General features: G+C 55.6%; 3 protein-coding genes across 4 annotated transcripts in view; 2 read left to right on the forward strand and 1 right to left on the reverse strand.

Annotated features, from left to right (window-relative positions):
- Window positions 1-747: 747 nt before the first annotated feature.
- DLG4 (discs large MAGUK scaffold protein 4) lies at window positions 748-43,219 on the forward strand (the record flags this gene model as incomplete). The annotated part of the gene is given in 21 exon segments (XM_084224477.1): window positions 748-798; window positions 2,496-2,546; window positions 3,616-3,740; window positions 4,015-4,086; window positions 4,891-4,944; window positions 7,864-7,948; window positions 7,950-8,034; window positions 11,539-11,675; window positions 14,157-14,301; window positions 17,930-18,068; window positions 19,986-20,142; window positions 21,659-21,761; window positions 25,221-25,335; window positions 30,315-30,491; window positions 34,123-34,181; window positions 35,976-36,023; window positions 36,180-36,281; window positions 38,426-38,598; window positions 39,948-40,057; window positions 41,586-41,677; window positions 43,113-43,219. Coding segments are annotated over 20 exon segments (2,115 nt in total). The 5' UTR covers window positions 748-798; window positions 2,496-2,516.
- A 1,075-nt stretch (window positions 43,220-44,294) lies between these two features.
- On the reverse strand, window positions 44,295-51,952 carry MPDU1 (mannose-P-dolichol utilization defect 1). Its single transcript, XM_084224464.1, is given in 8 exon segments — window positions 44,295-44,992; window positions 45,999-46,109; window positions 47,937-48,055; window positions 48,154-48,239; window positions 49,744-49,756; window positions 49,759-49,875; window positions 51,439-51,504; window positions 51,848-51,952. Coding segments are annotated over 8 exon segments (720 nt in total). The 5' UTR covers window positions 51,936-51,952; the 3' UTR covers window positions 44,295-44,872.
- Window positions 51,953-52,933: 981 nt separating this feature from the next.
- TRAPPC14 (trafficking protein particle complex subunit 14) overlaps window positions 52,934-70,402 on the forward strand; it is a 20,126-nt gene continuing 2,657 nt past the window's right edge. The window contains exons 1-11 of one of the 2 annotated variants that reach the window (XM_084224451.1): window positions 52,934-55,582; window positions 55,963-56,058; window positions 57,050-57,245; window positions 58,462-58,548; window positions 59,619-59,739; window positions 60,621-60,768; window positions 61,448-61,530; window positions 63,262-63,376; window positions 63,531-63,576; window positions 65,347-65,474; window positions 68,977-69,158. In XM_084224451.1, coding sequence (XP_084080577.1) covers window positions 54,878-55,582; window positions 55,963-56,058; window positions 57,050-57,245; window positions 58,462-58,548; window positions 59,619-59,739; window positions 60,621-60,768; window positions 61,448-61,530; window positions 63,262-63,376; window positions 63,531-63,576; window positions 65,347-65,474; window positions 68,977-69,158 — 1,907 coding nt within the window. In that variant the 5' untranslated portion in view covers window positions 52,934-54,877. Of the gene's footprint in view, window positions 55,583-55,962; window positions 56,059-57,049; window positions 57,246-58,461; window positions 58,549-59,618; window positions 59,740-60,620; window positions 60,769-61,447; window positions 61,531-63,261; window positions 63,423-63,530; window positions 63,577-65,346; window positions 65,475-67,189; window positions 67,519-68,367; window positions 68,587-68,976; window positions 69,159-70,402 lie in introns of those variants that run through there. The other variant, XM_084224450.1, reaches the window with a different exon arrangement.

The raw sequence follows: 70,402 nt of genomic DNA on the forward strand, positions 1-70,402 counted from the left end.
TCAGGGGTAAATTTGGGGAATTTTGGGGAATTTTGGGGGAAAAATTGGGGGAATTTTGGAAAAATTTGGGGAATTTCAGGGGGAAATTTGGGGGGAAAAATTTGGGGAATTTTGGGAAAATTTGGGAATTCCAGGGGGAAATTTGGGGAATTTGGGGGAAATTTAGGAGGAAATTTGGGATTTTTGGGGAAAATTTGGGGAATTTCAGGGGGAAATTTGGGGGAATTTGGGGAAAATTTGGGGAATTTCAGGGGAAAATTTGGGGAATTTTGGGGGAAAAATTTGGGGAATTTTGGGGAAATTTGGGGAATTTCAGGGGGAAATTTGGGGAATTTTGGGGGAAAAATTTGGGGAATTTTGGGAAAATTTGGGGAATTCCAGGGGGAAATTTGGGGAATTTGGGGGAAATTTAGGAGGAAATTTGGGATTTTTGGGGAAATTTGGGGAAATTTGGGGATTTTCAGCGATTTCTGTTTAATTTGGGGATTTTGGAGGGGAATATTTGGGAATTTCGAGGGGAATTTGGGGATTTTTTTGGGGGGAGGGAATTTGGGGGAATTTTATGGGAATTTCTTTTGGAAATTGGGGATTTTTTTAAATTTTTTTAGGGGGGAATTTTTTAGGGGGGAATTTTTTAGGGAGGGGGGAATTTGGGGGATTTTTTGGGAATGTTTTGGGGAATTTGGGGATCTTTTGGGGGGGGTTTGGGGGTCTCTGACCTCTCCTCCCCTCCCCTCCCCCCAGGCCAACTCTCCCCCCGTCATCGTCAACACCGACACCCTGGAGGCCCCGGCCTATGTGAGCCCCAAAAAAACCCCAAAATCTCCCCAAAATCCACCCCAGAACCTTCTAGAATCACCCCCAGAATTCCCTCCAAATTCACCCCAAAAATTCCATCCAAATCCCCTCAAATTCCCCCCAAAATTCCCCCAAAAATTCCATCAATTCCAGCCCAAAATTCCCCCCCAAAATGCATCCCCAAATTTATCCCCGACTTCCCTCCAAATCCCACCCAAAATTCCCCAAAAAATTCGCCCAGAATTCCCAAAAAATTCCTCCCCAAATCTTCCCCAAAAATCTTCCCCAAATTTTCCCAAATTCCCTCCATATTTGGCTCAAATTCACCCCAGATCCTCCCCAAAAGTCCTCGAATCTTCCCTGAATTCCCCAAATTCCCCAAATTCCAAAAACCCCAAATCCCCAAATCCCAAATTCCCCAAATTCCCAAATTTCCAAAAATCCCAAAATCCAAATCCCCAAAATCCCAAATTCCCCAAATTTCCAAAAATCCCAAATCCACAAATCCCAAATTCCCAAAATCCCAAATTCCCAAATTTCCCAAAATCCCAAAATCCCAAATCCCAAATTCCCCAAATTTCAAAAAATCCCAAAATCCCAAATTCCAAAAACCCCAAATCCCAAATTCCCCAAAATCCCAAAATCCCAAATCCCCCAAATTTCCAAAAATCCCAAAATCCCCAAATCCAGAATTCCCAAATTCCAAAAATTCCCCAAATCCCAAATTCCCCAAAATCCCTGATTCCAAATCCCCAAAATCCCAAATCCCAAATTCCCAAATTCCCCAAAATCCCAAATTCCAAATCCCCAAAATCCCAAAATGCCAAATCCCAAATTCCCCAAATTTCCAAAAATCCCAAAATCCCAAATTCCAAATCCCCAAAATCCCAAATTCCCAAAATCCCCAAAATCCCAAAAATCCCAAAATCCCCAAATCCAGAAACCCCAAATCCAGAATTCCCAAATTCCAAAAATTCCCCAAATCTCAAATTCCCCCAAATCCCAAATTCCAAATCCCCAAAATCCAAAAATCCCAAATCCCAAATTCCCCAAATTTCCAAAAATCCCAAATCCCAAATTCTAAATCCCCAAAATCCCAAAATCCCCAAATTTCCAAAAATCCCAAAATCCCCAAATCCAGAAACCCCAAATCCAGAATTCCCAAATTCCAAAAATCCCCAAAATCCCAAATCCCCAAAATCCCCGATTCCAAATCCCCAAAATCCCAAATACCAAATTCCCAAATTCCCCAAAATCCCAAATTCCAAATCCCCAAAATCCAAAAATCCCAAATCCGAAATTCCCCAAATTTCCAAAAATCCCCAAAATCCCCAAATCCCAAAATCCCCAAATTTCCAAAAATCCCAAAATCCCCAAATCCAGAAACCCCAAATCCAGAATTCCCAAATTCCAAAAATTCCCCAAATCCCAAATTCCCCAAAATCCCCGATTCCAAATCCCCAAAATTCCCAAATCCACAAATCCCAAATTCCAAAAATTCAAAATTCCCAAAAAATTCCCCAAAAAATCTCCAAATTCAAAATTCCCAAATTCCCCAAATTCCAAAAATTCAAAATCCCTGAATCCCAAATCCTTCAAATCCCAAAATTCCTCAAAATCCCAAATTCCCCAAAACCCCAAATCCCCAAAATTCCCAAAATCCCCAAAATTCCCTAAAATTCCTTTTTTTTTGGCAGGTGAACGGCACCGAGGGGGAGATGGAGTATGAGGAGATCACTCTGGAGAGGGTGAGAACCCCAAAAATCCCCAAAATCCCCCAAAATCAGCCCAAAAATCCACCTGGGAACCCCAAAATTTAAATGGGAGCCCCCAAATCCCCCAAAATCTACCTGGGAACCCCCAAAATCCCCAAAATTCAGCCCAAAAATCCACCTGGGAACCCTAAAATCCACCTGGGAATCCCAAAAATCCCCAAAATTCAGCCCAAAAATCCACCTGGGAACCCCAAAATTTAAATGGGAACCCCAAAATTTACCTGGGAACTTCCAAAATCCCCAAAAATTCACCTGGGAACCCCCAAAATCCCCAAAATTCAGCCCAAAAATCCACCTGGGAACCCCAAAATTTACCTGGGAACCTCAAAATCCACCTGGGAACCCCCAAAATCCCCAAGAATTCATCTGGGGACCCCCAAAATCCCCAAAATTCAGCCCAAAAATCCACCTGGGAACCCCAAAATCCACCTGGGAGCCCCAAAAAATCCCAAATCAGCCCCAAAATCCACCTGGGAGCCCCCAGAATTTAAATGGGAACCCTAAAATCCACCTGGGAACCCCCAAAATCCCCAAGATTCACCTGGGAACCCCAAAATTTAAATGGGAACCCCAAAAATCCCCAAAATCTGCCCCAAAATCCACCTGGGAACCACCAAAATCCACCTGGGAACCCCAAAATCCACCTGGGATCCCCAAAATCCCCCAAATTTACCCCAAAATCCACCTGGGAACCCCAAAAAATCCCCAAAATCAGCCCCAAGATCCACCTGGGAATCCCCAAAATTTAAATGGGAACCCCAAAAAATCCCCAAAATCAGTCCCAAAATCCACCAGGGAAGCTCAAAATCCCCCAAAATCACCCCAAAATCTCCCTGGGAACCCCAAAAACCTCCAAATTCACCCCAAAATCCACCTGGGACCCCCAAAAACCCCAAAATTCCATTTTGTTGTTGTTTTTTTCAGGGATTTTTTTGGTTTTTAGGGGTTTTTTTAGGGTCAGGCCTCTCTGGGGGTTTTGGGGGTGGATTTTGGGGTTTTTTTTGGGGTGTTTTGGGTCAAACTGGACCCCAAATTCCTGCAGGGGAACTCGGGCTTGGGGTTCAGCATCGCGGGGGGCACCGACAACCCCCACGTCGGGGACGACCCCGGGATCTTCATCACCAAAATCATCCCCGGGGGCGCCGCCGCCCAGGACGGGCGCCTCAGGTGAGGAACCGCCCCAAAATCACCCCAAATCACCCCAAAATCGGCTTTGGGACCCCCAAAAACCCTAAAATCGGCTTTGGGACCCCCCAAAACCCCAAAATCCACCCCAAAATCATCCCCGGGGGCGCCGCCGCCCAGGACGGGCGCCTCAGGTGAGGAACCGCCCCAAAATCACCCCAAAATCACCCAAAATCGCCTTTGGGATCCTCAAAAACCCCAAAATCCACCCCAAAATCGGCTTTGGGATCCTCAAAAAGCCCAAAATCGGCTTTAGGAACCCCCAAAACCCCCAAATCCACCCCAAAATCATCCCCGGGGGCGCCACCGCCCAGGACGGGCGCCTCAGGTGAGAAATGACCCCAAAATCACCCCAAAATTGGATTTGGGACCCCTCAAAACCCCAAAATCCACCCCAAAATCGGCTTTGGGACCTCCAAAAAACCCAAAATCCATCCCAAAATCACCCCAAATCACCCCAAAATCAGCTTTGGGACCCCCCAAAATCCCCAAATCCACCCCAAAATCATCCCCGGGGAGCCGCTGGTCAGGACAGGTGCCTCAGGTGAGAAATGACCCCAAAATCACCCAAAATCACCCAAAAATTGGATTTGGGACCCCCAAAAACCCCAAAATCCACCCCAATATACCTGAAATCTCCCCAAAATCACCCAAAATCACTGAAAACCACCCCAAATCACCCCAAAATCACACAAAATCACCCCAAAGTCACCCAAAACCACCCCAAAAACCCCAAATCCACCCCAAAATCATCCCCAGAGGTGCCGCTGTTCAGGACGGGCGCCTCAGGTGAGAAATGACCCCAAAATCACCCCAAATCACCCCAAAATCGGCTTTGGGACCCCCCAAAACCCCAAAATCGGTTTTGGGACCCCCCAAAAACCCCAAATCCACCCCAAAATCATCCCCGGGGGCGCCGCCGCCCAGGACGGGCGCCTCAGGTGAGGAATGACCCCAAAATCACCCAAAATCACCCCAAAATCGGCTTTGGGACCCCCCCAAAAACCCCAAATCCACCCCAAAATCATCTCCAGAGGTGCCGCTGTTCAGGACGGGCCCCTCAGGTGAGAAATGACCCCAAAATCATCCCAAATCACCCCAAAATCGGCTTTGGGACCCCAAAAAACCCCCAAATCCACCCCAAAATCACCCCCGGGGGTGCTGCCGCCCAGAACGGGCGCCTCAGGTGAGGAATGACCCCAAAATCACCCAAAATCACCCCAAATCACCCCAAAATCGGCTTTGGGACCTCCAAAACCCCAAAATTGGCTTTGGGACCCCCCAAAAACCCCAAATCCACCCCAAAATCATCCCCGGGGGTGCCGCCGCCCAGGACGGGCGCCTCAGGTGAGAAACTGCCCCAAATTCACCCAAAATGGCCCAAAACCTCCTAAAATCCCCCCAAATCCCGGATTTTTTCCCAAAATCCCTGGATTTTGCCCCAATCCAGGGTGAACGACAGCATCCTGTTTGTGAACGAGGCCGACGTGCGGGAGGTGCCCCCAAAACCCTCCTGGAACCGCCCCAAAACTGCCCCAAATCACCCCAAACTGCCCCAAAACCCCCCAAAATCCCCCAAAAATCACAGATTTTTTCCCAAAATCCCAGAATTTTTCCCAAAATCCCCTGATTTTGCCCCAATCCAGGGTGAACGACAGCATCCTGTTTGTGAACGAGGCCGACGTGCGGGAGGTGCCCCCAAAACCCTCCAGGAACTGCCCCAAATCTCCTCCGAACCACCTAAAATTCCCCAAAAATTTCCAAAAAATCCCCAAAAATCCCAGATTTTTTCCCAAAATCCCTGGATTTTTTCCCAAAATCTCCTGATTTTGCCCCAATCCAGGGTCAATGACAGCATCCTGTTTGTGAACGAGGCCGACGTGCGGGAGGTGCCCCCAAAACCACCCCAAATCCCCTCCGAACCCCCTAAAACCCCCTAAAATCCCCCAAAACTGCCCAAAAAATCCCCAAAAAATCCCCAAAAATCCTAGAATTTTCCCCAAAATTCTCTGATTTTGCCCCAATCCAGGGTGAACGACAGCATCCTGTTTGTGAACGAGGCTGACGTGCGGGAGGTGCCCCCAAAACCACCCCAAATCACCCCAAACTGCCCCAAAACCCCCTAAAATCCCCTAAAATCCCCCAAAATCCCCTGAAAATCCCAGAATTTTTCCCAAAATCCCCTGATTTTGCCCCAATCCAGGGTGAACGACAGCATCCTGTTTGTGAACGAGGCCGACGTGCGGGAGGTGCCCCCAAAACCCTCCAGGAACCGCCCCAAATCTTCTCCGAACCACCTAAAATTCCCCAAAAATCACCAAAAAATCCCCCAAAAATCCCAGAATTTTTCCCAAAATCTCCTGATTTTGCCCCAATCCAGGGTCAATGACAGCATCCTGTTTGTGAACGAGGCCGACGTGCGGGAGGTGCCCCCAAAACCCTCCTGGAACCGCCCCAAAACCGCCCCAAATCCCCTCCGAACCCCCTAAAATCCCCCAAAAATCCCCAAAAAATCCCCCAAAATCCCAGAATTTTTCCCAAAATCCCCTGATTTTGCCCCAATCCAGGGTCAATGACAGCATCCTGTTTGTGAACGAGGCCGACGTGCGGGAGGTGCCCTCAAAACCCTCCTGGAACCGCCCCAAATCCACCCAAACTGCCCCAAAACCCCCTAAAATCCAAAAAAAACCCCAAAAATCCCCAGAAATTCGGGATTTTTTCCCCAAATCCCCTGATTTTGCCCCAATTCGGGGTCAATGACAGCATCCTGTTTGTGAACGAGGCCGACGTGCAGGAGGTGCCCTCAAAATCCTCCTGGAACCGCCCCAAAACTGCCCCAAATCTCCTCCAAACCTCCTAAAATTCCCCAAAAATTTCCAAAAAATCACCAAAATCCCAGAATTTTTCCCAAAATCCTCTGATTTTGCCCCAATCCAGGGTGAACGACAGCATCCTGTTTGTGAACGAGGCCGACGTGCGGGAGGTGCCCCCAAAACCCTCCTGGAACGGCCCCAAATCCCCTCCGAACCCCCTAAAATTCCCCAAAATCCCCCCAAAATCACCCAAAAATCACCCAAAAATCCCCAGAAATTTGGGATTTTTTCCCAAAATCCCTGGATTTTGCCCCAATCCAGGGTCAATGACAGCATCCTGTTTGTGAACGAGGCCGACGTGCGGGAGGTGCCCCCAAAACCCTCCTGGAACCGCCCCAAAACTGCCCCAAATCTCCTCCAAACCTCCTAAAATCCCCCAAAAATCACCAAAAAATCACCAAAATCCCAGAATTTTTCCCAAAATCCTCTGATTTTGCCCCAATCCAGGGTGAACGACAGCATCCTGTTTGTGAACGAGGCCGACGTGCGGGAGGTGCCCCCAAAACCCTCCTGGAACCGCCCCAAAACCGCCCCAAATCTCCTCCAAACCTCCTAAAATTCCCCAAAAATTTCCAAAAAATCCCCAAAAATCACAGATTTTTTCCCAAAATTCCAGATTTTTTTCCCAAAATCCCCTGATTTTGCCCCAATCCAGGGTGAACGACAGCATCCTGTTTGTGAACGAGGCCGACGTGCGGGAGGTGCCCCCAGAACCGCCCCAAATCCCCCCCAAACTGCCCCAAAACCCCCTAAAATCCCCAAAAATCCCCCAAAAATCCCCCAAAAATCCCCAGAAATTCGGGATTTTTTCCCAAAATCCCCTGATTTTGCCCCAATCCAGGGTGAACGACAGCATCCTGTTTGTGAACGAGGCCGACGTGCGGGAGGTGCCCTCAAAACCCTCCTGGAACCGCCCCAAATCCACCCAAACTGCCCCAAAACCCCCTAAAATCCAAAAAAAACCCCAAAAATCCCCAGAAATTCGGGATTTTTTCCCAAAATCCCCTGATTTTGCCCCAATTCGGGGTCAATGACAGCATCCTGTTTGTGAACGAGGCCGACGTGCGGGAGGTGCCCCCAGAACCCTCCTGGAACCGCCCCAAATCCCCCCCAAACTGCCCAAAACCCCCTAAAATCCCCAAAAATCCCCCAAAAATCCCCAAAAAATCACCCAAAAATCCCCAGAAATTCGGGATTTTTTCCCAAAATCCCCTGATTTTGCCCCAATCCAGGGTCAATGACAGCATCCTGTTTGTGAACGAGGCCGACGTGCGGGAGGTGCCGCACTCGGCGGCCGTGGAGGCGCTCAAGGAGGCCGGGGGCCGTGGTGCGGCTCTACGTGATGAGGAGGAAGGTGCCGGCCGAGAGGGTGGTGGAGGTGAAGCTCATCAAAGGGCCCAAAGGTACCCCAAAAACCCAAAATCACCCCAAAAACCCTGAAATCCCCGAAATCCCCCAAATCCAGCCCAAAATCCAGCTCAAAATCCCCAAAATCTGGCCCAAAATCCAGCCAGAATCTCCAAAATCCACCCCAAAATCCAGCTCGGAATGCAAGAAATCCCAACCAAAAATCGTCCTGGGAAGCTCAAAATCCACCCCAAAATCTCCAGAATCCACCCCAAAATCTCCAGAATCCACCCCAAAATCTCCAGAATCCATCCCAAAATCTCCAGAATCCACCCCAAAATCCCCGAAATCCATCCCAAAATCTCCAGAATCCACCCCAAAATCTCCAGAATCCAGCCCAAAATCTCCAAAATCCAGCCCAAAATCTCCAGAATCCACCCCAAAATCCCCGAAATCCATCCCAAAATCTCCAGAATCCACCCCAAAATCCATCAAATCCACCCCAAAATCCATCAAATCCACCCCAAAATCCATCAAATCCAGCCCCAATTTGCTGAAATCCCCCAAATCCTGCCCAAAATGCTCCTGGGGGGAGGAGGAGGAGGAGGAGGAGGAGGAGGAGGAGGAAGGTGCCGGCCGAGAGGGTGGTGGAGGTCAAGCTGATCAAAGGCCCAAAGGTACCCCAAAAACCCAAAATCACCCCAAAAAAACCCAAAATCACCCCAAAAAAACCCCAAATCCCTGAAATCCACCCTGAAATCAACTGGAAATCCCCCAAATCCAGCCCAAAACCTCCAAAATCCAGCCCAAAATCCAGCTCGAAATCCCTGAAATCCAGCCCAAAATTCATCCTGGGAAGCTCAAAATCCAGCCCAAAATCTCCAGAATCCACCCCAAAATCCCCGAAATCCACCCCAAAATCTCCAGAATCCACCCCAAAATCCCCGAAATCCACCCCAAAATCTCCAGAATCCACCCCAAAATCGCCAAAATCCACCTCAAAATCCATCAAATCCACCCCAAAATCTCCAGAATCCACCCCAAAATCTCCAGAATCCACCCCAAAATCTCCAGAATCCACCCCAAAATCCCCGAAATCCATCCCAAAATCTCCAGAATCCACCCCAAAATCTCCAGAATCCAGCCCAAAATCTCCAAAATCCAGCCCAAAATCTCCAGAATCCACCCCAAAATCTCCAGAATCCAGCCCAAAATCTCCAAAATCCAGCCCAAAATCTCCAGAATCCACCCCAAAATCCCCGAAATCCATCCCAAAATCTCCAGAATCCACCCCAAAATCTCCAGAATCCACCCCAAAATCCATCAAATCCAGCCCCAATTTGCTGAAATCCCCCAAATCCTGCCCAAAATGCTCCTGGGGGGAGGAGGAGGAGGAGGAGGAGGAAGGTGCCGGTGGTGGAGGTCAAACTCATCAAAGGGCCCAAAGGTACCCCAAAAAAACCCAAAATCACCCCAAAAAACCCCAAAATCCCTGAAATCCACCCTGAAATCCAACTGGAAATCCCCCAAATCCAGCCCAAAATCTCCAAAATCCAGCCCAAAATCCAGCTCGAAATGCAAGAAATCCCACCCAAAAATCGTCCTGGGAAGCTCAAAATCCACCCCAAAATTGCCAAAATCCACCCCAAAATCCACCCCAGGAACCCCAAAATTCCACCTGGGAACCCCAAAATCCCCCAAATTCACCCCAAAATTCCATCTAGGAACCCCAAAACTCCACCTGGGAACACCAAAATCCCCCAAATTCACCCCAAAATTCCACCTAGGAACCCCAAAACTCCACCTGGGAACACCAAAATCCCCCAAATTCGCCCCAAATCCACCCCAAAATCCACCCCAGGAACCCCAAAATTCCACCTGGGAACCCCAAAATCCCCCAAATTCACCCCAAAATTCCATCTAGGAACCCCAAAACTCCACCTGGGAACCCCAAAATCCCCCAAATCCACCCCAAAATCCACCCCAGGATCCCCAAAATCCCCCAAATTCACCCCAAAATTCCACCTGGGAACACCAAAATCCCCCCAATTCGCCCCAAAATCCCCCCAGGAGCCCCAAATTTGGGGACATTTGGGGGCATTTGGGGACCTCCCACGGGGACAATGAGTGAGGGAGGTGACAAAGAGGGGGACACAGGGGACAATGGGAGGGGACAAAGGGGAGGTGACAAGGAGGGAACAACCAAAGGGGGGTGACAGAGGTGACAGAGGTGACAAAGGTGACAAAGGTGACAGAGGTGACAAAGGTGACACGGCGGGGGGGTGACAGTGGGGGGGAGGTGACAACCAGGGAGTGGGTGACAGTGGGAGGTGACACAGGTGACAATGGGGGGGTTAAAGTGGTGGGGGAGGTGACAACGAGGGAACAATGACAAAATGGGGGTGACAAAGGTGACAGAGGTGACAAAGGTGACAAAGGTGGCACCACAGAGAGGGTGACAGTCAGGGGGAGGTGGCAATCGGGGGGTGGGTGACAGTGGGAGGTGACACAGGTGACAATGGGAAGTGACAATGGGAGGTGACAAAGGGGAGGTGACAACAACAACGAAACGGGGGTGACAGAGGTGACAAATGTGACAGAGGTGACAAAGGTGACACCATGGGGGGTAGCAGTGGGGGGGAGGTGACAATGGTGACAATGTGGAGATGACAATGGGGGGTTGAAGTGGGGGAGGTGACAATGGGAGGTGACAAGGAGGGAACAACAACAAAATGGGGGCGACAGCGGTGACAGGTGACAAAGGTGACAATGGTGACAAAGGTGACACCATGGGGGCGGGGGGGTGACAGTGGGGGGGAGGTGACAATGGGAAGTGACAATGGGAGGTGACAATGGGGGGTTGAAGTGGGGGAGGTGACAATGGGAGGTGACAAGGAGGGAACAACAACAAAACGGGGGGCTACGACGGTGACAACGGTGACAGAGGTGACAAAGGTGACCGAGAGGTGACAGCATGGGGGTGGGGGGGTGATAGTGGCAGGAAGGTGACAACCAGGGGGTGGATGACAATGGGAGGTGACACAGGTGACAATGGGGGGGTTAAAGTGGTGGGGGAGGTGACAAAGGGGAGGTGACAAGGAGGGAACAACAACAAAAGGAGGGTGACAGAGGTGACAGAGGTGACTGAGAGGTGACAGCACGGGGGCGGGGGGGGTGACAGTGGGGGGGAGGTGACAATGGTGACAATGTGGAGGTGACAATGGGGGGTTGAAGTGGGGGAGGTGACAAGGAGGGAACAACAACGAAACGGGGGTGACAACGGTGACAAAGGTGACAGAGGTGACAAAGGTGACCGAGAGGTGACAGCAGGGGGGCGGGGGGGTGACAGTGGGGGGGAGGTGACAATGGGAAGTGACAATGGGAGGTGACAATGGGCGGGTTTAAGTGGGAGAGGTGACAAAAGGGAGGTGACAAGGAGGGAACAAAAACGAAACGGGGGCGACGACGGTGACAAAGGTGACAGAGGTGACCGAGAGGTGACAGCAGGGGGGCGGGGGGGTGACAGTGGGGGGGAGGTGACACCGGTGTCCCCCGGGCAGGTCTGGGGTTCAGCATCGCGGGGGGCGTGGGCAACCAGCACATCCCGGGGGACAACAGCATCTACGTCACCAAGGTCATCGAGGGGGGGGCGGCGCACAAGGACGGGCGGCTGCAGGTCGGGGACAAGATCCTGGCCGTGAGTTGGGGACAAGGGGACATTGGGGACATTGGGGGGGGTTGGGGACATTGGGGACATCGGGGGGGTTGGGGACATTGGGGGGCTTGGGGACATTGGGGACATCCATGGGGTTGGGGACATTGGGAACATCCAGGGGGTTGGGGACATTGGGGACATCGGGGGGGTTGGGGACATCGGGGACATTGGGGACATCGGGGGGGTTGGGGACATCGGGGACATCCAGGGGGTTGGGGACATCGGGGGGCTTGGGGACATTGGGAGTTGGGGACACCGGGGATACCGGGGACATCGGGGGGGGGTTGGGGATATCAGGGACATCCAGGGGGTTGGGGACATCAGGGGGGTTGGGGACATTGGGGACATCCAGAGGGTTGGGGACATTGGGGGGTTTGGGGACATTGGGAGTTGGGGATGTTGGGGGGTTTGAGGACATTGGGGACATCCAGGGGGTTGGGGACACTGGGGGGGTTGGGGACATCGGGGACATCCAGGGGGTTGGGGACATCGGGGACATTGGGAACATCCAGGGGGTTGGGGACATTGGGGACATCAGGGACATCCAGGGGGTTGGGGACATCAGGGGGTTTGGGGACATTGGGGACATTGGGGACGACAGGAGTTAATGGGGGACTGGGGACACCAGGGACATTGGGGACATCGGGGGGGGGTTGGGGACATCGGGGGCTTGGGGACATTGGGGGGCTTGGGGACATTGGGAACATCCAGAGGGTTGGGGACATTGGGGGGGGTTGGGGACATTGGGAGCATCCAGGGGGTTGGGGACATCGGGTGGCTTGGGAACGTTGGGGACATCGGGGGGTTTGGGGACATTGGGGACATTGGGGACATCGGGGGGATTGGGGACATCGGGGACATCCAGAGGGTTGGGGACATCAGGGGGTTTGGGGACATTGGGGACATCCAGGGGGTTGGGGACATTGGGGGGCTTGGGGACATTGGGAACATCCAGGGGTTGGGGACATCGGGGGGTTTGGGGACATTGGGAACATTGGGGACAACAGGAGTTAATGGGGGACTGGGGACACCGGGGACATTGGGGGGGCTTGGGGACATTGGGGACATCCAGGGGGTTGGGGACATCGGGGGGTTTGGGGACATTGGGGACATCGGGGGGTTTGGGGACATTGGGGGGGTTGGGGACATTGGGGACATCGGGGGGTTTGGGGACATTGGGGGGGTTGGGGACATCAGGGGTTAATGGGGGACTGGGGACACTGTGGACATTGGGGACATCGGGGGCGTTTGGGGACACCGGGGACATCGGGGGGCTTGAGGACATTGTGGGGGTTGGGGACATCAGGGGTTAATGGGGGAACTGGGGACACCGGGGACATTGGGGACATCGGGGGGGGTTGGGGACATCGGAGGGGTGGGGACACTGGGGACAGATGGGACACTGAGGCAGGTTGGGGACATTGGGGACATGGAGGGGGTTTTGGGGATTGGGGACACTGGAGGGAATTGGGGATGTTGGGGACATTTGGGGACTTTGGGGACACTGGGGGGATTTGGGGGTGTTGGGGACATTGGGGGTGGCTGGGGTGGGGCGATGGCACTGCTGTCCCCATGTCCCCTCCCTTTGTCCTTGTGTCCCCCAATCCCCTGGCCCTGATGTCCCCAATGTCCCAAACCCCCCAAATGTCCCCGAAGTCCCCAATGTCCCCAGTGTCACAAACCCCCCCAATGTCCCCAATGTCCCCAACGGTGTCCCCAGATGAACAATGTCAGCCTGGAGGACGTCATGCACGATGTCCCCAATGTCCCCCAATGTCCCCAGTATCCCAAACCCCCCCAATATCCCAAACTCCCCCAATGTCCCCAGTGTCCCCAATGTCCCCAATGTCCCAATCCCCTCCAGTGTCCCCAAGTGTGTCTGATGTCCCCAGTGTCCCCACCGGTGTCCCCAGGTGAACAATGTCAGCCTGGAGGACGTCATGCACGATGTCCCCAATGTCTCCCAATGTCCCCGATGTCCCACAATGTCCCAAACCCCCCCAAGTGTCCCCAGTGTCCCACAATGTCCCAAAACCCCCGATGTCCCCAATGTCCCAATCCCCCCCAGTGTCCCCAATGTCCCCAGTGTCCCCAATGTCCCAATCCCCTCCAGTGTCCCCAAGTGTCCCTGATGTCCCCAACGCTGTCCCCAGGTGAACAGTGTCATCCTGGAGGATGTCATGCATGATGTCCCTGATGTCCCCAATGTCCCCCCGGTGTCCCCAGTGTCCCCAGTGTCCCCAATGTCCCCAATGTCCCAAAACCCCCCGATGTCCCCAATGTCCCCCCCAGTGTCCCCAGGTGAACAACGTCAGCCTGGAGGACGTCATGCACGATGTCCCCAATGTCCCCAATGTCCCAAACCCCCTCTGTGTCCCCAGTGTCCCAATCCCCCTCAGTGTCCCCACATGTCCCCGATGTCCCCAATGTCCCCAATGTCCCCAATGTCCCCAATGTCCCCAGGTGAACAACGTCAGCCTGGAGGACGTCATGCACGAGGACGCGGTGGCGGCGCTCAAGAACACCTACGACGTGGTGTACCTGAGGGTGGCCAAGGCCACCGTGCCCGGCCTCGGGGACACCTACGGGCCACCCGACGTCACCGGCTGTGAGTGACACACTGGGGACACTGGGGACACTGGGGGCACTGGGGACATTGGGGACACTGGGGGCACTGGGGACACTGGGGACACTGGGGGCACTGGGGACATTGGGGACACTGGGGACATTGGGGACACTGGGGACACCTACGACGTGGTGTACCTGAGGGTGGCCAAGGCCACCGTGCCCGGCCTCGGGGACACCTACGGGCCACCCGACGTCACCGGCTGTGAGTGACACACTGGGGACACTGGGGACACTGGGGGCCCTGGGGACATTGGGGACACTGGGGACATTGGGGACATTGGGGGGATTGGGGACACTGGGGACATTGGGGACATTGGGGACACTGGGGGCACTGGGGACATTGGGGACACTGGGGGCACTGGGGACACTGGGGACACTGGGGGCACTGGGGACATTGGGGACACTGGGGACACCTACGACGTTGTGTACCTGAGGGTGGCCAAGGCCACCGTGCCCGGCCTCGGGGACACCTACGGGCCACCCGACGTCACCGGCTGTGAGTGACACACTGGGGACACTGGGGACACTGGGGGGATTGGGGACACTGGGGGCACTGGGGACATTGGGGACACTAGGGGGATTGGGGACACTGGGGACACTGGGGGGATTGGGGACATTGGGGACACCTACGGGCCGCCCGACGTCACCGGCTGTGAGTGACACACTGGGGACACTGGGGACATTGGGGACATTGGGGACACTGGGGGCACTGGGGACACTGGGGACACTGGGGACACTGGGGACATTGGGGACATTGGGGACACGGGGGACACTGGGGACACCTACGACGTGGTGTACCTGAGGGTGGCCAAGGCCACCGTGCCCGGCCTCGGGGACACCTACGGGCCACCCGACGTCACCGGCTGTGAGTGACACACTGGGGACACTGGGGACATTGGGGGGATTGGGGACATTGGGGACATTGGGGACATTGGGGACACCTACGGGCCCCCCGACGTCACTGGTTGTGAGTGCCACACCGGGGGGTTGGGGACACTGGGGACACTGGGGACATTGGGGGGATTGGGGAGATTGGGGACACCAGGGACACTGGGGACACTGGGGACACTGGGGGCACTGGGGACATTGGGGACACTGGGGACATTGGGGGGATTGGGGACACTGGGGGCACTGGGGGGATTGGGGACATTGGGGACATTGGGGACACTGGGGACATTGGGGGATTGGGGACATTGGGGACACTGGGGACATTGGGGGGATTGGGGACACTGGGGGGATTGGGGACATTGGGGACATTGGGGACACTGGGGACATTGGGGGGATTGGGGACATTGGGGACATTGGGGGCACTGGGGGGATTGGGGAGATTGGGGACACTGGGGACCCTGGGGACACTGGGGACATTGGGGACACTGGGGACATTGGGGGGATTGGGGACATTGGGGACATTGGGGGCACTGGGGGGATTGGGGAGATTGGGGACACTGGGGACCCTGGGGACACTGGGGACATTGGGGACACTGGGGACATTGGGGGCACTGGGGACATTGGGGACATTGGGGACATTGGGGCACTGGGGACATTGGGGACATTGGGGGCACTGGGGGGATTGGGGACATTGGGGACATTGGGGACATTGGGGCACTGGGGACATTGGGGACATTGGGGCACTGGGGACATTGGGGACATTGGGGGCACTGGGGGGATTGGGGACATTGGGGGGATTGGGGACATTGGGGACATTGGAGGGATTTTGGGAGGGACATTGGTGGTGGGATCCCCCTGTCCTTGTGTCCCCAGTGTCCCCAAATGTCCCTTTGTGTCCCTTTACCCCCGAATGTCCTAAATCTCCTCGGTGTCCCTGATGTCCCCCGATGTCCCCAACTGTCCCCAACTGTCCCCAGACCTGCCCCCCCCCATCCCCTGTCCCCTGTCCTTGCTGTCCCCAATGTCCCCACTGTCACAAACATCATGAATTCCTGTGTTACCCCCCCGTGTCCCCGATGTCCCCCGATGTCTCCTGATGTCCCCAACTGTCCCCAACCTGCTCCTCCCCCCTGGACTCAGCCCTGCCCCCCTCGTCCCCTGTCCTCGCTGTCCCCAATGTCCCCAAATGTCCCCATTGTCACAAACATCCCGGATTCCTGTGTTACCCCCCCGTGTCCCCGATGTCCCCCGATGTCCCCTGATGTCCCCAGCTGTCCCCAACTGTCCCCAGCCTACTCGGCCCACCTGGACTCGGAGCCCCCACCCCATCCCCTGTCCTTGCTGTCCCCAATGTCCCCAATGTCCCCAAATGTCACCACTGTCACAAACATCCCGGATTCCTGTGTTACCCCCCCATGTCCCCAATGTCCCCCAATGTCCCCTGGTGTCCCCACCTGTCCCCAACCTGCTCCACCCCCCTGGACTCAGACCTGCCCCCCTCATCCCCTGTCCTTGCTGTCCCCAATGTCCCCAATGTCCCCAAATGTCCCCACTGTCACAAATATCCTGGATTCCTGTGTTACCCCCCCGTGTCCCCGATGTCCCCCGATGTCCCCAAATGTCCCCTGATGTCCCCAACTGTCCCCAGCCTGCTCCACCCCCCTGGACTCAGCCCTGCCCCCCCATCCCCTGTCCTTGCTGTCCCCAATGTCCCCAATGTCCCCAAATGTCCCCACTGTCACAAACATCATGAATTCCTGTGTTACCCCCCGGTTCCCCATTGTCCCCCGATGTCCCCTGATGTCCCCAACTGTCCCCAACCTGCTCCACCTCCCTGGACTCAGAGCTGCCCCTGCTGAACTCCCTGTCCTTGCTGTCCCCAATGTCCCCAATGTCCCCAAATGTCCCCACTGTCACAAACATCATGAATTCCTGTGTTACCCCCCCGTGTCCCCGATGTCCCCCGATGTCCCCTGATGTCCCCAACTGTCCCCAACTGTCCCCAACCTGCTCCTCCCCCCTGGACTCAGACCTGCCCTCCCATCCCCTGTCCTTGCTGTCCCCAATGTCCCCAATGTCCCCATTGTCACAAACGTCCTGGATTCCTGTGTTACCCCCCCGTGTCCCCGATGTCCCCCGATGTCCCCTGATGTCCCCAACTGTCCCCAACCTGCTCCATCCCCCTGGACTCAGCCCTGCCCCCCTCGTCCCCTGTCCTTCCTGTCCCCAATGTCCCCAATGTCCCCAATGTCCCCGTTGTCACAAACATCCTGGATTCCTGTGTTACCCCTCCGTGTCCCCGATGTCCCCCGATGTCCCCTGATGTCCCCAACTGTCCCCAATTGTCCCCTGATGTCCCCAGCCTACTCAGCCCACCTGGACTCAGAGCTGCCCCCCTCGTCCCCTGTCTTCGCTGTCCCCAATGTCCCCAATGTCCCCAATGTCCCCAAATGTCCCCACTGTCACAAACATCCTGGATTCCTGTGTTACCCCTCGGTGTCCCCGATGTCCCCCGATGTCCCCTGATGTCCCCAACTGTCCCCAACTGTCCCCAACCTACTCGGCCCACCTGGACTTGGAGCTGCCCCCCCATCCTCTGTCCCCAAATGTCCCCAATGTCCCCGTTGTCACAAACGTCCTGGATTCCTGTGTTACCCCGCCGTGTCCCCGATGTCCCCCGATGTCCCCCGATGTCCCCTGATGTCCCCAACTGTCCCCAGCCTACTCGGCCCACCTGGACTCGGAGCTGCCCCCCCAGAGCTTCCTGGGCCCCGAGTTCCCCCCGGCGCTGACCCCGACGTCCCCGCGGCGCTTCTCGCCCGGCCCCAAGGAGCTGCTGCCCGACGACGACGTCCCCAGGTCTGTCCCCAAATGTCCCCAAATGTCCCCAAGGGCTTTGGAGTGTCCCCAGCATCCCCAGGGTGTCCCCAAGGGTCACCAAGGGTCACTCAGGGATGTCCCCTTCTCGCCCGGCCCCAAGGAGCTGCTGCCCAACGACGACGTCCCCAGGTCTGTCCCCAATGTCCCCAAATGTCCCCAAATGTCCCCAAATGTCACCAAGGGTCACTCAGGGTCCCCAAGGGTCCCCAAGGGTCACTCAGGGTCCCCCAGGGGTGTCCCCTTCTCGCCCGGCCCCAAGGAGCTGCTGCCCGGCGATGATGTCCCCAGGTCTGTCCCCAAATGTCCCCAAGGGCTCTGGAGTGTCCCCAGCATCCCCAGGGTGTCCCCAAGGGTCCCCAAGGGTCACTCAGGGGTGTCCCCTTCTCGCCCGGCCCCAAGGAGCTGCTGCCCGACGATGACGTCCCCAGGTCTGTCCCCAGTGTCCCCAAATGTCCCCAATGTCCCCAAATGTCCCCAAGGGTCACCAAGGGTCACTCAGGGTCCCCAAGGGTCACTCAGGGGTGTCCCCTTCTCGCCCGGCCCCAAGGAGCTGCTGCCCGACGACGACGTCCCCAGGTCTGTCCCCAGATGTCCCCAAATGTCCCCAGATGTCCCCAAGGGTCACTCAGGGTCCCCAAGGGTCACTCAGGGGTGTCCCCTTCTCGCCCGGCCCCAAGGAGCTGCTGCCCAACGACGACGTCCCCAGGTCTGTCCCCAATGTCCCCAAATGTCACCAAGGGTCACTTAGGGTCCCCAAGGGTCCCCAAGGGTCACTCAGGGTCCCCCAGGGGTGTCCCCTTCTCGCCCGGCCCCAAGGAGCTGCTGCCCGGCGATGATGTCCCCAGGTCTGTCCCCAAATGTCCCCAAATGTCCCCAATGTCCCCAAGGGTCACTCAGAGTCCCCAAGGGTCACTCAGGGTCACCAAGGGTCACTCAGGGTGCCCAGGGGTCCCCAAGGGTCACTCAGGGGTGTCCCCTTCTCGCCCAGCCCCAAGGAGCTGCTGCCCCACAGTGATGTCCCCACTGTCCCCAACGTCCCCAATCCCCCCAATGTCCCCAATGTCCCCAATGTCCCCAAATGTCCCCGCTGTCCCCAGGGACCCACGGTGCATCGTGATCTCGCGCGGCTCCACCGGGGGTGTCACCACAATGTCCCCAATGTCCCCAATGCTCCTGACACCCCCAATATCCCCAATGTCCCCAATCCCCCCAATGTCCCCAATGTCCCCAATCCCCCCGATGTCCCCAATGTCCCCAATGTCCCCATTGCCCCCAATGTCCCCAATCCCCCCAATGTCCCCAATGCCCCTGACACTCTCGATGTCCCCAATGTCCCCAACATCCCCAATGTCCCCATTGCCCCTGACACCCCCGATGTCCCCGATGTCCCCAATGTCCCCAATCCCCCCACTGTCCCCAATGTCCCCAATGTCCCAATCCCCCCAATGTCCCCAACATCCCCAATGTCCCCAATGCCCCTGACACCCCCGATGTCCCCAATGTCCCCAATCCCCCCAATGTCCCCAACATCCCCAATGTCCCCAATGCCCCTGACACCCCCGATGTCCCCAATGTCCCCAATCCCCCCAATGTCCCCAACATCCCCAATGTCCCCAATGCCCCTGACACCCCCGATGTCCCCAATGTCCCCAATCCCCCCAATGTCCCCAACATCCCCAATGTCCCCATTGCCCCTGACACCCCCAATGTCCCCAATCCCCCCAATGTCCCCGATGTCCCCAATGCCCCCAGTGCCCCTGACACCCCCGATGTCCCCAATGTCCCCAATCCCCCAAATGTCCCCAATGTCCCCATTGCCCCTGACACCCCTAATGTCCCCAATGTCCCCGATGTCCCCAATGTCCCCAACGTTCCCGCTGTCCCCGCTGTCCCCAGGGACCCGCGGCGCATCGTGATCCCGCGCGGCTCCACCGGGCTGGGCTTCAACATCGTGGGGGGCGAGGACGGCGAGGGGATCTTCATCTCCTTCATCCTGGCCGGGGGCCCGGCCGACCTCAGCGGGGAGCTGCGCAAGGGCGACCAGATCCTCTCGGTGGGTGGCCCTGGGGACACCGGGGACACCCTTGGGGACACCCGGTGGCACCTGGGGTGGCGGCGGAACGGGGCGGTTTGGGCGGTTTTGGGGGTTTTTGTGGAGTTTTTTGGGGTTTTTTGGTCGTCACCATCGTCATCCTCACCATTCAAAGGGGTCTCAGGCCACCCTCCGAGTGTCCCTGGGGTGTCACATCCCCTTGGTGGCACTTGGGGACACCTGGTGGCACCTGGGGTGGCGGCGGAACGGGGCGGTTTGGGCGTTTTTGGGGTTTTTGTGGAGTTTTTTGGGGTTTTTTGGTCATCACCATCATCATCCTCACCGTGGGAAGGGCTCTCAGATCATCCCTGATGTCCCCAGAGTGTCCCCTACCATTGGTGACACCCTTGGGGACACCCGGTGGCACTTGGGGACACCTGCAGGGGCAGTAGAATGGGGCGGTTTGGGCGTTTTTTGGGGTTTTTGGGGGTTTTGTGGAGTTTTTTGGGTTTTCTGGTTGCCACCATCATCATCCTCACCATGAGAAGGGGTCCCCAGGTGTCCTCAAGGTGTCCAGATTGTCCCCAGAATGTCACAACCCTCTGGTGACACCCTTGGTGTCCCCAAGTGTCCCTAAACCTCCCCAAATGTGCTTTTTTCCCCATTTTTCTTCATTTTATTCCCATTTTCCCCCAATTTTTTCCCAAATTTTCCCCAAATTTTCCCATTTTCCCCATTTTTCTCCCATTCCCCCACACCAACCCTGTCCCCGAGTGCCACCTGGCCGTGTCCCCACCTGTCCCAGGTGTCCCCAAGTGTCCCCAAGTGTCCCTAAACCTCCCCAAATGTCCTTTAATCCCCATGTTTCTTCATTTTTCCCCCATTTTCCCCAATTTTTTCCCATTTTCCCCCCATTGTTCCCAATTTTTCCCCCTTTCCCCCCATTTCCCCTCTACCAAACTTGTCCCCAAGTGCCACCACCTGTCCCAGGTGTCCCCGAGTGTCCCCAAGTGTCCCTAAACCTCCCCAAATGTCCTTTTATCCCCATTTTTCTTCATTTTTTCCCCCAAATTTTCCCATTTTCCCCATTTTTCCCCCATTCCCCCCACTGTCCCTGTCCCCAAGTGCCACCTCTGCGTGTCCCCAGCTGTCCCTGCGTGTCCCCAGGTGTCCCCAAGTGTCCCTAAACCTCCCCAAATGTCCCTTTCCCCCCATTTTTCTTCATTTTTTCCCCAATTTCCCCAAATTTTTTCCCCTTTCCCCGTTTTCCCCCATGTCCCCAGTATCGTCCCTGTCCCCAAGTGCCACCTGGCCGTGTCCCCAGCTGTCCCCAGGTGTCCCCAAGTGTCCCTAAACCTCCCCAAATGTCATTTTTCCCCCATTTTTCTTCATTTTTATTCCCATTTTCCCCCTATTTTTTCCCATTTTTCCCCAAATTTTCCCATTTCCCCCCATTTTCCCCCCATGTCCCCAGTACTGTCCCTGTCCCCAAGTGCCACCCGGCCGTGTCCCCAGCTGTCCCCACGTGTCCCCGCAGGTGAACGGGGTCGATCTGCGCGGGGCCACCCACGAGCAGGCGGCGCTGGCCCTGAAGAACGCCGGCCAGTCGGTGACAATCGTGGCCCAGTACCGGCCCGAAGGTGACACCAGTGTCCCCAAATGTCCCCAAATGTCCCCAAGGGTCCCCAAGTGTCCCCAAGGTACCTGGGGGTGTCCCCAAAGGTGTCCCCAGGGGTGTCCCCAGTGACCATCGTGGCCCTGTACTGGCCCGAAGGTGACAGCCCTGTCCCCAATGTCCCCAAATGTCCCCAAGGGTCCCACAGTGTCCCCAAACCCCTGGGGGTGTCCCCAGGGGTGTCCCCAAGGGTCCCACAGTGTCCCCAAGGGTGTCCCCAGTGACCATCGTGGCCCAGTACCGGCCCGAAGGTGACAGCCCTGTCCCCAATGTCCCCAATGTCCCCAAGTGTCCCAAAGGGTCCCCAAGGGTCCCCAAATGTCCCCAAGGGTGTCCCCAGTGACCATCGTGGCCCTGTACCAGCCCGAAGGTGACACCAGTGTCCCCAATGTCCCCAATGTCCCCAAGTGTCCCCAAGGTACCTGGGGGTGTCCCCAAGGGTGTCCCCAGAGTGTTCCCAGTGACCATCGTGGCCCAGTACCGGCCCGAAGGTGACACCAGTGTCCCCAATGTCCCCAATGTCCCCAAGAGTCCCCAATGTCCCCAAGTGTCCCCAAGTGTCCCACAGTGTCCCCAAGGTACCTGGGGCTGTCCCCAGGGGTGTCCCCAGTGACCATCATGGCCCAGTACCGGCCCGAAGGTGACACCAGTGTCCCCAATGTCCCCAATGTCCCCAAGTGTCCCCAAGGGTCACCAAGGGTCCCTAAGTGTCCCCAAGGGTCCCACAGTGTCCCCAGGGGTGTCCCCAGTGACCATCGTGGCCCAGTACCGGCCCGAAGGTGACACCAGTGTCCCCAAGTGTCCCCAAATGTCCCCGAGGGTCACCAAGGGTCACCAAGGGTCACCAAGGGTCACCAAGGGTGTCCCCAAGAGTCACCGAGTGTCCCCAGGGGTGTCCCCAAGGGTCCCACAGTGTCCCCAAGGGTCCCCAAGGGTCCCACAGTGTCCCCAAACCCCTGGGAGGGTCCCCAAACCCCTGGGGGTGTCCCCAAGTGTCCCCAATGTCCCCAAGTGTCCCCAAGGTACCTGGGGGTGTCCCCAAGGGTGTCCCCAGAGTGTCCCCAGTGACCATCGTGGCCCAGTACCAGCCCGAAGGTGACACCAGTGTCCCCAAATGTCCCCAAATGTCCCCAAATGTCCCCAAGTGTCTCCAAGGGTCACCAAGGGTCACCAAGTGTCCCACAGTGTCCCCAAGGGTGTCCCCAAATGTCCCCAAGGGTCCCCAAGGGTGTCCCCAAGGGTGTCCCCAAGTGTCCCCAAATGTCCCCCAAACCCCCTCAATGTCCTGAATCCCCCAATGATCCCAAAATTTGGGATTTTCCCAAAATCCCGGGAATTCACCCCAAATCCCTTTGCAGAGTACGGCTGCTTTGAGGCCAAGATCCTCCAAAAATCCCCCAAAAAATCCCCAAAAATCCCAAAATTCTCAAACTCCCCCAAATCCTCTCAATGTCCTGGATGCCCCAATGATCCCAAAATTCCCAAAATTTGGGATTTTCCCAAAATCCCGGGAATTCACCCCAAAATCCTCCCCTGGTTTCAGAGTACGGGCGCTTCGAGGCCAAGATCCCCCAAAATTCCCCAAAAAAATCCCCAAAAAATCCCATATATCCCCAAATCCCCCAAAGATCCGAAGCCCCTCCTTGATCCCAAATGTCCAAAATTTGGGATTTTCCCAAAATCCACGGAATTCACCCCAAAATCCCCCCCATTTCAGAGTACGGCCGCTTCGAGGCCAAGATCCTCCAAATATCCCCAAAAAATCCCAAAAAATCCCCCAAAATCCCCAAAAATCCCAAAATTCTCAAACTCCCCCAAATCCTCTCAATGTCCTGAATCCCCCAATGATCCCAAAATTCCCAAAATTTGGGATTTTCCCAAAATCCCGGGAATTCACCCCAAATCTCCCCCGTTCCAGAGTACGGCCGTTTCGAGGCCAAGATCCTCCAAAAATCCCCCCAAAAATCCCCAAAAAATCCCCAAAATCCCCAAAAATCCCAAATATCCCCAACTCCCCCAAATCCTCTCAATGTCCTGAATCCCTCCTCGATCCCAAAATTTGGGATTTTCCCAAAATCCCGGGAATTCACCCCAAATCCCATTCCAGAGTACGGGCGCTTCGAGGCCAAGATCCTCCAAATATCCCAAAAAAATCCCCAAAAATCCCCAAAAATCCCCAAAATCCCAAAAATCCCAAAATTCTCAAACTCCCCCAAATCCTCTCAATGTCCTGGATGCCCCAATGATCCCAAAATTCCCAAAATTCGGGATTTTCCCAAAATCCCGGGAATTCACCCCAAAATCCCCCCGTTTCAGAGTACGGGCGCTTCGAGGCCAAGATCCCCCAAAATTCCCCAAAAAAATCCCCAAAAAATCCCATATATCCCCAAATCCCCCAAAGATCCGAAGCCCCTCCTTGATCCCAAATGTCCAAAATTTGGGATTTTCCCAAAATCCCGGGAATTCACCCCAAAATCCCCCCCATTTCAGAGTACGGCCGCTTCGAGGCCAAGATCCTCCAAAAATCCCCTAAAAATCCCCAAAAATCCCCAAAAATCCCAAAAATCCCCAAAATCCCAAAATTCCTAAACTTTCCCAAACCCCCTGAATCCCTCCTCGATCCCAAAATTCGGGATTTTCCCAAAATCCCAGGAATTCACCCCAAATCTCCCCCTGGTTTCAGAGTACGGGCGCTTTGAGGCGAAGATCCCCCAAAAATCCAAAGGAAAATCCCAAAAAATCCCAAAAAAATCCCCCCAAATCCCCCAAAATCCCAAAATTCCCAAACTCCCCCAAATCCTCTCAATGTCCTGGATCCCCCAATGATCCCAAAATTTGGGATTTTCCCAAAATCCCAGGAATTCACCCCAAATCCTGTTTCAGAGTACGGCCGCTTCAAGGCCAAGATCCTCCAAATATCCCAAAAAAATCCCCAAAAATCCCAAAATTCCCAAACTCCCCCAAATCCTCTCAATGTCCTGGATGCCCCAATGATCCCAATGATCCCAAAATTTGGGATTTTCCCAAAATCCCTGGAATTCACCCCAAATCCCGTTCCAGAGTACGGCCGCTTTGAGGCCAAGATCCCCCAAAAATCCGCAGAAAAATCCCAAAAAATCCCCAAAATCCCCAAAAATCCCAAAATTCCCAAACTCCCCCAAATCCTCTCAATGTCCTGAATCCCTCCTCGATCCCAAAATTCGGGATTTTCCCAAAATCCCGGGAATTCACCCCAAATTCTCCCTGTTTCAGAGTACGGCCGCTTCGAGGCCAAGATCCTCCAAAAATCCCCTAAAAATCCCCAAAAATCCCCAAATACCCCAAACCCCCTGAATGTCCTGAATCCCTCCTCGATCCCAAATATCCCAAAATTTGGGATTTTCCCAAAATCCCGGGAATTCACCCCAAATCCCCCCTGTTCCAGAGTACGGGCGCTTCGAGGCCAAGATCCACGACCTGCGGGAGCAGCTCCTGAGCAGCAGCCTCGGCTCCGGCAGCGCCTCCCTGCGCAGCGACCCCAAACGCGGCTTCTACGTCCGGTGGGGACACCTGGGGACACCTGGGGACATTTGGGGACACCTGGGGACACTTGGGGACATTTGGGGGATTTGGGGTTTTTGGGATTTTTGGGGTTTTTTACCATTTTTTGGGATTTTTTGAGACTTTTTTGGTGAATTTTCAGGATTTTTTTGTGATTTTTTAGGCGTTTTTCAGATTTGGGATCTTGGGGACACTTGGGGACATTTGGGGACAGCGGGAGGATCGAGAGGATTTGGGGCATTTTGAGGTTTTTGGGATTTTTTGGGGTTTTTTAGGATTTTTTGGGGGTTTTTTGTGAATTTTTGGGATTTTTTGACGATTTTTTAGGATTTTTTTGTGATTTTTCTCACAATTTTTTGAGGGGTTTTTTCCAGATTTGAACAATTTGGGATCTTGGGGACATCGAGGGGATTTGGGGGATTTGGGGCATTTTGGGGTTTTGGGACATTTTGGGTTTTTTGGGGATTTTTGGGGTTTTTTGGGATATTTGGGATCCCTCGGCTCCGGCAGCGCCTCCCTGCGCAGCGACCCCAAACGGGGCTTCTACGTCCGGTGGGGACACCTGGGGACACCTGGGGACACCTGGGGACATTTGGGGACACCTGGGGACACTTGGGGACATTTGGGGGATTTGGGGTTTTTGGGATTTTTGGAGTTTTTTACGATTTTTTGGGATTTTTTGAGACTTTTTTGGTGAATTTTCAGGATTTTTTTGTGATTTTTTAGGCGTTTTTCAGATTTGGGATCTTGGGGACACTTGGGGACATTTGGGGACAGCGGGAGGATCGAGAGGATTTGGGGCATTTTGAGGTTTTTGGGATTTTTTGGGGTTTTTTAGGATTTTTTGGGGGTTTTTTGTGAATTTTTGGGATTTTTTGACGATTTTTTAGGATTTTTTTGTGATTTTTCTCACAATTTTTTGAGGGGTTTTTTCCAGATTTGAACAATTTGGGATCTTGGGGACATGGAGGGGATTTGGGGCATTTGGGGCATTTTGGGGGTTTTGGGGTTTTTTGGGATTTTTGGGGTTTTTTGGGATATTTGGGATCCCTCGGCTCCGGCAGCGCCTCCCTGCGCAGCGACCCCAAACGGGGCTTCTACGTCCGGTGGGGACACCTGGGGACACCTGGGGACACCTGGGGACATTTGGGGACATTTGGGGGATTTGGGGTTCTTGGAATTTTTGGGGGTTTTTTGGCATTTTTTGGTGATTTTTTGGATTTTTTGGGGATTTTTTTGGCGATTTTTTAGGATTTTTTGGTGATTTTCGGAGGCGTTTTTCAGATTTGGGATCTTGGGGACATCGGGGATGTTTGGGGACATTTGGGGACATTTGGGGACATTTGGGGGATTCGGGATTTTTGGGGTTTTTGGATTTTTTTTGGGGTTTTTTTGGTCTTTTTGGGATTTTTTGGTGAATTTTTTGGATTTTTTTTTTTTTTTTTTGGCGATTTTTTAGGATTTTTTTGGCGATTTTTGGAGGCGTTTTTCAGATTTGGGATCTTGGGGACACCTGGGGACATTTGGGGACATTTGGGGGATTTGGGGCATTTTGGGGTTTTTGGGGGTTTTGGGATTTTTTGGGGATTTTTTGGGGTTTTTTTGGGGATTTTTTTTGGCGATTTTTTAGGATTTTTTGGTGATTTTCGGAGGCATTTTTCAGATTTGGGATCTTGGGGACATGGGGACATTTGGGGACATTTGGGGGATTTGGGGTTTTTGGGGTTTTGGGGGATTTTTGGGATTTTGGGGGATTTTTTTGGTGAATTTTTGGGATTTTTTGGTGAATTTTCGGGATTTTTTTGTGATTTTTTTAGGCGTTTTTCAGATTTGGGATCTTGGGGACATTTGGGGACATTTGGGGACATTTGGGGGAGTTTGGGAATTTGGGAAGAATTCTGGGATTTTTGAGACATTGAGAGACACTGGGCTGAACTGGCTCGTACTGGTTTATACTGGGTTGAACTGGGGGACACTGAGGGTGACCCAGGGGAGGTGACAAAGGTGACCAAGGTGACCAAGGTGACCAAGGTGACCAAGGTGACAAAGGTGACAGTGCCACCCCAGGGCCAAGGATCTGGGGGGGAAATGGGAACATTGCGAGCACTGGGATGGACTGGGATGAACTGGGCTGTACTGGTTCATACTGGGATGAACTGGGATGGACTGGGGGGCACTGAGGGTGACCCAGGGGAGGTGACAAAGGTGACAAAGGTGACAAAGGTGACAAAGGTGACAATGCCACCCCAGGGCTCTGTTTTGACTACGGACGTGGGGAGGGAATGGGGACATTGAGAGCACTGGGCTGAACTGGGCTGAACTGGGATGAACTGGGATGAACTGGGATGAACTGGTTCATACTGGGATGAACTGGAGGACACTGAGGGTGACCGAGGGGAGGTGACAAAGGTGACAAAGGTGACAATGCCACCCCAGGGCCCTGTTTGACTACGACAAGGCCAAGGACGTGGGGGGGAAATGGGGACATTGAGAGCACTGGGCTGAACTGGGATGAACTGGGATGAACTGGGATGAACTGGTTCATACTGGAATGGACTGGGGGACACTGGGGGTGACCCAGGGGAGGTGACAAAGGTGACAAAGGTGACAATGCCACCTCAGGGCCCTGTTTGACTACGACAAGGCCAAGGACGTGGGGAGGGAATGGGGACAATAAAGGACACCAGGAGCACTGGGATGAACTGGGATGAACTGGGCTGTACTGGTTCATACTGGGATGAACTGGGATGACCTCAGGGGAGGTGACAAAGGTGACCAAGGTGACAATGCCACCCCAGGGCCCTGTTTGACTACGACAAGGCCAAGGACGTGGGGAGGGAAATGGGGACATTGAGAGCACTGGGATGAACTGGTTCATACTGGGATGAACTGGGCTGTACTGGTTCATACTGGGATGGACTGGGGGACACTGGGGGTGACCCAGGGGAGGTGACAAAGGTGACCAAGGTGACAATGGCACCGCAGGGCCCTGTTTGACTGCGACAAGGCCAAGGACGTGGGAGGGAATGGGGACAATAAAGGACACCAGGAGCACTGGGATGAACTGGGATGAACTGGGCTGTACTGGTTCATACTGGGATGAACTGGGATGACCTCAGGGGAGGTGACAAAGGTGACCAAGGTGACAATGCCACCCCAGGGCCCTGTTTGACTACGACAAGGCCAAGGACGTGGGGAGGGAAATGGGGACATTGAGAGCACTGGGATGAACTGGTTCATACTGGGATGAACTGGGCTGTACTGGTTCATACTGGGATGGACTGGGGGACACTGGGGGTGACCCAGGGGAGGTGACAAAGGTGACCAAGGTGACAATGGCACCGCAGGGCCCTGTTTGACTGCGACAAGGCCAAGGACGTGGGAGGGAATGGGGACAATAAAGGACACCAGGAGCACTGGGATGAACTGGGATGAACTGGGCTGTACTGGTTCATACTGGGATGAACTGGGATGACCTCAGGGGAGGTGACAAAGGTGACCAAGGTGACAATGCCACCCCAGGGCCCTGTTTGACTACGACAAGGCCAAGGACGTGGGGAGGGAAATGGGGACATTGAGAGCACTGGGATGAACTGGTTCATACTGGGATGAACTGGGCTGTACTGGTTCATACTGGGATGGACTGGGGGACACTGGGGGTGACCCAGGGGAGGTGACAAAGGTGACCAAGGTGACAATGGCACCGCAGGGCCCTGATTGGCTGTGACAAGGCCAAGGACGTGGGAGGGGAATGGAGACAATAAAGGACACCAGGAGCACTGGGATGAACTGGGATGAACTGGGATGAACTGGGATGAACTGGTTCATACTGGGATGAACTGGGATGGACTGGGGGACACTGGGGGTGACCCAGGGGAGGTGACAAAGGTGACCAAGGTGACCAAGGTGACAATGGCACCTCAGGGCCCTGTTTGACTACGACAAGGCCAAGGATGTGGGGGGGAAATGGGGACATTGAGAGCACTGGGCTGAACTGGGATGAACTGGGATGAACTGGTTTATACTGGGATGAACTGGGGGACACTGAGGGTGACCCAGGGGAGGTGACAAAAGTGACAAAGGTGACAATGCCACCCCAGGGCCCTGATTGGCTGTGACAAGGCCAAGGACGTGGGAGGAGAATGGAGACAATAAAGGACACCAGGAGCCCTGGGCTGTACTGGTTTATACTGGTTTATACTGGGATGAACTGGGATGAACTGGAGTGACCCCAGGGGAGGTGACAAAGGTGACCAAGGTGACAATGCCACCCCAGGGCCCTGTTTGACTACGACAAGGCCAAGGACGTGGGGGGGAAATGGGGACATTGAGAGCACTGGGCTGAACTGGGATGAACTGGGATGAACTGGGATGAACTGGTTCATACTGGAATGAACTAGGGGACACTGAGGGTGACCCAGGGGAGGTGACAAAGGTGACCAAGGTGACAATGCCACCCCAGGGCCCTGATTGGCTGTGACAAGGCCAAGGACGTGGGGGGGAAATGGGGACATTGAGAGCACTGGGATGAACTGGGATGAACTGGGATGAACTGGTTCATACTGGGATGAACTGGGGGGCACTGGGGGTGACCCAGGGGAGGTGACAAAGGTGACCAAGGTGACCAAGGTGACAATGGCACCTCAGGGCCCTCTTTGACTACGACAAGGCCAAGGACGTGGGAGGAGAATGGGGACATTGAGAGCACTGGGCTGAACTGGGCTGTACTGGGCTGTACTGGTTCATACTGGGATGAACTGGGATGACCCCAGGGGAGGTGACAAAGGTGACAAAGATGACAATGCCACCCCAGGGCCCTGTTTGACTACGACAAGGCCAAGGACGTGGGGGAGAATGGAGACAATAAAGGACACCAGGAGCACTGGGATGAACTGGGCTGTACTGGTTCATACTGGGATGAACTGGGATGACCCCAGGGGAGGTGACAAAGGTGACCAAGGTGACAATGCCACCTCAGGGCCCTGTTTGACTACGACAAGGCCAAGGACGTGGGGTTCCTGAGCCAGGCCCTGAGCTTCCGCTTCGGGGACGTTCTGCACGTGCTCGACGCCTCCGACGAGGAGTGGTGGCAGGCCCGGCTGGTGCTGCCCCCCCAGCAGCCCCCCGACATCGGCTTCGTGCCCAGCAAGCGCCGGTGAGGCACTGGCGGCCACTGGTTTGTACTGGTTTATACTGGGAGTCACTGGGAGTGGATTTGGAGCGGTTACAATGGGGTTAAGTGGGGTGTAATGGCACTGGGAGTCACTGGGAAGGTACTGGGAGGGACTGGGAGGGCACTGGGAGGTGACTGGGACTCACTGGAATAGCCCTGGAGTCACTGGGTTATACTGGTTTATACTGGGAGTTACTGGGAGTCACTGGTTTGTACTGGTTTATACTGGGAGCCAGTCTGGGGGCACTGGGAGCCGGCGCCAGGGAGTTATAATGGGGTGTAATGGCACTGGGAGGGACTGGGAGGCACTGGGAGGGAGTTTAGGAGCACTGGGACACACTGGAATAGCCCTGGAGTCACTGGGAGTCACTGGTTCGTACTGGTTTATACTGGGAGCCAGTCTGGGGGCACTGGGAGCCGGCGCCAGGGAGTTATAATGGGGTTTAATGGCACTGGGAGGGACTGGGAGGGACTGGGAGGGCACTAGGAGTCACTGGGAAGGTACTGGGAAGGTACTGGAAGGGAGTTTAGGAGCACTGGGAGTCACTGGTTTGTACTGGGAGTCACTGGTTTGTACTGGTTTATACTGGGAGCCAGTCTGGGGGCACTGGGAGCCGGCGCCAGGCAGTTATAATGGGGTTTAATGGCACTGGGAGGGACTGGGAGGAGGTTTAGGAGCACTGGGAGGTGACTGGGACTCACTGGAATAGCCCTGGAGTCACTGGGTTATACTGGTTTATACTGGGAAGCACTGGGAGTCACTGGTTTGTACTGGTTTATACTGGGAGCGAGCTTAGGGGCACTGGGAGCCGGCGCCAGGGAGTTATAGTGGGGTTTAATGGCACTGGGAGGGACTGGGAGGGTACTGGGAAAGACTGGAAGGAAGTTTAGGAGCACTGGAAGTCACTGGTTTGTACTGGGAGTCACTGGTTTGTACTGGGAGTCACTGGTTTGTACTGGTTTATACTGGGAGCGAGTCTGGGGGCACTGGGAGCCGGCGCCAGGGAGTTATAATGGGGTTTAATGGCACTGGGAGGGACTGGGAGGGACTGGGAGGGTACTGGGAGGGTACTGGGAAGGATTGGAAGGGAGTTTAGGAGCACTGGGAGTCACTGGTTTGTACTGGGAGTCACTGGTTTGTACTGGGAGTCACTGGTTTGTACTGGGAGTCACTGGTTTGTACTGGTTCATACTGGGAGCCAGTCTGGGGGCACTGGGAGCCAGCACCAGGGAGTTATAATGGGGTGTAGTGGCACTGGGAGGGACTGGGAGGCACTGGGAGGGACTGAAAGGGAGTTTAGGAGCACTGGAAGTCACTGGTTTGTACTGGGAGTCACTGGTTTGTACTGGGAGTCACTGGTTTGTACTGGTTTATACTGGGAGCCAGTCTGGGGGCACTGGGAGCCGGCGCCAGGGAGTTATAATGGGGTTTAATGGCACTGGGAGGGACTGGGAGGAGGTTTAGGAGCACTGGGAGGTGACTGGGACTCACTGGAATAGCCCTGGAGTCACTGGGTTATACTGGTTTATACTGGGAAGCACTGGGAGTCACTGGTTTGTACTGGTTTATACTGGGAGCGAGTCTGGGGCACTGGGAGCCGGCGCCAGGGAGTTATAGTGGGGTTTAATGGCACTGGGAGGGACTGGGAGGGTACTGGGAAAGACTGGAAGGAAGTTTAGGAGCACTGGGAGTCACTGGTTTGTACTGGGAGTCACTGGTTTGTACTGGTTTATACTGGGAACGAGTCTGGGGGCACTGGGAGCCGGCGCCAGGGACTTATAATGGGGTTTAATGGCACTGGGAGGGACTGGGAGGTGACTGGGACTCACTGGAATAGACCTGGAGTCACTGGGTTCTACTGGTTTTTACTGGGAAGCACTGGGAGTCACTGGTTTGTACTGGTTTATACTGGGAGCCAGTCTGGGGGCACTGGGAGCCGGCGCCAGGGAGTTATAATGGGGTTTAATGGCACTGGGAGGGACTGGGAGGGACTGGGAGGGCACTGGGAGTCACTGGGAAGGTACTGGGAAGGACTGGAAGGGAATTTAGGAGCACTGGGAATCACTGGTTTATACTGGGAGTTACTGGGAGTCACTGGTTTGTACTGGTTTATACTGGGAGCCAGTCTGGGGGCACTGGGAGCCAACGTCAGGGAGTTATAGTGGGGTTTAATGGCACTGGGAGGCACTGGGAGGGACTGGAAGGGAGTTTAGGAGCACTGGGAGTCACTGGTTTATACTGGGAAGCACTGGGAGTCACTGGTTTGTACTGGTTTATACTGGGAGCCAGTCTAGGGGCACTGGGAGCCGGCGCCAGGGAGTTATAGTGGGGTTTAATGGCACTGGGAGGGACTGGGAGGGACTGGGAGGGACTGGGAGTCACTGGGAAGGTACTGGGAAGGACTGGAAGGGAATTTAGGAGCACTGGGAATCACTGGTTTATACTGGGAGTTACTGGGAGTCACTGGTTTGTACTGGTTTATACTGGGAGCGAGCTTTGGGGCACTGGGAGCCAACATCAGGGAGTTATAATGGGGTTTAATGGCACTGGGAGGCACTGGGAGGGACTGGGAAGGTACTGGGAAGGGAATTTAGGAGCACTGGGAGTCACTGGTTTATACTGGGAAGCACTGGGAGTCACTGGTTTGTACTGGTTTATACTGGGAGCGAGTCTGGGGGCACTGGGAGCCGGCGCCAGGGAGTTATAATGGGGTTTAATGGCACTGGGAGGGACTGGGAGGGACTGGGAGGGTACTGGGAGGGTACTGGGAAGGACTGGAAGGGAGTTTAGGAGCACTGGGAGTCACTGGTTTGTACTGGGAGTCACTGGTTTGTACTGGTTTATACTGGGAGCGAGTCTGGGGGCACTGGGAGCCAGCACCAGGGAGTTATAATGGGGTGTAATGGCACTGGGAGGGACTGGGAGGGACTGGGAGGGACTGGAAGGGAGTTTAGGAGCACTGGGAGGGCACTGGGACTCACTGGAATAGCCCTGGAGTTACTGGGAGTCACTGGTTTGTACTGGTTTATACTGGGAGTCACTGGGAGTGGATTTGGAGCCATTCCAATGGGGTTTAATGGCACTGGGAGGGACTGGGAGGGACTGGGAGGGCACTGGGAGGGCACTGGGATGGAATTTTAGGAGCACTGGGAATCACTGGTTTGCACTGGGAGTCACTGGGTTATACTGGTTTGTACTGGTTTATACTGGGAGTGGATTTGGAGCCATTCCAATGGGGTTTAATGGCACTGGGAGTCACTGGTTTGGACTGGTTTGGACTGGTTTGAACTGGGAGTCACTGCAGCCTTACTGGTCTAACTGGGATTAACTGGGAGCCACTGGGAAGGAACTGGAGCCTTACTGGTGGCTACTGGGAGGGGACTGGTCTGAACTGGTCCAGACAGTGTGAACCGGTCCAAACTGGTCCATGCCGGTCCAAACTGGTCCAAACTGGTCCTTACTGGTCCAAACTGGTTCCTTACTGGTCCAAACTGGTCCATACTGGTCCAAACTGGTCCAAACTGGTCCAAACTGGTTTCTTACTGGTCCAAACTGGTCCATACTGGTCCAAACTGGTCCATACTGGTCCAAACTGGTCCATACTGGTTGCAGGGTGGAGCGCCGGGAGTGGACGCGGCTCAAGGCCAAAGATCGGGGGCCAGGGGCTCAAGGTGGGGCCTGAAAATCCCAAAAAAATCCCAAAATTCCACCCAAAAAATTCCCAAAATTCCACCCCAAAAATCCCAAAATTCGCCCAAAAATCTCAAAATTCCACCCAAAAAATTCCCAAAATTCACCCAAAAATCGTCCCAGAAAATCCTCCCAAAAAATCCCAAAAATTAGAAAAAAAAATATTTAAAAATCCCAAATAATCTCCCAAAATCTGCCCCAAAAAAATCCCCCTAAAATTCCCCCAAAATTTTCCCAAGAAAATCCCCCCGAATCCCCCCAAAATCCCCCCAAAATCCCCCCAAAATAAATAAAATCCCCCCCAAATTCCCCCTTAATCCAAAAAAACCCCTAAAAAATCCCAAAAAATCCCGAAAATCCCCCCAAAATCCCCAAAAATCCCAAAAAATTCCCCCCAAAAATTCCCAAAAATCCCCCCAAAATACATAAAATCCCCCCAAAAATTGCCAAAAATTCCCTAAAAATCTCCCCAAAATCCCAAAAAATCCCCCAAAATTGCCAAAAAATCTCCATAAAATCCCCCCAAAATCCAAAAAAATCCCCCCAAAAATCCCCCCAAAATCCCAAAAAATCCCCCCAAAACTCCCCAAAAATCCCCCAAAATCCCCAAAAATTCCCCCCAAATTAAATAAAATCCCCCAAAAAATCCCCAAAAAATCCCCCAAAAATCCCCTAAAAAATCCCCCAAAATTGCCAAAAAATCCCCATAAAATCCCCCCAAAACCCCCAAAAATCCCCCCAAAATCCCCAAAAATCCCCCCAAAATCCCCCAAAATCCCCCCAAAATCCAAAAAAATCCCCCCAAAACTCCCCAAAATCCCCAAAAATCCCCAAAAATTCCCCCAAAAATCCCCCCAAATTAAATAAATTCCCCAAAAAAATCCCAAAAAATCCCCAAAAAATCCCCCCAAAAATCCCAAAAAAATCCCCCCAAAACTCGCCAAAAATCCCCAGAAATCCCCCCAAAATCCAAAATAATCCCCCCCAAATCCCCAAAAATCCCCCCAAAAAATCCCAAAAAATCCCCCCAAAATAAATAAAATCCCCCCAAAAATCCCCAAAAATCTCCATAAAATCCCCCCAAAATCCCCAAAAATCCCCCCAAAATCCAAAAAAATCCACCAAAAACTCCCCAAAATCCCCAAAAATCCCAAAAAATTCCCCCAAAAAATTCCTCAAAATCCCCCCAAAATAAATAAAATCCCCCAAAAAATCCCCAAAAATCGCCAAAAAATCCCCAAAAATCCCCCCAAAATCTCAAAAAATCCCCCCAAAATCCCAAAAAAATCCCCATAAAATCCCCCCAAAATCCAAAAAAATCCCCCCAAAACTCCCCAAAAATCGCCAAAAAATCCCAAAAATCCCCAAAAAATCCCCCAAATTTCCCAAAAATCCCCAAAAATTCCCCCCAAAAATTCCCCCCAAAAATCCCCCCAAATTAAATAAAATTCCCCAAAAAATCCCCAAAAAATCCCCCAAAATCCCCTAAAAAATCCCCCAAAATTGCCAAAAAATCCCCATAAAATCCCCCCAAAATCCAAAAAAATCCTGCCAAAATCCCAAAAAATCCCCCCAAAATCTAAAAAAATCCCCCAAAAACTCCCCAAAAATCCCCAAAAATCCCCCCAAAATCCCCAAAAAATCCCCCCAAAATCCCAAAAAATCCCCCCAAAATCCCCAAAAATCCATAAAAAATCCAAAAAAATCCCCCAAAATCCCCCAAATCCCCCAAAAATCCCCCAAATCCCCCCAAAAAGTTCCCGGTTTTCCCGCAGGCCGCGAGGACGCCGTGCTGAGCTACGAGACGGTGACGCAGATGGAAGGTGAATTTTGGGCTGAAATCCCCCAATTTTGGGCTGAAATCCCCCAATTTCGGGGTTTCCCCTCTCGGGGGGAGGTTCAGCACCCCTGAAATTTTGGGGAATTTTGGGAATTTTGGGGCGATTTGGGGTTTTTTTGGTGTTTTTTGCCCTCCCCAGTTCACTACGCGCGGCCGATCATCATCCTGGGCCCCACCAAGGATCGCGTCAACGACGACCTCCTGTCCGAGTTCCCCGAGAAATTCGGCTCCTGCGTGCCCCGTGAGTCACCTGGCACACCTGGGCACACCTGGGGGCACCTGGGCACACCTGGGCACACACCTGGGGGCATCAGGAACACACCTGGGGGCATCATGAACACACCTGGGGGGCACACACGGGCACCTCCTGTCCGAGTTCCCCGAGAAATTCGGCTCCTGCGTGCCCCGTGAGTCACCTGGGCACACCTGGGCACACCTGAGATACACCTGGGGGCATCAGGAACACACCTGGGCACACCTGAGATACACCTGGGCACACCTGGGCACACCTGGGATACACCTGAGATACACCTGGGGGCATCAGGAACACACCTGGGCACACCTGGGATACACCTGGGCACACCTGGGCACACCTGAGATACACCTGGGCACACCTGAGATACACCTGGGCACACCTGGGGGCACCTGGGCACACCTGGGGGGCATCAGGGCACACCTGGGGGCACACACGGGCACCTCCTGTCCGAGTTCCCCGAGAAATTCGGCTCCTGCGTGCCCCGTGAGTCACCTGGGCACACCTGGGGGCACCTGGGCACACCTGGGCACACCTGAGATACACCTGGGCACAGCTGGGATATGCCTGGGGGCGCCTGAGATACACCTGGGCACACCTGGGTACATCTGGGGGCACCCGGGGCACACCTGGGCCCTGTTTATCCCCCATTTCTGGGGTGCTACCTGTCCCAGGTGTGTCTCACCTGTCCCAGGTGTGTCTCACCTGTCCCGGGTGTGTCTCACCTGTCCCAGGTGTGTCTCACCTGTCCTGGATGTGTCTCACCTATCCCAGGTGTGTCTCACCTGTCTTGGGTGTGTCTCACCTGTCTTGGGTGTGTCTCACCTGTCTCGGGTGTGTCTCACCTGTCCCCGGGTGTGTCTCACCTATCCCGGGTGTGTCTCACCTGTCCTGGATGTGTCTCACCTATCCCGGGTGTGTCTCACCTGTCCCGGGTGTGTCTCACCTATCCCGGGTGTGTCTCACCTGTCCTGGGTGTGTCTCACCTGTCCCCGGGTGTGTCTCACCTGTCCCAGGTGTGTCTCACCTGTCCTGGATGTGTCTCACCTATCCCGGGTGTGTCTCACCTGTCCCGGGTGTGTCTCACCTATCCCGGGTGTGTCTCACCTGTCCCGGGTGTGTCTCACCTATCCCGGGTGTGTCTCACCTGTCTTGGGTGTGTCCCACCTGTCCCGGGTGTGTCTCACCTGTCCCGGGTGTGTCTCACCTGTCCCGGGTGTGTCTCACCTTTCCTGGGTGTGTCTCACCTGTCCCGGGTGTGTCTCACCTGTCTCAGGTGTGTCTCACCTGTCTCGGGTGTGTCTCACCTGTCCCCGGGTGTGTCTCACCTATCCCGGGTGTGTCTCACCTGTCCTGGATGTGTCTCACCTATCCCGGGTGTGTCTCACCTGTCCCGGGTGTGTCTCACCTATCCTGGGTGTGTCTCACCTGTCCCGGGTGTGTCTCACCTGTCCCGGGTGTGTCTCACCTGTCTTGGGTGTGTCCCACCTGTCCCGGGTGTGTCTCACCTGTCCCGGGTGTGTCTCACCTGTCTTGGGTGTGTCTCACCTGTCCCGGGTGTGTCTCACCTGTCCCGGGTGTGTCTCACCTGTCTTGGGTGTGTCTCACCTGTCCCGGGTGTGTCTCACCTGTCCCGGGTGTGTCTCACCTGTCTTGGGTGTGTCTCACCTGTCCCACCTGCAGACACGACGCGGCCCAAGCGCGAGTACGAGGCCGATGGCCGCCATTATCACACCTGGCCCCCGTTAATGCCCCATTTCAGGGGTGTTACCTGTCCCAGGTGTGTCCCAGGTGTGTCACACCTGTCTCACCTGTCCCACCTGCAGACACGACGCGGCCCAAGCGCGAGTACGAGGCCAATGGCCGCCATTATCACACCTGGGCACACCTGGGCCCCGTTCATCCCCCATTTCAGGGCTGTTACCTGTCCCAGGTGTGCCTCACCTGTCCCAGGTGTGTCTCACCTGTCTCACCTGCAGACACGACGCGGCCCAAGCGCGAGTACGAGGCCAATGGCCGCCATTATCACACCTGGGCACACCTGGGCCCCATTTATCCCCCATTTCCAGGGTGTTACCTGTCCCAGGTGTGTCTCACCTGTCTCAGGTGTGTCTCACCTGTCCCACCTGCAGACACGACGCGGCCCAAGCGCGAGTACGAGGTGGACGGGCGCGATTATCACTTCGTGGCCTCGCGGGAGCGGATGGAGAAGGACATCCAGGGACACAAGTTCATCGAGGCGGGGCAGTACAACAGCCACCTGTACGGCACCAGCGTCCAATCCGTGCGCGAGGTGGCTGAGCAGGTAAACACACCTGGGTACACCTGGGATACACCTGGGCACACCTGGTACAACAGCCACCTGTACGGCACCAGCGTCCAATCCGTGCGCGAGGTGGCTGAGCAGGTGAGGGCACACCTGGGATACACCTGGGCACACCTGGGTACACCTGCATACAGCTGGGATACACCTGGGCACACCTGGGATACACCTGGGCACACCTGGGTACAGCTGGGTACAGCTGGGATACACCTGGGTACACCTGGGATACACCTGAGATACACCTGGGCACACCTGGGCACACCTGGGCACACCTGGGTACACCTGAGATACACCTGGGTACACACCTGGGGCAGGGCAGTACAACAGCCACCTGTACGGCACCAGCGTCCAGTCCGTGCGCGAGGTGGCTGAGCAGGTAAACACACCTGGGATACACCTGGGCACACCTGGGTACACCTGCGTACAGCTGGGATACACCTGGGCACACCTGGGATACACCTGGGCACACCTGGGTACAGCTGGGTACAGCTGGGATACACCTGGGTACACCTGGGATACACCTGAGATACACCTGGTACAACAGCCACCTGTATGGCACCAGCGTCCAATCCGTGCGCGAGGTGGCTGAGCAGGTAAACACACCTGGGATAGAGCTGGGATACACCTGGGATAGAGCTGGGTACACCTGGGATACACCTGGGCACACCTGGGATACACCTGGGCACAGCTGGGATACACCTGGGCACACCTGGTACAACAGCCACCTGTACGGCACCAGCGTCCAGTCCGTGCGCGAGGTGGCTGAGCAGGTGAGGGCACACCTGGGATAGAGCTGGGATACACCTGGGCACACCTGGGATACACCTGAGCACAGCTGGGTACAGCTGGGATACACCTGGGATACACCTGGGTACACCTGAGATACCCCTGGGTACAGCTGGGTACAGCTGGGATACACCTGGGATACACCTGGGCACACCTGGGATACACCTGGGCACACCTGGGATACACCTGGGCACACCCGGGTACACCTGGGATACTCCTGGGGTACACCTGGGATACACCTGGGCACACCTGGGCACACACCTGGGCACACACCTGGGCACACCTGAGCTCACCTGTGACTCACTTGGGCTCACCTGTGTCACCTGCAGGGCAAGCACTGCATCCTGGACGTGTCTGGGGGTACCTGGGGCACACCTGGGCACACCTGGGGCACACCTGGGCACACCTGTACCTCACCTGTGTCACCTGCAGGGCAAGCACTGCATCCTGGACGTGTCTGGGGGTACCTGGGGCACACCTGGGCACACCTGGGGCACACCTGGGCACACCTGTACCTCACCTGGTCACACCTGTGTCACCTGCAGGGCAAGCACTGCATCCTGGACGTGTCGGCCAACGCCGTGCGGCGGCTCCAGGCGGCGCAGCTGCACCCGATCGCCATCTTCATCCGGCCCAAATCGCTGCAGAACGTGCTGTGAGTACCTGGGCACACCTGGGCATACCTGGGCATACCTGGGCACACCTGGGCACACCTGGGCAGCGATTCTGGGGGGATCTGGGGAGGTTTTGGGGCGCCCATCGCCATCTTCATCCGGCCCAAATCGCTGCAGAACGTGCTGTGAGTACCTGGGCACACCTGGGCACACACCTGGGCACACCTGGGCATACCTGAGCACACCTGGGTGCACCTGGGCACACACCTGGGCGCACCTGGGCACACCTGGGCGCACCTGGGCACACACCTGGGCGCACCTGGGCACATCTGGGCGCACCTGAGAACACACCTGGGCATATCTGAGCACACCTGGGCACACCTGGGCACACAGCTGAGCACACCTGGACACACCTGGGACACACCTGGGCACACAGCTGAGCACACCTGGACACACCTGGGACACACCTGGGCACACAGCTGAGCACACCTGGACACACCTGGGACACACCTGGGCACACAGCTGAGCACACCTGGACACACCTGGGACACACCTGGGCACACAGCTGAGCACACCTGGACACACCTGGACACACCTGGACACACCTGGGCACACCTGGGGACACCAGGCACAGCTGGGCACACCTGGGACACACCTGGGCACACCTGGGCACACACCTGGGCACACCTGGGCAGCCGTTCTGGGTGGGATTTAAGGGGGTTTAGGGGCGTGGCTTGGGCACAGAGAGGGGGAAACTGAGGCGTGGCCATCTATGATGACAGTGAAGGCAATTTGCATAATGGGTGGGGCTTTCTGATTTACAGGTGAGAGGCGGGCATGGCTTTGCAAATGGGCGTGGTCTCTTAGGAATAAAGATGTGATGTGGGCGGGGCTTGTGGGCGTGTCCCGGGAATTCCAGGTGTGCTGGGTGTGGCCAATGGGCGTGGCCAAAGATTTAGGGGAGGATCCTGGGATTTTGGGCGTGTCCAGGTGATGGTGGGCGTGCCCAGGTGACCTGGGTGTTCTCCCAGGGACTGTGGGCGTGGCCAGGTGTGGTGGGCGTGTCTTTGGGGTGCTGGGCGTGGCCAAGGTAGGTGGGCGAGTCTGTGGGGATTGCAGGTGTGGCCAGGTGAAGTGGGCGTGGCTGTTGGGTGTTGTGGGCGTGGCCAGGTGAGGTGGGCGTAGCTGTTGGGTGTTGTGGGCATGGCCAGGTGAGGCGGGAGTGGCTGATGGATGTTGTGGGCGTGGCCAGGTGAGGTGAGAGTGGCTGTTGGGTGTTGTGGGCGTGGCCAGGTGAGGCGGGAGTGGCTGATGGATGTTGTGGGCGTGGCCAGGTGCGGCGGGAGTGGCTGTTGGGTGTTGTGGGCGTGGCCAGGTGAGGTGGGCGTGGCTATTGATGTGGCCAGGTGAGGCAGGCGTGGCTGTTGGATGTTGTGGGCGTGGCCAGGTGAGGTGAGAGTGGCTGTTGGCAGTTGTGGGCGTGGCCAGGTGAGGCGGGCGTGGCTGTTAGCGGTCGCGGGCGTGGCCAGGTGAAGTGGGCGTGTCCCGACCTGGCCACGCCCCCCTCAGGGAGATCTCCAAGCGCGTGAGCGAGGAGCAGGCGCGGAAAGCGTTCGACAGAGCCACCAAACTGGAGCAGGAGTTCACCGAGTGCTTCTCAGGTGAGACACACCTGGGCACACCTGGGCACCCTCAAAGACCCCGCCCCACAATTCCCAAAAATCTCCCAAAAATCTCCCAAAAAATCTCCCAAAAATCCCCCTTTTTTTTTTAACCCTACAAAGATCCCTACCGGCCCCAAATCCTCCCCAAAAATTCCTGAAATTTCTCCCAAATCCACTTTTTTTTTTTTCACCTGCAAGGATTCCCACACACCCCAAACCTCCCAGAAATTCCCAAAATTTTCCTGAAATTCGCTTTGATCCCCACCTCTAAAGGTTTTTATCCACCCCAAAATCCATAAAATTCCCCTAAAATCCCATTTTTTCCACCTCTAAAGGTCTCGACCCATCCCAACCTGCCCCAAACCTCCCAAAAAATCCCCAAAATCCCCTCAAATCTCCTTTTTATTCACTTCTAAATTTCTCTACCCACCCCAAACATCCCCAAAATCCCCTAAAATCTCCTTTTTATTCTCTTCTAAAGATCCCTACTCACCCCAAACCCCCCCAAACCCTCCCCAAACTCCCCCAAAATTCCCTTTTTTTACCTTCCAAAGATCTCTACCCACCCCAAACTGCCCCAAAATTCCCAAAATCTCCTAAAATCTCCTTTTTATTCATTTATTAAGATCTCTACCCACCCCAAACCCCCACAAATCCCCTAAAATTTCATTTTAATTCACTTCTAAAGATCTCTACCCACCCCAAAACCCCCCAAAAAATCCCCAAAATCCCCTAAAATCTCCTTTTTATTCACTTCTGAAGATCCCTACCCACCCCAAACCCCCACAAATCCCCTAAAATTTCATTTTAATTCACTTCTAAAGATCTCTACCCACCCCAAAACCCCCCAAAAAATCCCCAAAATCCCCTAAAATCTCCTTTTTATTCACTTCTGAAGATCCCTACCCACCCCAAACCCCCACAAAACCTCCCCAAAATCCCATTTTTTTACCTTCCAAAGTTTCCTACCCACCCCAGCCCCCCCCCAACTCCCCAAAATTCCCCTAAAATCCCATTTTTTCCACCTCTAAAGATCCCTACTCACCCCAAACCCCCCCAAAAATCCCCCAAATCCCCTAAAATCTCCTTTTTATTCACTTCTAGAGATCTCTACCCCCCCAAAACCCTCCCAAAACCCCCCCAAAATCCCCTTTTTTAACCTTCCAAAGATCCCTACCCACCCCAAACCCCCCCAAAATCCCCTAAAATCTCCTTTTTATTCACTTCTAAAGATCTCTACCCCCCCCAAAACCCTCCCAAAACCCCCCCAAAATCCCATTTTTTTTACCTTCCACAGATCCCTACCCACCCCAAACCCCCACAAACCCCCCCCAAAATCCCCTTTTTTTTACCTTTCAAAGATCCCTACCCACCCCAAACCGCCCCAAAATCCCCCAAAATCCCCTAAAATCTCCTTTTTCTCCCTCCCCAGCCATGGTGGAAGGCGACAGCTTCGAGGAGATTTACCACAAAGTCAAACGAGTCATCGAGGACCTCTCAGGACCTTTCATCTGGGTCCCCGCCCGCGAGCGGCTCTAGGGCCAGGGGGGGATCCCCCCCCCAAAAAAAAAAAACCCCAAACCCCCCCCAAAATCCACAGGAAACCCCCCAAAAACCCCACCAGGACCTGCTGGGAATTCCCAAAGCGTGGGGGAGGGGTTCTGGTGTTGTTTTATTTTTTTTTTTTTGGTTTTGGTTTTTTTTTTTTTTTTTTTGGTGTTTTTTTGGGGTTTTCTCCGGTGGTTTTTGGGGGGGGGGAAACACCCCCAAATTTGGACTCTTCATTTTTTTTGTACATATTTAAGCTCTATATTTGTAACGCCCCGGGGGGCCCCGAATCGGCCCCTCCCGGCCTGGAAAATTAATTGGGGGGAGGGGGGAAAAGGGGGGGGGAGGGGTTCGGGGGGGGTTTCCCCTGGGCCCCTCCCCCCCCCCTCCCCTCCCCCACTCCCTCGGCGTGGGAAAAAAAAAAGGAGGGGATGGTGGGGGGGGTGGGGGGGAGGGGAGATGAGAGTATTTTGCATAGAAATTATGGAATTGTGGGAATAAAGCGATGGAGACGCCGGAGGTTCGGGATTGGGGGGGGATGGGAGGGGATTTGGGGGTGGGGGAGCCCTCGGAGGCAAAATTTTGGGGGATTTTTTAGGGATTTTTGGGGGTTTGGAAAAGGCGGTTGAGGGGTTAAATGGGGAGTTTGGAGGCTCAAGAGGATTTGAGGGGGTCCTGGGTGGGGTTTGGGGGGTCCTGGAGGGGTCACAGAGGTTGGGGAACCCCCCCCGGAGTTGGAATTTGGGGAGATTTTGGGGGGTTTTGGGGTCGAAAGGATGCGTGGGAACGATCACGGGAGCGGCAGCCAATCAGAAGTGAGAGCGCTCAATGGAGGCGCGGCCAAGGCGGTTTGTGAATGGCGGGTGGAATTTATGAATGGAGGGCGGGATTTATGAATGGGGGTGGGATTTATGAATGGAGGGCGGAGCTTGTGAATGGAAAGCAGAATTTTCCCACCCCCATCATCACCTCAGCACACCCTCCCGCCCTAATTATCGCTAATTACCAGTTATAATTAATTAATAACCGACCAAAAAAAAAGGGGGGGACACCCCCTGGAATGGGGGAACCCCAAATTTATTGGGGGGGGAGGGAGGAGCTCTCTGGCCACGCCCATTTCCCATCTTTGGGGGGGGTGGGGCAGCCCCTCCCCCACCTTGGTCCGAGGGGTTTTTTTTGGGGGGGTCCCAGGAGGGAATTTTGGGGTCTCTGAGATCTTGGGGGGATCCTGGGAATATTTTTTAGGGGTCCCATAAAAATTTGGGATCATCCCAAGTGACATTTTAGGGTCCCAGAGCACAGGATCCAACCCCAAAATCCAATTTTCATCCTAAACAAAAAAAATCTTAAATTTTGTGGGGGGAATTTTGGGGATCCCAGGTGAATTCTGGGGATCCCAGGTGAATTTTGGGGGTCCCAGGTGAATTTTGAGGAGTCCCAGAAAGATTCTGGAGATCTCAGATGAATTTTTGGGGCGCCAGGAAGATTTTTTTGGGGGGTCCCATCAAATCTTGCTGCGATTCCAGATGAGATTTTGGGGCTCACGGGGAAAAAAAAACCCAAAAATCCCTTTTTAAACCCTAAAAAAAATCTCAATTTTGAGGCGATTTTTGGGGTTTTTTTGGGGTGCTGGGGATTTTGGGGTCACTCCTTTTTGGGGTGGGGGTCCCGGGAGCCCCCCAAAAGCAGCACCTGGGCCAGCAGGACCCCGTTGCAGGCGGCCGAGGCCGCGAAGGTCGAGGCCAAAAGGAGATCCCCGGTTTCCTGCAGGGGAAATTTGGGGGATTTTGGGAAAATTTGGGGGATTTTGGGAAAATTTGGGGGATTTGGGGAAAATTTGGGGGGGATTTGGGGGAAATTTGGGGGAAATTTAGGGATTTTGGGAAACTTTGGGGGAAATTTGGGGGATTTGGGGAAAATTTGGGGGGGATTTGGGGAAAATTTGGGGGATATGGGGAAAATTTGGGGGAGATTTGGGGGATTTTGGGAAAATTTGGGGGAAATTTGGGGAATTTTGGGAAAATTTGGGGGATTTTGGGAAAATTTGGGGGAAATTTGGGGGATTTGGGGGAAATTTGGGAAAATTTGGGGGAAATTTGGGGGATTTTGGGAAAATTTGGGGGAAATTTTGGGGTAAATTTGGGGGATTTTGGGAAAATTTGGGGGAAATCTGGAAGATTTTGGGAAAATTTGGGGGAAATTTGGGGGATTTGGGGGAAATTTGGGGAAGATTTGGGGGATTTAGGGGAAATTTGGGGCACTTTGGGAGAAATTCGGGAGATTTTGGGAAAATTTGGGGGAAATCTGGGAGATTTTGGGAAAATTTGGGGGATTTGGGGGAAATTTGGGGAAAATTTGGGGGATTTGGGGGAAATTTGGGGCATTTTGGGGGAAATTTGGGAGATTTTGGGAAAATTTGGAGGGAATTTGGGGGATTTTGGGAAAATTTGGAGGGAATTTGGGTGATTTGGGGTGAATTTGAGTCAGAATTTGGGGATTTTGGGGGTTCTGGGTGGATTTTGAGATCCAGGATTTTTTTGGGGGGGATTTTTGAGATTTGGGGTTTTTTGGGGAGGGGTCTCACCGTGAGGGAGGAGAATTTGGGGGGGTCCTGAGTGAATCTGGAGGGAATTTGGGGGAAATTTGGGGTGATTTGGGGTGAATTTGAGTCAGAATTTGGGGATTTTGGGGGTTCTGAGTAGATTTTGAGATCCAGGATTTTTTGGGGGGGATTTTTGGGATTTGGGGTTTTTTTGGGGAGGGGTCTCACCGTGAGGGAGGTGAAGATTCTGGCCAGGGCCCCCCCAAAGAGGAGCCCCGTGGAGACCCCCGAGAGCTGCCCCGTGTGGCCCTGCCGGGCGTTGGTGACGATCTGGATCAGCTGGGGGGAGGGGGAGGGGAAATTTTGGGGGATTTTTATTTTTGGGGGAGGGTCCCCAAAAATTTGGAGAGCCCCAAAATAATTCTGAAATCCTAGAGGGAATTTGGAGGGGTTTGGTGAAAATTCACCCCAAATTCAATCCAAAAAAAAGCCCAAAATCCTCCCAAAACCCACCCAGGACCCCCTAAAAACCCCTCAGGACCCCCCCAAATCCTCCCAAATCCACCCAGGAGCCCCCAAAATCCTCCCAAATTTCACCCAGGAGCCCCCAAAATCGTCCCAAACCCACCCAGGACCCCCCCAAATTCACCCAGGATCCCCTAAAACCCCTTCAGGACCCCCCAAAATCCGCCCAGGACCCCCCAAATCCTCCCAAACTCACCCAGGATCCCCTAAAACACCTTCAGGACCCCCCAAAATCCTCCCAAACCCACCCAGGACCCCCCAAAACTCCACTGGACCCCCCCAAACCCACCCAGGACCCCCTAAAACCCCTTCAGGACCCCCCAAACCCACCCGAGACCCCCCAAAATCCTCCCAAATTTCACTCAGGACCCCCCCAAAACCCTTTTAGGACCCTCCTAAATCCCCTTTAAACGTTCCCAAACCTCTCCAGGACCCCCCAAAATCTCCCCAAACCCCTCCAGAACCCCCAAATCCTCCCCAAAATGCCCCAAAATCTCCCCAAAATCCCTTTCCAGCTCCCCAAACCCCTCCAGGACCCCCCCAATCCTCCCCAAACCCCCCCAAACCTCCCCAAAATTCCCCCAAATCTCCCCAAAATCCCTTTCAAGCTCCCCAAACCCCACGAGAACCCCTCATAATCCCCCCAACCCCCCCCAAAATCTCCCAAACCTCCCCCAAATCCCCCCAAACCTCCCCAAAATCCCCCAAAATCTCCCCAAAATCCCTTTCAAACTCACCAAACTCCTCAAGGATCCCCCCAAATCCCCCCAAAACCCTTTAACCTCCCCAAACTCCTCCAGAACCCCCCAAATCCTCCCCAACCCCCCCCCCAAATCTCCCCAAAATCTCTTTCAACCTCCCCAAACCCCTCCAGAAACCCCAAATCCTCCCCCAACCCTCCAAAATCCCCCAAAATCTCCCCAAAATCTCTTTCAACCTCCCCAAAATCCTCCAAAATCCCCACAAACCTCCACAAAATTCCCCCAAACCTCCCCCAAATCCCTTTCAACCTCCTCAACCTCCCCAAAATCCCTTTCAAGCTCCCCAAACCCATCAAAATCCCCCCAAACCCCCACAAAATCCCCCCAAACCTCCTCAAAACGCCCCAAAATCTCCCCAAAATCCCTTTCAACCTCCCCAAACCCCTCAAAATCCCCCCAAACGTCCCCAAAATCTCCCAGAATCTCCCAAAAATCCCTTTCAAGCTCCCCAAACCCCTCCAGAACCCCCAAAATCCTCCCCAAACCCCCCAAAAATCTCCCCAAAATCCCCCAAAATCTTCCCAAAATCCCCCAGAATCTCCCCAAAATCCCTTTCAACCTCCCCAAACTCCCCCAAATCCTCCCCAAAATGCCCCAAAATCTCCCCAAAATCCCTTTCAACTTCCCCAAACTCCCCCAAATCCTCCCCAAAATCTCCCCAAAATCCCTTTCAATCTCCCTAAACCCCTCCAGAACCCCCCAAATCCTCCCCAAACCTCCCCAAAATCCCCCCAAACCTCCCCAAAATGCCCCAAAATCTCCCCAAAATCCCTTTCAACCTCCCCAAACTCCCCCAAATCCTCCCCAAAATCCCCTCAAACCTCCCCAAAATCCCCCAAATCCTCCCCAAACCCCTCCAGGACCCCCCTGAACCCCTCACCCTGCTGAGGATGATGATGGGCAGGTTCAGGGCCTGCAGGGCAGTGACGAAGCTCAGCGGGGTCAGAGGTGACACCAAAAGGCCCAAAAACGCCCCAAAAACGGCCACGAGCGCCAGCCCTGGGGGGAGGGGACACCAAAGGGGTCGAGGATCCCCCCCAAAAAAACCCCAAAAAGGCCCAAAATGCCCCAAATTTCACCCAGAACTCGGCACAAACCTCGGCCCGTGCGGCCCCCGAAGTGCAGGATGAGGAAGAGGAGGGTGAGGGTCTGCAGGAGGAGGAAGAGCGACTCCCCCCAGGCGCTGTGGGGATTTGGGGGGGTCGGGGAACCCCAAAAATGGGGGTGGGAGGGGAAAAAATGGGGAAAATCCCGTGAGAAATGAAGGGGAAACGGCTGAAAATGCACCCAAATGCACCCAAAATGTTTCAAATTCCCTCAAAAGTTCCCCAAATTCCATCCAGATTCCCCAAAATCCATCCCAAACTCCACTTTAAGCCCCCCAAAATCCCTCCAAACCCCCCCAAAATCCCCTCAAATCCCCCAAATCCCACATTTAACACCACCAAATCCCTCCCAAATCCCCCCAAAATCCTCTCCAGGTCCCCCTAAACCAGCCCAAATCTCTAAAATCCCACCCAAAATCTCTCCCAGACCCCCCCAAATCCAGCCCCAACCCCTCAAGCCCCCTCAAAATCCCCCAAATCCCCTCAAATCCACCCCAAACCCCCTTAAATCTTCCCTGAATCCCCCCAAAATTCCCCCAAAATCCCTCAAATCCCCCCAAATCCATCCCCAACACCCCCAAATTTCCCAGAAACCCCAAAATTCCCCCAAACCCCCTCAAATCCACCCCAAACCCCCTTAAATCGATCCTGAACCCCCTCAAATCCCCCCAAAATCCCTCAAATCCCCCAAATCCCCCCCAAATTTCCCAGAACCCCCCAAAATCCACCCCCAAATGACCTCAAATCCCCTCAACCCACCCCCAACCTCCCCCAAATTTCCCAGAACCCCCCCAAAATCCCCCAGATGACCTCAAATCCCCTCAAACCCACTCCAAGCCCCCGAAATCCCCCCCAAATTTCCCAGAACCTCCCCAAATCCCCCAAAATTCCCTCAAACCCCCTCAAATCCTCCCAAATCCATCCCTAACCCCCCCAAATCCCCCAAATCCATCCCTAACCCCCCAAAATCCCCGGAAATTCCCCCCAAATGATCTCAAATCCCCACAAACCCACCTCCAACCCCCCAAATCCCCCCCAAATTTCCCAGAACCCCCCAAAATCCCCCCCAAATCCTCCAAATCCCCCCAAACCCACCCCCAACCCCCCAAATCCCCCTCAAATTTCCCAGAACCCCCAAAATCCCCCCAAATGACCTCAAATCCCCCCAAATCCACCCCAAATCCCCCCCAAATTTCCCAGAACCCCTAAAAATCCCCCCAAAATTCCTCCAAATCCCCCCAAAATTCCCCCAAACCCCCTCAAATCCCCCCAAATCCATCCCTAACCCCCCCAAAATCCCCCGAAATTCCCCCAAAATCCCTCAAATCTCCCCAAATCCACCCCAAATCCCCCCCAAATTTCCCAGAACCCCCCAAAATCCCCCCAAACCCACCCCCAACTCCCCCAAATCCCCCCAAAATTCCCCAAACCCCCTCAAATTCCCCCAAACCCACCTTCAACCCCCCCAAATCCCCCCAAATTTCCCAGAACCCCCCCAAATTCCCCCCAAATGACCTCAAATCCCCTCAAACCCACTCCCAAGCCCCCCAAATTTCCCAAATCCCCCCAATCCCCCCTCACCTGAAGGGAAGCTCCTGGCGCAGCCGTAGCCCACCGAGCCCCCCAGGGCCAGCAGCTCCAGCAGCACCGAGGGGAGGCTGAGCCCCCCCCCACTGCGGGACCCCCAAACCTTCAGCAGCTGGGGCACCTTCACTGGGGGGGAAATGGGGTTAAAATCCAAAAAAAACCACCAAAAATCCAGCTCAAAATACACCAAAACAGCCATAAAATACCCCAAAACTGCTCTAAAATACCCCAAAATTCCCCCCCCCAGGACCCCCAAACCTTCAGCAGCTGGGGCACCTTCACTGAGGGGGAAATGGGGTTAAAATCCAAAAAAAAAACCAAAATTCAGCTCAAATTACACTAAAACGGCCATAAAATACCCAAAAATACCACAAAACTGCCCTAAAATACCCCAAAATTGCTTAAAAATGCCTCAAAATACCCCAAACCCCCCCCCCGGGGACCCCCAAACCTTCAGCAGCTGGGGCACCTTCACTGGGGGGAAATGGGGTTAAATACCCAAAAAACACCAAAAATCCAGCTCAAAATACCCCAAAACGGCCATAAAATAACCCAAAACTGCCATAAAATACACCAAAATACCCCAAAACTGCTCTAAATTACCCCAAAATTCCCCCCAGGGACCCCCAAACCTTCAGCAGCTGGGGCACCTTCACTGGGGGGAAAATGGGTTAAATCCCCAAAAAAACCCAAAAATCCACCCCAAAATACACCAAAACTGCTCTAAAATGCCACAAAATATCCCAAAACTGCCATAAAATACCCAAAAATTTCCCCCCCAGGGACCCCAAACCTTCAGCAGCTGGGGCACCTACACTGAGGGGAAAATGGGGTTAAATCACAAAAAACACCAAAAATCCAGCTCAAAATACCCCAAAACTGCCATAAAATATTCAAAAATGCCACAAAACTGCTCTTAATTACCCCAAGATTCCCCCCAGGGACCCCCAAACCTTCACCAGCTGGGGCACCTTCACTGAGGGGAAAATGGGGTTAAATCCCAAAAAACACCAACAATCCAGCTCAAAATACACCAAAACTGCCATAAAATACTCAAAAATGCCACAAAACCGCCCTAAAATACCCCAAAACTGCCATAAAATACCCAAAAATTTCCCCCCCCAGGGACCCCAAACCTTCAGCAGCTGGGGCACCTTCACTGAGGGGGAAATGGGGTTAAAATCCAAAAAAACCCAAAATCCAGCTCAAAATACCCCAAAACTGCCATAAAATACCCCACAACTGCCATGAAATACACAAAAATTGGTTTAAAATGCCTCAAAATACTCCAAAATTATCCCAAAATTCTCCCCCCAGGGACCCCCAAACCTTCAGCAGCTGGGGCACCTTCACTGAGGGAAAAATGGGGTTAAATCCAAAAAACACCAAAAATCCAGCCCAAAATACCCCAAAACTGCCATAAAATACTCAAAAATGCCACAAAACCGCCCTAAAATACCCCAAAATGCCGCAAAATTACCCCAAAATTCCCCCCCAGCAACCCTCAAAATTTCAGCACCCGTAGGACTTTCACTGAGGAGGAAAATGCGATCAAATCTCAAAAAAAACCCACCAAAATTCACCCCAAAATCCCCCTAAATTAATCCTAAAATAATTTGGGATTTAAAAAAAAAAAAAAAATCCTCCCTGGAGCCACCAAAATCCCCCCAGATCCCCCCAAAATCTCACCCAGGACGGATCCCGCCACGATCCCGTAGCCCAGAACTTTGCTCAGGAGGATTTTCAAGCACGGAACTGCAAAGAAATGACAAAGGTGAAGTGAAGCGACCCCAAAATTCCTCAAAATTCCTCAAATTCCCCTCAAAATCCCTCAAATTCCCCTCAAAATCCCTCAAAATTTGGATTTCCCCCACACCCGAAACAAAGATGGCGGCGCCATCGCCTCACGGCCAGACCAAAAATGGCGGCGCTGTTTTCCCGCGCCCGAAACCAAGATGGCGGCGCCCCTCACGACTCCCGCCCGTAACCAAAATGGCGGCCACCCCCACAGCCCTTAAAGGAGCCCCAAAATCCCGCTCGAAACCGCCCGAAAAAGCCCGAAAAGCCCCAGAACCGCCCCCCGCGGCCGCTGCGGCACCATCGAGGAGCTGGAAGCGGAGGAAGAATTGATCGAAGCAGTGCTCGGGCAGCAGGAAAGGGACGAGCCAAGGCCGGAGCGGCTCCATGGCGGCTCCCGCGCTGAGGGTGAACCGGCGGGAAACGCCCCTCGCACGTCTTGATTGGTTGAGACGCCAGAAAATCACGCCCCTCAAAACGCGCCCCGTAATGCTATTGGTTAGAATAGCGATGTGGCCTGTCAATCAAAGTCTGCACCAAGTGGCGATTGATCAACGGTTTATTGCGCAACGCGATTGGCTGTGTGGGCGTGAAACTCCGCCCCCCGCTGGTGCGGCAAGCTGTGATTGGCCAGTTCTTTATTAATACGATTAAAGTTTTAAATCCCCCCGAATCCCACAGAAATTCCCCAAATTCACCCCAATTTTGGGTACGGGGCGCTCTGACCCCCCCATAAATCCCTCCCAAATTCTCTCTTTAAAGTTTCAAATGTAGTGTCGAGTGTTGAGTGTTTCGACTTTGGGCGTTTCCAGAGGGGTCCAGGCCCCGAGTTTGAGGGACTTTGAGAGATTTGGGGGGGTCCAGGAGCAGATCTCGGGGATTCAGCGGTGTCACTGACTCACTTTAGACGGAGATTTTGGGGTTACCCGAGATTCTGGGGGGGCTCAACCCGTCCAGACAGAAATTTCGGGGATCCAACCCCCAAATTTTTGGAACTCCGAAAAATCCAAAACGACCCTTATCCCTTTTTTTCCTCCGCGCATGCGCAGTGAAGACGCAGACACCGCCGTATCTATGGCAAAACTTCCGCGCGTTCGTTTCCCTATTGCGCATGCGCTTCACACCCATGGGCGCCGCCATGTTTACGGCACTTCCGTACGTCTCCGTTCCTCTTGCGCATGCGCAATACACCCATGGGCGCCGCCATGCGTGCCGGCGCTGCCGTACGCGTTCGCCAGGCCGCGCCCGGAAGCGCTGAACGGGCCCGGACCGGAGCCGGGAGCCTCCGGGATCCCCCCCGGTAACCCCGGACCGGAGCCGGGCCCCCCCACCCCATTTCCCCCCAGAACCCCCCGGTAATCCCGGACCGGAGCCGGGATCCCCTCCCAGGATCCTCCCGGTAACCCCGGACCAGGCCCGAGACCTCCCCCGGTAACACCGGGACCCCTCCATCCTCCCGGATCCCCCGTTATCCTCCCGATATTCCTGGAATTTTTCTGGGATTTAACCCCAAAATTCCGAAAAATCCTGGATTTTTTTTCTGCGATTTAACCCCCAAATTTCCCGGAATTTTTCTGGGATTTAATTCCCATTATCCCCCCCCAAATTCCCGAATTTCTCCCGGGATTTAACCCCCCCCCCCCCCCCGCCCCCAATCCCGTCGATATTCCCGGAATTCCACCGGAATTTAAACCCCAAAAATTCCCGGAATTCTGGATTTTTACCCCTCCAGTCCCTCCAAATTCCTTAAAATTCTCAAAATTTTACTGGGATTTAACCCTCAAAATTCCCTCAGGATTTAACTCCTCCGTCCCCTCATTTCTCCCAATTTTTTCCCCCATTTTTTCCCCAAAGTTCCAAAATTCCTTGAGGATTTGACTTCTCAATTCCCAGATTTTTTCCCAGTATTTTCCCTCCTATTTACCCCATTTTCTCTCCTATTTTCTCTAATATTTTTCCCCAATTTTCTCCCATTCTTTCCCATTTTCCCCTCCTTTTTTCCCTAATATTTCCCCATTTTTTCCCAATTTTTCTCCTTTTTCTCTCCATTTCTCCCCCATTCTTTCCCATTTTCCCCTCCTATTTTCCTTCCTATTTTTCCTAATATTTTCCCCTTCCCCCCCCCATTTTTTATCTTTTTTTTCCTCAATTTTTTCCCTTTTCTCCCCCATTTTCCCCTCCTATTTTCCCCATTTTCCCTGCTATTTTCTCTCCTTTTTTTCTCCCTTATTTTCCCCATTTTCCCTCTTATTTTCCCTATTTCCCCCATTCTTTCCCTCCTATTTCCCCTAATATTTTCCCCTTTTTTCCCCCTATTTCCCCCATTTCCCCTCCTAGTTCCCCCTCTATTTTCCCAATTTCCCCCCCAATTTTTTCCCCATTTTTCCTCCTATTTCCCCATTTTCCCTCCTAGTTTTCCCTATTATTTCCCCCATTTCCCCTAATATTTTCCCCCATTCTTTCCCATTTTTCCCTCCTATTTTCCCCATTTTCCCTCCTAATTTTCCCCATTATTTCCCTCTATTTTCCTAATATTTTCCCCATTTCCCCCCAATTTTCCTCCTTTTCCCCTCCTATTTCCCCCCCATTTCCCCTCCTAGTTCCTCCTCTATTTTCCCAATTTTCCCCTCAATTTTTTGCCCATTTCCCCCATTTCCCCTCTTATTTTCCCTCTTATTTTCCCTAATATTTTTTTCCTCCTATTTCCCCATTTTCCCTCCTATTTTCCCCAGTATTTCCCCCATTTTCTCCATTATTTCCCCTAATATTTCCCCTCACATTTCCCTATTTTTTCCTCCTATTTCCCCATTCCCCATCTATTTTCCTTAATTTTTCCCCCATTATTTTTGCAATTTTTTCTTCTTTTTTCCCTCGTTTTTTTCCATTTTCCTCCCTCCTTTTTTCCCCATTTCCCCATCTATTTTCCCTAATTTTTTCCCCATTTTCCCTCCTATTTTCGCTATTTTTTCCCCCATTTCCCCCCAATTTTCCCCCCATTTTCTCTCCTAGTTTTCCCCATTCTTTCCCATTTCCCCCTCCTATTTTCCCCATTTTTCCCTAATATTTCCCCCATTTTTTCCTCCTATTTCCCCATTTTCCCTCCTATTCTCCCTAATATTTCCCCCATTTCCCCCTAATATTTTCCCTCACATTTCCCTATTTTTTTCCTTCTATTTCCCCATTCCCCATCTATTTTCTTTAATTTTTTTCCCCATTATTTTTCCAAATTTTTCCTTTTTTTTTCTCATTTTTCCCCCCTCCTATTTCCTCCATTTTCCCCCATCCCCCCCCATTTTTTCCCGCGGATTCCCCCATTTTTCCCGCCATTTCCATGGAATCCCAGTGCGATTACTCCATGTACTTCCCGGCCGTGCCTTTCCCGCCGCGGGAATTTTTGGCGGGAGAATCCTCGGGGTACCGCGCGCTGCCGCGCCGCAACCACCTGTACCTGGGCGAGACGGTGCGCTTCCTGCTGGTGCTGCGCAAGATCCCCGCCAATCCCGACAGGAACCCCGACAATCCCGACAGGAACCCCGACAGGAACCCCGACAGGATCCCCGACAGGAATCCCGACAGAAATCCCGCCAATTCCGACAGGAATCCCGCCAATCCCGACAGGAACCTCGACAGAAATCCCGCCAATCCCGACAGGAATCCCGATAGAAACCCCGCCAATCCCGACAGAAATCCCGACAGAACTCCCGCCAATCCCGACGGGAACCCCGCCAACCCCCAAGCGATTCCCGCCAACCCCACCAGAAGCCCCGCCCACTCCTCCCGAAGCCACGCCCCCTCGGGGCATTTCCCGGGAAAAACGCCGTGGGCTCAGCTCGCCGCCTCGCTCTCCGCCCTCGCCACCGTCACCAGCGGCGACAGCCGCGCCCGCCACGAGGAGGGGCCCGATCCCGGCGATTTCGGGGAGGATCCCGCCGATTTCGGGGATGCCGACGATTCCCGGGAGCCGCCGCCGCTCTTCCGGGAGTGCCGCGCGCTCCTCACGCACTCACGGGGCCCCGCGGGCAGCGCCGGGGCCGGGGTGAGAACGGCGGAACCTTCTGGAATTTTGGGCTCCTTCGAGTGGGTGGGGAGGTTCCGCTTTTCCTGGGATTTTCCTTGTCTTTCCCATTTTTTCTCCATTTTCCCTTTTTTTTCTTATTTTCCCCAATTTTTTCCTGGTTTTCCCCATTTTCCCCCATTTTTCCCATTTTTTTCCCGTTTTCTCCCCATTTTCCCAGCTCCCCATGGATGACCCCATCATCTCTCAGGATGAGGTCATTTCCCCATGGATTTTCCCCCATTTTTCCCCATTTATCCCCCATTTCCCCCCTATTTTTTCCCATTTTTCCCCATTTATTCCTCATTTTCCCCATTTTTCCCCATTTTTCCCAATTTCCGGGTTTTTCTCCCCATTCCCAGCTCCCTGTGGACGATCCCATCATCTCTCAGGACGAGGTCATTTTCCCCCTCACCGTGGCCCTGGACCGGCTCCCGCCCGGCACCGCCAAGGCCAAGGTGGGGACACCTGGGGACACTTGGGGACATTTGGGGACACCTCGGGGACATTGGGGGGACCTTGGGGACACCCAGGGGACACTGGGAATGGGATAGGGAGGGGCTCTGGGGACACTTTAGGGACACTTGGGGACACTTTGGCAACATTTGGGGACATTGGGGGGACCTTGGGGACACTGGGAATGGGATGGGGAGGGGCTCTGGGGACACTTTGGGGACACTTTGGCAACATTTGGGGACATTGGCGGTAGCCTGGAGATACCTTGGGGACATTTGGGGACCTTGGGGACACCTTGGGGACATTGGGAATGGGATGGGGAGGGACCTTGGGGACAATTTGGGGACACCTCGGGGACATTTGGGGACAATTTGGGGGGACCTTGGGGACACTGGGAATGGGATGGGGAGGGACCTTGGGGACACTTTGGGGACAATTCTGGACACACCCAGGGGACACTGGGAATGGGATGGGGAGGGACTTTGGGGACACCTTGGGGACAATTTGGGGGTAATTTGGGGACACTTTGGGGACATTGGGGGGACCCTGGAGACACCCAGGGGACATCGGGAATGGGATGGGGAGGGACCTTGGGGACACCTTGGGATGGGGAGGGGACAGCACGGTGACCTTGGGGACACTTTGGTGGCACTGGGGATGGGGAGGGGACAGCGTGGTGACCTTGGGGACACTTTGGTGGCACTGGGGATGGGGAGGGACCTTGGGGACACTGTGGTGACCTTGGGGACACTTTGGTGGCACTGGGGATGGGGAGGGACTTTGGGGACACTTTGGTGGCACTGGGGATGGGGAGGGGACAGCACGGTGACCTTGGGGACGCTTTGGTGGCATTGGGGATGGGGTGGGACCTTGGGGACACTTTGGTGGCACTGGGGATGGGGAGGGACCTTGGGGACACTTTGGTGACACTGGGGACGGGGTGGGACCTCGGGGCGCTTTGGTGACGCCGCGGTGTCCCCTTGTTGTCCCCAGATCGTGGTGACCGTGTGGCAGCGGGACACAGAGCCCCCGGAGCTGCAGGAGGGGACAGGGCCAGGCCAGGGGACAGGGACGGGGACAGGGACAGGGACAGGGACGGGGACAGGGCCAGGGGGGTACCTGAGGCTGCTCCAGGGCCGCGCCCCCGGCCAGGTGTTCCGGCAGCAGCACGGCGCCTTCAAGGCACAAGGTGAGGTCCCCAAGTGTCCCCAGAGTGTCACCTCCCCTCCCCTGGTGTCCCCAAGTGTCCCCTGAGTGTCCCCAAGTGTCCCCAAGTGTCCCCTCCCCAGTGGTGCCACCCCCAGGTGTCCCCTCAGTGCCACCCAGGGTGTCCCTGTGGAGCCTTCGAGGCACAAGGTGAAGTCCCCAAGTGTCCCCAATGTGTCACCTCCCCTCCCCTGGTGTCCCCAAGTGTCCCCTCAGTGTCCCCAAGTGTCCCCTCCCCAGTGGTGCCACCCCCAGGTGTCCCCTCAGTGCCACCCCAGGTGTTCCGGCAGCAGCACGGCGCCTTCAAGGCACAAGGTGAGGTCCCCAAGTGTCCCCAGAGTGTCACCTCCCCTCTCCTGGTGTCCCCTGAGTGTCCACTCAGTGTCCCCAAGTGTCCCCTCCCCAGCGGTGCCACCCCCAGATGTCCCCTCAGTGCCACCCAGGGTGTCCTTGTGGAGCCTTCAAGGCACAAGGTGAGGTCCCCAAGTGTCCCCAAATTGTCACCACCCCTCTCCTGGTGTCCCCAAGTGTCCCCTGAGTGTCCCCAAGTGTCCCCTCCCCAGTGCTGCCACCCCCAGGTGTCCCCTCAGTGCCACCCAAGGTGTCCTTGTGGAGCCTTCAAGGCACAAGGTGAGGTCCCCAAGTGTCCCCAAATTGTCACCTCCCCTCCCCTAGTGTCCCCAAGTGTCCCCAAATTGTCACCTCCCCCCCTCTAGTGTTCCCTCCCCAGTGGTGCCACCCCCAGGTGTCCCCTCAGTGCCACCCCAGGTGTCCCCACGGAGCATTCCAGGCAGGAAGTAAGGTCCCCAAATGTCCCCAGATGTCCCCAAGTGTCACCTCCCCCCCTCTGCTGTCCCCAGGTGTCCCAACCCCCCCCAAGGACCGACAGGGATTGTCCCCAACCCCGACTTGGGGACACTTTTGGTGCCACCAAGGCAGGACAAGGCCCCTTGGCCCAGCCTGGTGGCCCTCGATTGTTGTCCCCAAGGCCACCCCAAGTGTCCCCAAGGCCACGCTGGTGTCCCTGAGTGTCCCAAACCCCTCAGTGACCCCCAAGGATTGTCCCCAACCCCGACTTGGGGACACTTCTGGTGCCACCGAGGCGGGACAAGACTCCTCATCCCAGCCTGGTGGCCCTCGACTGTTGTCCCCAAGTGTCCCCTGGTGTCCCCAAGTGTCCCCTGCTGGTGTCCCCACAGTGTCCACGCTGCTGACGGTGCTGCCACCCCCCCGTGTCCGCTGCCGCCAGGTGACCGTGTCCGGCAAGTACCTGACCGTGCTCAAAGGTGACAGCTGGGGACAGCTGGGGACATTTGGGGACATCAGGGGGGTTGGGGACATCGGGGGGATTGGGGACATCTGGGGACATCAGGTGGTTGGGGACATCGGGGGGTTGGGGGGTTGGTGGGGTTTGGGGACTTTGTGGAGGGTTGGGGACATCTGGGGACATTTGGGGGGGTTGGGGACATTGGGGACATCAGGGGGTTGGGGGGTTGGTGACAGCTGGGGTTTGGGGACAAAGAGGGGGACAGGGTGGGGGGATAAAATGGGGGAGGGTCACCCCCAATGTCCCAAATGTCCCCAGTGCCCTGGATGTCCCCAATGTCCCCAGTTGTCCTTGTTGTCCCCAATCCTCGCAATGTCCCTGATGGTCCCCAATGTCCCCAATCCCCCCAATGTCCCCGATGTCCTCAATGATGTCCCCAATGTCCCCAGTGTCCCCAATGATGTCCCCAATGTCCCCACTGTCCCCAGTGCTGAATGGCAGCTCGCAGGAGGAGCTGTCCCTCTGGGACGTGCAGGTGTCCCCAGTGTCCCCAATCCCCAGTGTCCCCAATCCCCCCAGTGTCCCCAATCCCCCTGATGTCCCCAATCCCCTGGATGTCCCCAGTGTCCCCAATGTCCCCAGTGCCCTGGATGTCCCCAATCCCCTGGATGTCCCCAGTGTCCCCAATGTCCCCAACGTCCCCAATGCCCTGGATGTCCCCAATGTCCCCAAAGTCCCCAATGTCCCCTGTGCTGAATGGCAGTTCCCAGGAGGAGCTGTCCCTCTGGGACGTGCAGGTGCTGCCCAATGTCCCCAATCCCCAATGTCCCCAATGTCGCCTGTGTCCCCAATGTCCCCAATCCCCTGGATGTCCCCAATGCCCTGGATGTCCCCAATGTCCCCGATGTCCCCAATGTCCCCAATGCTGTCCCCAGTGCTGAATGGCAGTTCCCAGGAGGAGCTGTCCCTCTGGGACGTGCAGGTGCTCCCAATATCCCCAATCCCCGATGTCCCCAATCCCCCCAATGTCCCCAATCCCCCCGATGTCCCCAATCCCCTGGATGTCCCCAATGTCCCCTGTGTCCCCAGTGCTGAATGGCAGTTCCCAGGAGGAGCTGTCCCTCTGGGACGTGCAGGTGCTCCCCAATTTCAACGCCAGTTACCTGCCCGTGATGCCCGACGGCTCCGTGCTGCTGGTGGATGACGTCTGGTGAGCCTGGGGACACTTGGGGACACTTGGGGACAATGTAGGGGCACCTTGGGGACACCTCATACAGCCTGGGGACACCCTGGGGACAATGTGGGGATACCTGGGGGACACCATGGGGGCACCTGGGGGACAGCTGGGGACACTGTGGGGAGACCTGGGGGCACCTTGGGGACACTGTGGAGACCTTGGGGACAGTGTGGGGACCTTGGGGACACTGTGGTGACCTTGGGGGCAACGCTGTGACCTTGAGGACAATGTGGGGACCTTGGGGATAGTGTGGGGACCTTGGGGACACTGTGGAGACCTTGGGGACACTGTGGGGACCTTGGGGATAGTGTGGGGACCTTGGGGACAACGCTGTGACCTTGGGGACACTGTGGGGACCTTGGGGATAGTGTGGGGACCTTGGGGGCAACGCTGTGACCTTGGGGACACTGTGGGGACCTTGGGGACAGTGTGGGGACCTTGGGGACAACGCTGTGACCTTGGGGACACTGTGGGGACCTTGGGGACAGTGTGGGGACCTTGGGGACAACACTGTGACCTTGGGGACACTGTAGGGACCTTGGGGACACTGTGGGGACCTTGGGGACAGTGTGGGGACCTTGGGGATGCCATGAGGACCTTGGGGACAATGTGGAGACCTTGGGGACACTGTGGGAACCTTGGGGACAGTGTGGGAACTTTGGGGACAGTGTGGGGACCTTGGGGACAATGCTGTGACCTTTGGGACAATGTGGGGATCTTGGGGACACTGTGGGGACCTTGGGGATGCAACCTGTCCCCTGAATGTCCCCACTGTCCCCTGAGTGTCCCCTGAGCGTCCCCACTGTCCCCTGAGTGTCCCCACTGTCCCCTGAGTGTCCCCGCTGTCCCCGCAGCCACCACTCCGGCGAGGTGCCCGTGGGGGCGTTCTGCCGTGTCCCCGGGTGCCACTCGGGGTGGCCGTGTCCCCTCAGCGCCCTGGAGGAGCAGAACTTCCTGTTCCAGCTGCAGGCGCCCGAGCGGCCGCCCCGCGACGCCAAGGAGGTGAGGGGACACCTGGGGACACCTGGGGACACCTGGGGACACTTGGGGACAATGATCGAGGGCCATCGGGTTCAGCCAAGGGGACTCATCCTGCCTTGGTGGCACCAAAAGTGTCCCCAAGTTGGGGTTGGGGACATTTCTTGGGTGTATCTGGGCGGTTGGGGACACCTGGGTGGCCTTGGGGTCACCTGGGGACACTTGGGGACAGAGGTCGAGGGCCACCGGGCTCAGCCAAGGGGCCTTGTCCCGCCTTGGTGGTACCAAAAGTGTCCCCAAGTCGGGGTTGGGGACACCTAGGTGGCCTTGGGGACACCTGGGGACACCTGGGGACACTTGGGGACAATTATCGAGGGCCACCAGACTGGGCCAAGGGGCTTTGTCCCACCTTGGTGGCACCAAATTTGTCCCCAAGTTGAGTTTGGGGACAATTCTTGGTGTTTGGGGGGTTGGGGACACTTGGGAACACCCAGGTGGCCTTGGGGACACTTGGGGACAACAATCCAGGGCCACCAACCCCATCCAAGCCCCCCCAAGATGCCACCAACCCGCACTGGCCGTGCTGTCCCCAGGCTTGGTGACAATCCCCTCTGTCCCCGGTGGCCCTGGGGACGTTGGGGACACGGAGGCCAGCGCGGGTGGCACCGGGGTGACACCGGGTGACAGCGATGTCCCCACGCAGGGCCTGGAGGTGCCGCTGGTGGCCGTGGTCCGGTGGTCAACGCCGAAGCTGCCGTTCACCAACAGCATCGTCACCCACTACCGGTGAGTGTCACCTCAGTGTCACCTCGGTGTCACCTCGGTGTCCCCAGGGCCACTGGAACCTCCTGTGGTGCCACCACCTCCTTGTCACCTTGTTGTCACCTCATTGTCCCTCTGTCCCTGCATCCTCAGGAGGTTCCGTGGCTCCTTTCTGGACTTTCCCACGATGCTACCTCAATGTCCCCATGATGTCCCCATGATGTCCCCAAGCTCTCCAGACCCTCCTGGTGGCCTCTCCATGTGCCACCACCCCCTGTCCCCTCATTGTCCCCTCATTGTCCCAGTGCCACCGCATCCCCAGAGCTCTCTGGGCTTCCTTCAGAGGTGTTCCCGTGATGCCACCACCATGTCCCTGATGTCACCATGATGTCCCCAAGCCCTCCAGACCCTCCTGGTGGCCCCTCCATGTGCCACCACCCCCTGTCCCCTCATTGTCCCCTCATTGTCCCAGTGCCACCGCATCCCCAGAGCTCTCTGGGTCTTCCCTGGGGTTGTCCCCATGATCCCACCACCATGTCCCCGATGTCCCCATAATGTCCCCATGATGTCCCCAAGCCCTCCAGACCCTCCTGGTTGCCCAGAGCCACCTCTCCATGTGCCACCACCCCCTGTCCCCTCATTGTCCCAGTGCCACCACATCCCCAGAGCTCTCTGGGTCTTCTCTGGGCTTGTCACATGATGCTACCTCCATGTCCCCAATGTCCCCATAATGTCCCCATGATGTCCCCAAGCTCTCCAGACCCTCCTGGTGGCCTCTCCATGTGCCACCACCTCCTGTCCCCTCATTGTCCCAGTGCCACCGCATCCCCAGAGCTCTCTGGGCTTGTCACATGATGCCATCTCAATGTCCCCATGATGTCCCCATGATGTCCCTAAGCTCTCCAGACCCTCCTGGTGGCCCCTCAATGTGCCACCACCCCCTGTCCCTTCATTGTCCCCTCATTGTCCCAGTGCCACCACATCCCCAGAGCTCTCTGGCTCTTCCCTGGGGTTGTCCCCATGATGCCACCACCATGTCCCTGATGTCCCCATGATGTCCCCAAGCCCTCCAGACCCTCCTGGTGGCCCCTCCATGTGCCACCACCCCCTGTCCCCTCATTGTCCCCTCATTGTCCCAGTGCCACCACATCCCCAGAGCTCTCTGGGCTTCCTTCAGCAGTGTCCCCACAATGCCACCACCATGTCCCCAATGTCCCCATGATGTCCACATGATGTCCCCAAGTCCTCCAGACCCTTTTGGTGGCCCCTCCATGTGCCACCACCCCCTGTCCCTTCATTGTCCCCTCATTGTCCCAGTGCCACCACATCCCCAGAGCTCTCTGGGTCTTCTTTGGGCTTGTCACCTGATGTCCCCACGATGCCACCTCAATGTCCCCATGATGTCCCCATGATGTCCCCAAGCTCTCCAGACCCTCCTGGTGGCCCCTCCATGTGCCATCACCCCCTGTCCCCTCATTGTCCCAGTGCCACCACATCCTCAGAGCTCTCTGGGTCTTCTCTGGGCTTGTCACATGATGTCCCCACGATGCCACCTCAATGTCCCCGATGTCCCCATGATGTCCCCAAGCTCTCCAGACCTTCCTGGTGGCCCCTCCATGTGCCACCACCCCCTGTCCCCTCATTGTCCCAGTGCCACCGCATCCCCAGAGCTCTCTGGGTCTTCTCTGGGCTTGTCACACGATGCTGCCCCGATGTCCCCACAGTGTCCCCCCAATGTCCCCGCTGTCCCCTCAGGCTGCCGAGCATCCGGCTGGAGCGGCCGCGCTTTGTCATGACGGCCACCTGCGAGTCCCCGGTGGTGGCCCTGCAGCGCTTCACGGTCACCTACACCCTGCTCAACGACCTGCAGGACTTCCTGGCCGTCAGGCTGGTCTGGACACCTGAGGCCACCGCTGGTGGGGACACTTGGGGACACTTGGGGACATTGGGGGGATTGGGGACGCTTGGGATATTTGGGATATTGGGGGGGATTGGGGACATTTGGGGATGTTGGGGACCTGCAGGACTTCCTGGCCGTCAGGCTGGTCTGGACACCCGAGGCCACCGCCGGTGGGGACACTTGGGGACACTGGGGACACTTGGGGACATCAAGGACATTGGGGACACTGGGGACGTTTGGGATATTGGGGGGGATTGGGGACATTGGGGGGATTGGGGACATTGGGGACATTGGGGACCTGCAGGACTTCCTGGCCGTCAGGCTGGTCTGGACACCCGAGGCCACTTCCAGTGGGGACACTGGGGACACTTGGGGACATCAGGGGCATTGGGGATGTTGAGGACATTGGGGACATTTGAGGACACTGGGGACCTGCAGGACTTCCTGGCCGTCAGGCTGGTCTGGACCCCCAAGGCCACCGCTGGTGGGGACACTGGGGACATCAGGGGGATTGGGGACACTGGGGACATTGGGGACATCAGGGGGATTGGGGACATTGGGGACCTGCAGGACTTCCTGGCCATGAGGCTGGTCTGGACCCCCGAGGCCACCACCGGTGGGGACATTGGGGGATTGGGGACATTTGGGATGTTGGGGACATTGGTGGGGACCCCAAAAACGCTCCAAAAATAATCTCAAAATACCCCCAAAAAAACACTCCAAAAAAATTCCCCAAAATCCTAAAAAAAAACCCCAAAAAATTCCCCAAAAATTCCTGAAAAATTCCTGAAACTTTTCAACGTCCCTGGAACGTTCTGGAATTCCCAGGGAAGTCCAGTGGCTCTCTGGACTCTGTGGTGTGCCACGCCCCTGTCAATCCCATAAACCCCAAATTCCCAAATTATCCCCAAAACTCCCCCCCCCAAAAAAAAATCCCACTGTCCAAAATCCCCAAAAACTCCCCCAAAAATTTCCCAGAAAAATCCCCCCAAAAATTCCCCCAAAAAATCCCCCAAAAATTCCCCAAAAAATCCCCATAAATTCCCCCAAAAAATCCCCCCAAAAATTCCCCAAAAATCCCCCCAAAATTCCTACAAATCCCAGAAGCCCAAACCCCCCAAAAACACCCCAAAAAATCTCAGAAAACCCCAAAAAATGCTTAAAAAAAACCCCTAAAAATCCCTAAAAACCCCCCAAAATCCCCCAAAAAAACCCAAAAATCCCCCAAAAAACCCCAAAAATTCCCCAAAAAAACCCCAAAAACGCTTTAAAAAAAACCCTAAAAATCCCCCAAAAAACCCCCCAAATTCCCAAAAAAACCTAAAAAATTAAAAAAAACACCCCAAAAATTCCCAAAAAATTCCCAAAAAATCCCAAAAATTCCCCAAAAATCCCTAAACCCGCCCTGGAGCCGATGGAACGTTCTGGAACCCGCAGGGAAGTCGCGGGGCTCTCTGGACTCGGTGGTGTGCCACACCCCTGCCAATCCCATAAACCCCAAATCCCCAAATTATCCCCAAAATTCCCCCCCCCAAAAAAAATCCCACAGTCCAAAATCCCCAAAAATTCCCCAAAAAAATCCCCCAAAATTCCCCAAAAAAATCCCCAAAAACGCTTAAAAAAAACCCCTAAAAATCCCCCCAAAAAACCTAAAAAATTCAAAAAAACCCACCAAAAATTCCCCCAAAAAACCCCAAAAATCCAAAAAAACCCCCAAAAATCCCCCCCCAAAAAACCCCAAAAATTCCCCAAAAAAACCCCAAAAACGCTTTTAAAAAACCCCTTAAAATCCCCCCAAAAAACCCCAAAATTCCCAAAAAAACCTAAAAAATTAAAAAAAAACCCCCAAAATTCCCAAAAAAAACCCCCAAAAATTCCCAAAAAATTCCCAAAAGTCCCTAAACCCGCCCTGAGCCGATGGAACGTTCTGGAACCCGCAGGGAAGTCCCGTGGCTCTCTGGACTCGGTGGTGTGCCACACGCCGCTGACCAACCTGGGCTACTCCCGCAAGGGCAGCGCCCGCACCTTCCGCGTGGCCTTCCAGGCGCTGCGGGCCGGCCTCTTCGAGGTCAGTGCCACCCCCGTGTCACCTGTGTCACCTGTGTCACCTGTGCCACCCCTGTGTCACCTGTGCCACCCCAGTGCCACCCCTGTCCCCGTTATCCCCAGCGTTACCATTCCCAGTATCCCCAGTATCCCCGTTCCAGGTGCTGCGGGCCGGCCTCTTCGAGGTCAGTGCCACCCCTGTGTCACCTGTGTCACCTGTGCCACCCCTGTGTCACCTGTGCCACCCCAGTGTCACCTGTGCCAGCCCTGTCCCCGTTATCCCATTCCCAGTGTTCCCAGTATCCCCAGTATCCCCGTTCCAGGCGCTGCAGGCCGGCCTCTTCGAGGTCAGTGCCACCCCCGTGTCACCTGTGTCACCTGTGTCACCCCTGTGCCACCCCTGTGCCACCCCCTGTGTCACCTGTGCCACCCCAGTGCCACCCCTGTCCCCGTTATCCCCAGCGTTACCCATTCCCAGTGTTCCCAGTATCCCCAGTATCCCCGTTCCAGGCGCTGCGGGCCGGCCTCTTCGAGGTCAGTGCCACCCCCTGTGTCACCTGTGTCACCCCCTGTGTCACCTGTGCCACCCCCTGTGTCACCCATGCCAGCCCTGTCCCCGTTATCCCATTCCCAGTGTTCCCAGTATCCCCAGTATCCCCGTTCCAGGCGCTGCGGGCCGGCCTCTTCGAGGTCAGTGCCACCCCCTGTGTCACCTGTGTCACCTGTGCCACCCCTGTGCCACCTGTGCCACCCCTGTGTCACCTGTGCCACCCCAGTGCCAGCCCTGTCCCCGTTATCCCCAGCATTACCCATTCCCAGTGTTCCCAGTATCCCCAGTATCCCCGTTCCAGGCGCTGCGGGCCGGCCTCTTCGAGGTCAGTGCCACCCCCGTGTCACCTGTGTCACCCTCGGTGTCACCTGTGTCACCTGTGCCACCCCCTGTGCCACCCGTGCCAGCCCCGTCCCCGTTATCCCATTCCCAGTGTTCCCAGTTTCCCCAGTATCCCCATTCCAGTCCATTCCTGGTCACCAGTGCCCTCCCAGTAACTCCCAGTGCCCCCAAATCTCCTCCCAGTGCCCATCCCAGTCCCTCCCAGTGCTCCCAGTGCCCCAAAACCCCATCCCAGTAACTCCCAGTCCCTCCCACTAATTCCCAGTGGCTCCCAGTCCCCCAAGTGCGCCAAATATCCCCCAAACCTCCATCCCAGTGCCTCCCAGTCCCTCTCAGTGCCCTCCCAGTCCCTCCCAGTGCCCTCCCAGTCCCTCCCAGTAACTCCCAGTGCCCTCCCAGTAACTCCCAGTGCCCCCAGATTCCCTCCCAGTAGGTCCCAGTCCATCCCAGTGCCCCCAGAACTCCCTCACGGTCAGTGCCGGTAACTCCCAGTGCGCCAAAAACTCCTCCCGGTCCCTCCCAGTGCCCTCAAAGGCCCCTCCCAGTAACTCCCAGTTGCTCCCAGTGGCTCCCAGTGGCTCCCAGTCCCCCCCCAGTCCCCTCCCAGTGCCCCAAATCCCCCCCAAACCCCCATCCCAGTGCCCTCCCAGTCCCTCCCAGTGGCTCCCAGTGCCTCCCAGTCCCCTCCCAGTAACTCCCAGTGCCCCAAATCCTTATCTCAGTCCCTCCCAGTGCCCCGAATCCCCCCCAAACCTCCATCGCAGTGCCCTCCCAGTCCCTCCCAGTCCCTCCCAGTGTTTCCCAGTGCCTCCCAGTCCCTCCCAGTGACTCCCAGTGTGTCCCAGCTGTCTCAGCACATGAAGCTGAAGCTGCAGTTCACGGCCAGCGTGAGCAGTGCCCCGCCCGAGGCGCGCCCGCTGTCCCGCAAGAGCAGCCCCAGCTCCCCCAGTGCCTCCCAGTGCCTCCCAGTGCCCCCAAAACCCATCCCAGTAACTCCCAGTGCCCTCCCAGTAACTCCCAGTAACTCCCAGTGCCCCCAGTCCCTCCCAGTCCATCCCAGTGCCCCCAGAACTCCCTCCCGGTCAGTGCCGGTAACTCCCAGTGCGCCAAAAACTCCTCCCGGTCCCTCCAAGTGCCCCCAAAGGCCCCTCCCAGTAACTCCCAGTTGCTCCCAGTGGCTCCCAGTGCCTCCCAGTCCCCTCCCAGTTCCCTCCCAGTGCCCTCCAAGTAACTCCCAGTGCCCAAATCCTTATCCCAGTCCCTCCCAGTGCCCCGAATCCCCCCCAAACCCCCATCCCAGTCCCTCCCAGTGCCCTCCCAGTCCCTCCCAGTGCCTCCCAGTCCCTCCCAGTGGCTCCCAGTGACTCCCAGTGTGTCCCAGCTGTCGCAGCACATGAAGCTGAAGCTGCAGTTCACGGCCAGCGTGAGCAGTGCCCCGCCCGAGGCGCGCCCGCTGTCCCGCAAGAGCAGCCCCAGCTCCCCCAGTGCCTCCCAGTGCCTCCCAGTGCCCACAAAACCCATCCCAGTAACTCCCAGTGCCCTCCCAGTGACTCCCAGTTGTTCCCAGCTGTCGCAGCACATGAAGCTGAAGCTGCAGTTCACGGCCAGCGTGAGCAGTGCCCCGCCCGAGGCGCGCCCGCTGTCCCGCAAGAGCAGCCCCAGCTCCCCCAGTGCCTCCCAGTGCCTCCCAGTGCCTCCCAGTGCCTCCAAAACCCATCCCAGTAACTCCCAGTGCCCTCCCAGTACCTCCCAGTGCCCCCAGTCTCCCTCCCAGTAACTCCCAGTCCATCCCAGTGCCCCCAGAACTCCCTCCCGATCAGTGCCGGTAACTCCCAGTGCGCCAAAAACTCCTCGTGATCCCTCCCAGTGCCCCCTAAGGCTCCTCCCAGTAACTCCCAGTTGCTCCCAGTAACTCCCAGTTGCTACCAGTGGCTCCCAGTCCCCTCCCAGTGCCCAAAATCCTTATCCCAGTCCCTCCCAGTGCCCCGAATCCCCCCCAAACCTCCATCGCAGTCCCTCTCAGTGCCCTCCCAGTGCCTCCCAGTCCCTCCCAGTGTTTCCCAGTCCCTCCCAGTGGCTCCCAGTGACTCCCAGTGTGTCCCAGCTGTCGCAGCACATGAAGCTGAAGCTGCAGTTCACGGCCAGCGTGAGCAGTGCCCCGCCCGAGGTGCGCTCGCTGTCCCGCAAGAGCAGCCCCAGCTCCCCCCAGTGCCTTCCAGTGCCCACAAAACCCATCCCAGTAACTCCCAGTCCCTCCCAGTAACTCCCAGTGCCCCCAGATTCCCTCCCAGTCCATCCCAGTGCCCCCAGAACTCCCTCCCGGTCAGTGCTGGTAACTCCCAGTGCGCCAAAAACTCCTCCTGGTCCCTCCCAGTGCCCCCAAAAGCCCCTCCCAGTAACTCCCAGTAACTCCCAGTTGCTCCCACTTGCTCCCAGTCCCTCCCAGTCCCCTCCAGTTCCCCCCCAGTCCCCTCTCAGTGCCCCAAACCCTTATCTCAGTCCTTTCCAGTTCCCCGAATCCCCCCCAAACCCCCATCCTAGTGTCTCTCAGTGCCCTCCCAGTCCCTCCCAGTCCCTCCCAGTGTTTCCCAGTGGCTCCCAGTGGCTCCCAGTGACTCCCAGTGTGTCCCAGCTGTCGCAGCACATGAAGCTGAAGCTGCAGTTCACGGCCAGCGTGAGCAGTGCCCCGCCCGAGGCGCGCCCGCTGTCCCGCAAGAGCAGCCCCAGCTCCCCGGCCGTGCGCGAGCTCGTGGCCGGCCTGGGCCGCTCCCAGTCCTTCTCCCACCAGCAGCCGGCCCGCAGCCACCTCATGAGGTACTGGGAGCACTGGGAGGGCACTGGGAGGGGGCTGGGAGGGAGTGGGAGGGGACTGGGAGGGACTAGGATGTGGTTTGGGGGGGGATTCAGGGCACTGGGAGTTACTGGGAGGGCACTGGGAGGGTCTAGGATGTGGTTTGGGGGGGATTCAGGGCACTGGGAGTTACTGGGAGGGACTAGGATGTGGTTTGGGGGGGATTCAGGGCACTGGGAGTTACTGGGAGGGGACTGGGAGGGAGTTTGGGGGATATTCGGGGCACTGGGAGGGACTGAGATAAGGATTTGGGGCACTGGGAGTTACTGGGAGGGACTGGGAGCAACTGGGAGTTACTGGGAGCACCTGGGAGTTACTGGGAGGGGCCTTTGAGGGCACTGGGAGGGACCGGGAGGAGTTTTTGGGGCACTGGGAGTTACCGGCACTGACCGGGAGGGAGTTCTGGGGGCACTGGGATGGACTGGGAGGGACTGGGAGCGAATCTGGGGGCACTGGGAGTTACTGGGAGGGACTGGGAGGGCACTGGGATGTGGTTTGGGGGGGATGCAGGGCACTGGGAGTTACTGGGAGGGCACTGGGAGGGACTAGGATGTGGTTTGGGGGGGATTCAGGGCACTGGGAGTTACTGGGAGGGGACTGGGAGGGAGTTTGGGGGATATTCGGAGCACTGGGAGGGACTGAGAAAAGGATTTGGGGCACTGGGGGTTACTGGGAGGGCACTGGGAGGGACTAGGATGTGGTTTGGGGGGGATTCAGGGCACTGGGAGTTACTGGGAGGGGACTGGGAGGGACTAGGATGTGGTTTGGGGGGGATTCAGGGCACTGGGAGTTACTGGGAGGGCACTGGGAGGGACTAGGATGTGGTTTGGGGGGGTTCAGGGCACTGGGATTTACTGGGAGGGACTGGGATGTGGTTTGGGGGGGATTCGGGGCACTGGGAGTTACTGGGAGGGGACTGGGAGGGAGTTTGGGGGATATTCGGGGCACTGGGAGGGACTGAGATAAGGATTTGGGGCACTGGGAGGGACTGGGAGCAACTGGGAGTTACTGGGAGCACCTGGGAGTTACTGGGAGGGCACTGGGAGGGACTGGGATGTGGTTTGGGGGGGATTCAGGGCACTGGGGGTTACTGGGAGGGCACTGGGAGGGACTAGGATGTGGTTTGGGGGGGATTCAGGGCACTGGGAGTTACTGGGAGTTACTGGGAGGGACTAGGATGTGGTTTGGGGGGGATTCAGGGCACTGG

The sequence above is a fragment of the Fringilla coelebs genome (genome assembly GCF_963513975.1).
Source record: "Fringilla coelebs genome assembly, chromosome: 38".
Lineage (NCBI taxonomy): Eukaryota > Metazoa > Chordata > Aves > Passeriformes > Fringillidae > Fringilla > Fringilla coelebs.